Source organism: Chelmon rostratus, chromosome 6 (genome assembly GCF_017976325.1).
Source record: "Chelmon rostratus isolate fCheRos1 chromosome 6, fCheRos1.pri, whole genome shotgun sequence".
NCBI classification, from domain to species: Eukaryota; Metazoa; Chordata; class Actinopteri; order Chaetodontiformes; family Chaetodontidae; genus Chelmon; species Chelmon rostratus.
The window spans coordinates 27615841-27680644 of record NC_055663.1 but is presented as its reverse complement, the minus strand read 5'-3'; the positions used below and the strand labels follow the sequence as shown (position 1 = coordinate 27680644).

General features: G+C 44.1%; 2 protein-coding genes across 3 annotated transcripts; both read left to right on the top strand.

Annotated features, from left to right (window-relative positions):
* Positions 1 to 18920: 18920 nt before the first annotated feature.
* LOC121607389 (receptor-type tyrosine-protein phosphatase beta-like) lies at positions 18921 to 53545 on the top strand. 2 transcript variants are annotated; one of them, XM_041938138.1, is made up of 34 exons: positions 18921 to 19068; positions 21532 to 21933; positions 24146 to 25716; positions 28304 to 28577; positions 30314 to 30625; positions 31195 to 31458; positions 32812 to 33075; positions 33505 to 33780; positions 33985 to 34251; positions 35663 to 35929; positions 36684 to 36947; positions 37173 to 37436; positions 37563 to 37826; positions 38163 to 38426; positions 39550 to 39819; positions 41557 to 41820; positions 42397 to 42663; positions 42805 to 43089; positions 43336 to 43614; positions 43825 to 43974; positions 44863 to 45142; positions 45708 to 45820; positions 46090 to 46195; positions 46657 to 46734; positions 47215 to 47232; positions 47312 to 47393; positions 47891 to 47981; positions 48093 to 48169; positions 48843 to 48977; positions 49916 to 50038; positions 50595 to 50758; positions 50904 to 51039; positions 51424 to 51544; positions 51631 to 53545. In XM_041938138.1, exons 1-34 carry the CDS (start codon positions 19017 to 19019, stop codon positions 51651 to 51653), a joined length of 8067 nt encoding a protein of 2688 aa, XP_041794072.1. In that variant the 5' UTR covers positions 18921 to 19016; the 3' UTR covers positions 51654 to 53545. The 2 variants fall into 2 exon arrangements, with proteins under 2 accessions (XP_041794072.1, XP_041794073.1); XM_041938139.1 differs by lacking the exons at positions 18921 to 19068; positions 21532 to 21933; positions 24146 to 25716 and adding an exon at positions 26961 to 27314.
* Positions 53546 to 53708: 163 nt separating this feature from the next.
* Positions 53709 to 62891, top strand: LOC121607391 (fibroblast growth factor receptor substrate 2-like). Its single transcript, XM_041938140.1, has 7 exons — positions 53709 to 54086; positions 56596 to 56684; positions 56761 to 56852; positions 57542 to 57728; positions 60262 to 60396; positions 60986 to 61149; positions 61377 to 62891. Exons 3-7 carry the CDS (start codon positions 56787 to 56789, stop codon positions 62430 to 62432), a joined length of 1608 nt encoding a protein of 535 aa, XP_041794074.1. The 5' UTR covers positions 53709 to 54086; positions 56596 to 56684; positions 56761 to 56786; the 3' UTR covers positions 62433 to 62891.
* Positions 62892 to 64804: the final 1913 nt, after the last annotated feature.

Here is a 64804-nt window from a genome sequence, read left to right as displayed (position 1 = left end):
GTACAGTTTGTTTTGTAGTGACTCAGGTAGGGCTGGACTCTCTGGCCAGCCTCCATCATCATCAGGCCACGATTTCTGACATAATCCACCAAAGTGGCCCTAATGTCATCAGAAATACATCTTCGTTTATTGCCCGGTCACTTCTATGTCCTCCTCCTTCTCTTCCTCTCACTCTCATTGCCTCCATGTTTTCTCACAGTCAAGGTTCTGGTACATTTGTCTCAGCATTCATTTTCATTGTGTAAGCAATGAGCTCGAAGCAGTTGCAGCGATGTGCCCAACGTGCTCTGCATCTTTTTGCCCTGGATTTCGCCTGCCAGGCTACAGTCTCCCCAACCTTTTTAATAAATAAAACAGTAAAAGTAACAGTATAGAGCCTGACCGGAATGCCTGCAGACAGTACTCAGGACTGAAAGTACTCAGTACTCAGTCTCCTCCACAAAAATATCTAGGGTTAATATTCAGTTAGTACATTAGAATCAAACATTAGTCAGAAAACAAGTAAAAATCCAAAGACCACATTATTTATGTAGCCATATTACATCAGGTATTAATAATGTTTTCCATTTGGTTACTGCATTAACAATACAGATGTTTAAGAAGCATTTGTAATGTTTTATAGTTATAAAAACCCTAAAAAACATTATATTAAAACCACCAACAAAAAATCAGAGTTTTTCTTAATATTTTTTTCCTTTCTGTCCTTTTAGAGTTTAGTCAGTTTAAATTAAAGCTTCCAAAGTTTCCAAATTACCAGATAGGATTTGGAAAAATTCATAAAGTTCATTATTGAGTATTTATAAACTTTACATGATCAAGATAATTTCACAGTAAAAATCTCAGATATATTTAACGTTCGGCTTCGATGTAATGATTTAGATTTGGAGTCATTTTCACGTCTATAAACTCTGTCTCTTGCTCTCGTGTGTTCGGCTGCACGTGCTTAAAATTCAATATGGAACTTTTGATAACGAACTCAAATTAAGATTTAAAGGAAGGATTTTTATAGTGACCTCAGAGTCTTTGATGAAATGAAACGGCTGCTGTGCGTCGCTGTCTTTAGCTCTCATGTCTGCCGAGAAACAAAGAGACCACAGGCGGATCTATCTCCTGCAGCTCTACGTAGTAATAGACCAATCGAGATAAATGCCAGCCGGATGCATTTATGCTGTAAAGACGCCACAATGAACCTACTCACTGTACACAGACTCCACCTTCCAGACTGATAACAAACAGCTGACGCTTTACACCACCTTATCTGTTCCGCATCTTTTCTGTTCGTAACGGCTGGACGAAGCGTTCAGACCCCGTAGGAGTAGAAATACTGTGATATAAACTACTTGATTACAATCGAAACCCCTGTATTAAATTGAAACTTGAAGTATTAAAGGTAAAAGTACTCATAACTCAGTAAACTAGCCCTTGTGACTGCAACTCTATTACTCTCTATTACATTATTGACTGATTCTTACTGATGCATCAGTGTGTAAGCAGCACTTTACTGCTGTACCTGGTGAAGGTGAAGCTAATTCACATACTGTTAACCTGTAACAGTGCTTCATGTTTTACCATCCTGTGCTCTGAATGTAAACAGTAACTGCAGCTGCTGCAGATTTATTGAGTATAAAGCAACAGAAAAGTACTCAAGCAAAGTACAAGTACCTGAAAATTGTACTTGTAAGTGCAGCGTTTGTTACATTATACTGCTCATGTGCGGAGCCAAACACAGGTGATGATTTTGTTTGGAATTGTTTACTTTAATTAACATTAATAATGAGTAAATGTGTGATAAATATGTGCATGTGTGTCTGAAAACGTTCTCACAGTGTTGGTATTTCTCTCTGGAACCTGTTTCTTGTTCTGTCTTTGTGTTTTACTCTCATTCTCCTTGTTGTTTGTCTCTTTCAGCCTCTTGATCCAGTGATTTAGCCTCTGCGTCTCTAAGTTTCCACCGTTCATCATGTGATAAAAGTCAAAGAGCTGCGAACTGAAGTGATTGACAGGACTCGCACACAGTCAGACAGTCGCAGCGTTCTGTGTGTGCGTCTCCTCTGCAGGAACGTCTGTGGGATGTTCTGCAGAGACAAACATGCATCACAGTTCGCCAGCTCAGATGCAGAAGAGAGAGCGGTGACGGTGCTGAGTTACAGTCAGGCTAACTGTGAGCTGTGACCACACACCGCGAGCCTGTTTGATCTGCTCTGGTGGCTCAATAAAAGGACAAAACCCAGAGAATTTCCTGCTTCAGAGGCTGCACCTGCTGCATGACTGCGGACCGACGGCTCTCACATCTTCTATCAAATACTTTAAACCTGAAATCCTGGTTAGATTTTCATGTTGATCTGAATCAGAGGTTAAATTATATTATCATTCATTCTTAAACTAACAAAGACAAAATCCTAAATCCTCACAGTATTTTGTCAGTTTAAGGTTAAAACTCATGTGATTGGAAAGATGTTCAGTGATGTTTGAGCTCAAGAGTTTGTAGTTTCAGATTGTGTATTTTGCATGATGATGTGTTACATGATCATTTTATTTTAGTATTTTGTCAGTTTGACTTAAAGCTTGTTTCCAAAATCCTAAATGAGTAAATTCACAAAAAGTTTAACAGCCTGCTTTTACTATGACAAGAGCAAATAATTCAGTACTTAAATCTAACCCCTTGCCGCCTGATTTTATTTAAAATTATATTAAAAAATTAATTCTTTGTGTTTTTGCATTCAAATTGATCGTAAATTTAGAGGAGTTTGATAATTTTTCTGTAGCACATACAATAGATATAAATTTAGGTAGGTTCACCAACTAGAATAGGATTCAAACAAACAGTAAAAGTCCACTTTTTTCAATGCTTAAATGCAGTAAAAACATCTTTTCAGTGTATTCAAAATTCATTTATTTCATTAAAACAGCCACAAAATTGGCTCACAACCATGACATTGTAACAACAATTAGAACAGGGGTTCTTTCACTTTGACCGGTCCGACGAGGAACCAGTGCTTGCAAAAGGTTCCTAGGTGTGTGTTGAATATGCACAAACCGGCATCAGAGGAATGCAGCGCGATTCGGCTTCAATGTGGATTAAAACGGTTTGATTCAAGTTTGTGACAATCGGCGTTAAGGTGTTGAAATAAAAAGAAAGTCTGTCTTAACAAAAAAGAGCCTTTTTTTCTGAACAATTTTATCAGTCATTTAATAGTAATAATACTAATAACAATAATAATTATTATAATAGATGGTATATAGCCATTCATTAGTGTAGTTCAGCAACCTGTGCGCCTGTTTTTGTTGCTGTATATGTTTGGTATCATACTGAGTGTATTTAAGGTGGACTTACAGAGTCTCCAGGTTGTGCAGTCCATCAAAACTCCTCTGGCCCAAACTGTGGATGTGGTTGTCATGGAGATATCTTCCCAAAAGCAAAGAGAAAAAAAGAAATGTGATGCGAAACAGAGTAACTGGCTGCAGACCTCATCTGTCACTGAGTTCAGATGATCTGAGGTCATTGGTCATGTTAGCCAATGACCTGTGGCTCAGGAGGTGGAGCTAATCAATGAGTGTGAGTGTGTGTGTGTGTGTGTGTGTGTGTGTGTGTGTGTGTGTGTGAACAGGTGAACTTGCTTTGAGTGTTCAGTGCTATTTTAACACAGACCATTTTGACACTTTGTGTCCCAGAGATCACCTGTCCACCAGACCTGGTGAGCAGCACTGAGTCCCAGTAATCAGTTCTCAGCGCTCTCCTCTTTGTCCAGTGTTAGCATCGTAGTCCTTCCTTTAGTGTTTAGTGTTCTCACTAATTTATTTTCTACATCTAGAATTCATTCAGTCCATTTTAGTCAAAGGTGTAGGTTTAGGTATAATTTTAGTTGAACCAACAGATGTCGGTTGAGGTCGAGGGTCGAGGGTGAGAATGCAGTTTGGGTGCTTGACTGCTTCCTTGAGGGTAGCGGGCCTTCATTGTCATGGTTACAAAAATGGTGGTCATGGTGGTTGATTGGTGGTAGGAAACAGGAAGTAAACAGGAAGTCACCTGACTTCCTCCTTTAATACCAGCAGACAAGAGACACAATTAACTCAGCCACCAGAGGGCGCTGTCTCCCATCCTTCCTTTCTACATTCTTCCTGGGGGGACAGACTCAGTCCTCTTTGGTACTAACCCCCCCCCACCCCCACAACCCCCCCCCCCCCCTTGCCCACCGCCCTAACCAGTGAGAGCCACTCAAACAATGCTAATCATAGGCATTTAGTGACTTAGCTTACTAGCATCCTGTTAGCATGATTAAACACAGGCAGTAATTTGTTATAAAGTTGTTTGTTATTGTATCAGAGCCTGGAGTTACTCACAGCACCACCAGCTGGTGGAGGGAGGTGAACGCTCGGTCGGGGATGAAGCTGATGTTGTTCAGGGACAGAGTCAAAGCCTGTAGCTCCATCAGGTGACTCAGAGCGAGAACAGGAACCTCCGTCAGGACGTTGTCGTCCAGCCACAGGTGACGCAGAGACGTCAGGCCTTTAAAGGAGGAGGCCGGCAGGTGGGAAATGAAGTTCGCATCCAGACGTCTGGAAGGGGAAAGAGAAGAGGAGCTCTGTGGGGGGGTTCGCCACAACAGACAGGAAATAAAACACAAGCAGAATAACTGACATAATAACAACAACAATGAATGTGACTTCAATCAGTGCCGGGAGAAAAAGTCCCTCCCTTCCTAACGGAAGAGTCTCTGTCATCAGAGATCAAACCTGCAGACAGAAAGCAGGGCGACAGAGACCTTTCATTCAACCACCAAGAGTCAGACATCAGGTCTGACCTCAGGCAAGACTCTGCTGGTTCAGGACTACAGGTAATCTGGTCTATACAGGCAGGACTCAGTGGTCAAGTACATATACAATATATTTCCATTTTCTGCTACTCAGATTTAGCTGATTTGCAGATTCAGATTAATGCTACAAAATATAAACAATAAATCATTATTATACATTATTACAGATGTTTTTGGTCCTCAAGTAGAAATTCATTAAAAGTCATTAAAGCGAACAGCTGCAGCATGAAAGTGGTGAACACGTGAATGCATCAATAATTAAAATACCGTCATATGTTCTGCAGTACTTCTGGTACTTTAAGTGTATGTGTATGCTCATACTCGTGTACTTTTACTGAAGTAACATTTTGAATGCTGGACTTTGACTTTTCCTCCACAGTCGAGACCTTCAACATCTTAGAAATCACTTCTTAACAAAATCATGACAAATCATTTTATTAATGTCCCGTTTATTCCTCCAGATCCACTGTTTCGTCTTTTGTCTTTTGTCTGTTTATTTTTCTGTTTTTATCTGATTTAGTTGTATTTTTTTAAATATATAATTATAGTTGTGAATTACGTTCATTTAGTTTTTCCATGTAAAACTATTTATGAGACCGAATGTGTTATTATTATATCATTATTAATCTTCTCCTTCAGTCTTAAGTCGATTTGTTTATTTTCTAGAACTGAAGGGAAACAAAGGCAGAAACAAATCAGATACACCAAACCCAAACCAGGTGGAGGTCTGGATAGAGGAGGCTTACAGTCCTGCAGACCAGAATCCAGATCTCCCTGAAGACCAGACCCAGCCGGCTGTCCTTTCTGAAATGAATCTTTAATGTGCTGATTGTTTGCTGTGAAGCACGTTTTGAATGATTTGTGTTGATGATTATTGTTATTATTCGTATTACTCAGTTAAAAATGAATCAGTTTGAGGTTCGGATCACGTCACACTGAGCTCGCTCGATGTCTTGTCCTGACGCTGGAGGAGTCGACCTGACGTGACGGAGTACCTGGTGGTGTTTGTGTGGTGTGTTGTTGTTCAGAGCGTCACACACAACGAACAGCTGCGTGAGTGTTTGCCTCCGTCAGGGAGGTCCTCACATTCTTTGGCCGCATGGTAGTAATTTATGGTGTTGACAGGCGCTGTGGGGACGCAACCACAAACAGGCAGCGCGCATGTGGTCGATGCCCACCGCCCACCTCCACCCTGCGCCCTCCACCCTCCTGCTGCTGTGAAGTGTGAAGCAGAGATTGGCACTTGTGAACAACAGAGAGGTGATAAGTGTCGGTTAAAGTCAGAGACTCTGAGGTCGTCTCAGGTCGACGTGTTCACAGGATCATGGGTCTGTTTCACAGTCAGCAGCTTCAGGGACAGACGGACACGTCCTCCGACGCCACAGTTCACTTTGTCGACCTGCGTCTCTGTCCTGCAGTCAGTTTGTGATGGACGGTCAAGGTTTAGTTCGTCTTCTTCAGTCAAATCATCCTGTTCAAGTTCCTGTCGGGTTAGAGACTGAGGAGCAGAGCCAGGACCTGAAGGGGGCGTCTCCGTCCCCCTTCATGCTGTCTTAGTGGGCAGATCCACATACATGTATGCATGTCTGTCCTCTGTGGACAACACTCACATGTTCAGGTCCACAACATGCTGGACACAAAGAGATGTGTGTTCAGTGTGTGTGTTCAGTGTGTGTTCAGTGTGTGTGTTCAGTGTGTGTGTTCAGTGTGTGTGTGTGTGTGTGTGTTCAGTGTGTGTGTTCAGTGTGTGTGTGTGTGTGTGTTCAGTGTGTGTGTTCAGTGTGTGTTCAGTGTGTGTGTTCAGTGTGTGTTCAGTGTGTGTGTTCAGTGTGTGTTCAGTGTGTGTGTTCAGTGTGTGTGGTTAACACTCTTGTTGTGAAGTTTTAAAAAATCTCCTCAGAGCTGGAAAAAGAACAAGTCCTCAAACATGAGAGACTCACAGAGATCGCAGGTTCCTCAGGTTCTGGAAAGCCTCAGAAGGAACCGACTTCAGGTGGTTGTTCTGCAGAGTTCTGTGTGACGGAACCAGAGGAGAGAAATCTGATCAGTAAACAGGTCGTTAGTGAGAAACACAAAGAGCGATTATACACTTTTACTTTAAAGTAAAAAGATTTCATTATGTTTTGATCTAATAATCTCTGCTGTACGAGGCTCGAAGAGAAAAATAGATTTGAAATAGAAATCCCAACATATGAAGGAAGAAGAAGAAACATACAACAGCTCCAGACTGACGAGTCCTGAGAAAACATCTCTGGAGATCCGAGTCAGACTGTTTCCTGCCAGCCGGCTGCAGGACGACACACAGGAAACACAGTGGATACAGATACTCACACACACACACACACTGAACACACACACACACATAATCACACACAAACACACGTAATCACACACACACACTGAACACACACACATATACACACACACACACACACTCAAACACACACACACACAGACACACACACACACTCACACACTCACTCACTCACTCACTCACACACACTGAACACACACACACTCACACATACACACACACACCCACACACACACTGAACACACACACACACACACACACACACTCAAACACACACACACTCCATCACACAGACACACACACACTCTATCACTGACACACACACACTCACACACTCACTCATACACACACACTCACACACACACACACACACACACACACTAAACACACTACAGAGTAACTGCAGAGTTGAATAATTCATTAATCACACAGAGCTGATACATCAATGGAATAACTGCAAAATAAATCCAATAATAAATTAAATAATAGCACAATGTAATGGCTAATGGCCTGAAATGCAGAGTCGCCTACAATTCAACATATATAAAAAGGCAAAATATTTTTGTGCACATGCTGAGCAGCGATTCTATAAAGCAATTATCAAAAAAACAAAACAAAGCAAATCAAAACCAAAAATAGAATAATTGAAAGAATATCTATAAATCCTGTTTGTCTTCAGCTGGCAGCGGTAACACACCACATTTGGCGACAATCCACCAATAAAATACCAAAGCAGACAATGAGTAGCTAGTCTAGCTAGCTTCAACATGCTAGCTATCAGCCATCCACAAGCTGACCCAGTGGGCGGCTAGCCTCAGCATGCTAGGTCGAATGAATAGTCGGTTATTCATTTCCCGCCGCCGGCCTGTCAGTCACAAGCGCCGGCTTGTCATTGGCCAGCTCGGTAGCTAGCTTCAGCACGGACTTCTCAGTGCCCCTGTCTACCATTCACAGCTGTGTACGTGTTGTCCAATCATCTTGCTGCAGGTGAACTGAACTGTGGCGAGTTGACTGACTGCATTCACACATACAGATACTCAGTATTAAGTATTCTGTGGCCTCTCATGAACCTGTAGCTCTGTGTGTGTGTGTGTGTGTGTGTGTGTGTGTGTGTGTTAAACATGAGTCTGATGTGTCCAGTCTAGTAATGATTTTTGATCTTGCCATTCATTTCTATTGAGATATTTCTGTAAGAAAAATGAATTAAACATGAGACCAAGAATTAAGCTGATGGAATCTGACTCTTTCACCATGAGTCCCAGCCTGCTGCAGCTGAAATGTGAACAGTCCCTGAGTAGACACTGAACCAAAACCAGAACCGGAACCAGGAGAGGACAGGACAGAGGTGTGAACCAGCAAAGAGGAGGTTAACTCACAGCTCGCGGAGGCGGTTCAGGCTGCCGAAGCCGTGGGCAGAAAGCTCCGACAGCTCGTTCATGCTCACATCTCTGAAACAAACAAAGACACAATGTTAATAAGACGTAGCTCAAACACATCTGTCCAGCTGTTCATCCGTCCAGCTGTTCATCTGTCCAGCTGTTCATCTGTCCAGCTGTTCATGGTTTCATCTGTCCAGCTGTTCATCTGTCCAGCTGCTCATTGGTTCATCTGTCCAGCTGTTCATCTGTCCAGCTGTTTATAGTTTCATCTGTCCAGCTGCTCATCTGTCCAGCTGTTCATCTGTCCAGCTGTTCATCCGTCCAGCTGTTCATGGTTTCATCTGTCCAGCTGCTCATCTGTCCAGCTGTTCATGGTTTCATCTGTCCAGCTGTTCATCGGTTCATCTGTCCAGCTGTTCATGGTTTCATCTGTCCAGCTGTTCATGGTTTCATCTGTCCAGCTGTTCATCTGTCCAGCTGTTCATCTGTCCAGCTGTTCATGGTTTCATCTGTCCAGCTGCTCATCTGTCCAGCTGTTCATGGTTTCATCTGTCCAGCTGTTCATCGGTTCATCTGTCCAGCTGTTCATGGTTTCATCTGTCCAGCTGTTCATCTGTCCAGCTGCTCATAGGTTCATCTGTCCAGCTGTTCATCTGTCCAGCTGCTCATCTGTCCAGCTGCTCATCGGTTCATCTGTCCAGCTGTTCATTTGTCCAGCTGTTCATCTGTCCAGCTGCTCATCTGTCCAGCTGCTCATCTGTCCAGCTGTTTATCTGTCCAGCTGTTCATGGTTTCATCTGTCCAGCTGTTCATCTGTCCAGCTGCTCATAGGTTCATCTGTCCAGCTGTTCATCTGTCCAGCTGCTGTGTTCACCTCATCACACATTGTTTTCCAGGACCCACCATGAGGTCCCAGTTACAGCCCAGAGAGACGAAGGTTTTGACTGAGATGGTTTGAATGAAGCGACAGAAATGTGTGTTTCTCACTGAAGAGATCAGAAACACACACAACATGAAACAGGATGAAAAAAGCTGGAGAAGACGAGTTAAAGTCGCTGCACGATGAAACTTTTAATAAACTCAGTTCAAACATGAACTCACTGGAACAAGCTGTTGTCATGGAGTTTACATTTATTGGCCTTCTCTAAAGAAAGAATAGAATATTTTCAATATGAGACATTTATTTGCGTGACTAACAGCCTGATGACTTTGTAATAATTATTAAAAAAAACTCCCTTTGCTGATTGGTCAGAATGTCAGTTTTTAGGGTTTTTTATGAGTTATTTCCATTTATCTCTATCTTTACTGAAATATATTTACTGTTACTTTAACTCAAAAAGCTGAAGTTTCAACTGTAACGTATTTACTGCACCACGTTCAGAAGGATTCACATCAACTGAATGTTTTTTATTTTACTGTGACATGAAAATCAAATCAAAGAAAGAGTTTAATGTGAGTAAATTACCTAACAATAAAATACAATCGAACAGTAACCCAAAATCAAAATTAATATAGTTTAATTAAATAGAAATTCAGGCAAATAACAGTCAGATAGCAAATAACACAAACAGCTGTATGTATGTAAATTACTATTCTTCTTCCTCTTCTTCTTTTTATTATTATTATTGATATATACTGTTATTATACTAAGAGCACAATATTTATTTCTAAATTTTTTTTTTTTTTGGTTTGTCTATTTTTGTAAATTAAATTTAAAATGTTTTTTGGCACAAACATAATCACACACAGTAAAGCTGAAGCTCGTATGAATACTGACGTTAGTTTACACAGAATGTTGAGAAGTAAAAATAAAAAGGAAAAAGGGTAAAAACATTAGCATGTAATGTTTAATCATTCAGAAAAATATTTTAAAACCAAACTGAGAGCAAACTGGTTATAAAACCAGAACGAAACATAATTAATCAATGGAATTTATGATGATAACGTTTTTTAAATAACATTAAACATTTGGGACTTTATTTAACACTAAAACATAAAGAGTTGAATTTTCAGCATCTTCTGACACAAAGACAAAAAGATTAAAGAGAGAAATCAGATCCAAAAGAAAGAAGAACCGGATCAGAACTGTGTGAAACCTCCAGCTCATTCAATTCATCATGACGGAGAAAAGACAAGTAAAGAAAGAGCAAACAAACGAAAAGGCAAAAATCAATAAATATATAATAAATCAAAAGCTAAATCTGCGTCTTTTCAGGTGAAGAAGCGACATTTGGCAGCTGCAGAAATTCTTCTGTTTTCGTCTGGCCTTTGTTTTCATTCAGAGCACCAACCACACATTTTAATTATTTTACTATTAGATAATTTTTTTAGTTAGTTTTAAATTTGTTCTTAATACAAATTCAGTATTATGGCCATATTTTGTGTATTTTAGAAGGAAATTCCTTCAATTGAAGAGAGTTTAAGACTGAAATTAGCCTCTCGTCTCATGAGCCTTTTCAGATTTTAGATATCTAAACACATTCTTCATATTTCCTCTTTTATTTTCAGACTTTTCACCAATAAGCTTCACTAACAGCTCGTTATTTCTCTGATCAGAAACAGCTGAACATGTTCGTCTTCACTGTGCTTTGTTTTCCATCCAGCTGCTGCTTTCAGCTCACGTTACTGGTTTCCAGTCCTCACGTTTATTTTCAGGACTTTTATCCAACCTCACTTCACTGTTCATCACTGCAGATTCATTAAATATACGTTGCACAGATTCACAAATACGACATCCTCGTTTTAACTTCACTTCAGCTTTTTAATTATTTAGCTTTTATGATGTTCACTTTTCTGATTTATCTCTTTCCTTATGTCTTCTTTTGAGATTCATCTTTATATCTATCTGTCCAGGTGTGTCACATTGTCACTGTCAATAAAGTTTTGTTTAAATTCTAATAACTGTAAATGAAGTTTTGTTCTAATTCTAATAACTGTAAATAAAGTTTTGTTCTAATTCTAATAACTGTAAATAAAGTTTTGTTCTAATTCTAATAAGCGCCTGTTTGAACTGCAATTGAGCAGAAAAACAGTTTTGAATTTTTATCTTTAATCCAAACTTGATTCAGAGTGTTTTGAATCTTCTCGTCTGTCAGTGACTTTCCAACAACAGAATCCTAAAATCCACAGAGATTCAACTAAAACCTGCTTTTTATCTTTTTCTCTCCAAAAAGCTAAAATTATGTATTTTGTAACTTAAGAAAATGTTCAAAAATATCTTAATGAATGTCCACAAATAAAGCATCTGATTAAAAACAAGACCAGGATCAGAGGAAACAAGTCTGGACTCTACTATTTAATGTCTGACCTCATCAGCTTCATTGATTTTTGTAAATATCTGCTTATTCTGAATCTGATGCAGCAGCACGTTTCAAACAAGTTGTGACAGGAGCAACTAAAGACTGGGAAAGATGTGGAACATAACATCCAAAAACACCTGTTTGGATCATTCCACAGGTAAACAGGTTGATTGGTGACAGGTGATAGTGTCATGATTGAAAGGCTCAGTGGTTCACAGCGAGGATGGAGCGAGGTTCAACACTTTGTGAACACGTGACAGGATAAAGAGATTATTACCTGGACTCAGGAACACTTCAGGAAACTGCTGTCAGGAATCCCAGTTTGTTTGGAAATGACTGATTCTGGTTTTACTGGTTTTACTGGAGTCCAGACTGTTCAGAATCAGGGATCCTGCTGGATCACGTCCTCATTTGCTCTTTATTGTGTATTTGAATGATTGTGATCGAGTCCATTAGAGTTCAACTTGATTCCTTCAGTCAGTCACTGCTCAAACGTCCTTCAGACTGAGTATAAATATGATTCATGTTTGGTTTATTCATTCTTCGTCTGCTCTGATGAAGATGATGCTTCTCCAGAAAAAAAACGACACAATGAATCTGATTAAAGGAATCGAGTTGGCCGTCGTACTTTCAGGAAAATGTGATATTTCCAAAGACGGAGCTCTGCTTCAGTCAACTGATGAAGAAAACTTCCACCTCCACCAAAGACCTGACGTAAAAGTTTTAGTAAAAAAACCTTCCTTTCACTTCCCCGGCTTGTTTATATGCTGACATATTTCCCTTCTTACATGCTGCTGAATATGTCTTCTATAGAAACAGATTTTGTACATTTCCACACATTTGCAGATGTCATTTAAATTTAGTGAATATAATTGAACTTTATTGTCCCTTTGGTGAATTTGGAAGTAAAACATAAACTATCAGCTTCTTCTTCTCCTGAAACAAACAGCACTAACAGGCTCTTTCTGCACTATAACCCATTAACACATCACATTTACATTAAAGTCTCATTAAAGCGAGTGAGAGCAGTAACGGGTCATCGCTGCTGCTTCAGTTTGTACTCACAGGGCGGAGGTGAAGCTGCTCAGGTTGGAGGGAACTGATCTCAGACCGACGTCCACACAGTCGACTTGCCGCAGCATCCCGACACCTTCACACCTGCACACAGCTGGACAGCGGCTGCTCGCTCCACCTCCGTCAGCTACCTCCAGCCAGGTGAGAAAAAAGACCAGAAGGGGCTTCATACCTGCAGAGGAACCGAGCAGCACAGCAGCAGCTTCCTGAGTGAAGCAGCTGCAGACAGATGGTCAGGGTGGAGGTGGAGGTGGAGGAAGCTTCAGGCTCTGCTGCTGATGTGCTGCCCTCTGCTGGTGTGTGATTGTACTGCAGATCTCCAGCAGAGACAGACGGTGCTTTAAACCATCACTGCTCTTTATTAGAACCTGGAATCTGCTCGTATCATTCTATCTGATCAAGCTGTTAAACTGTTTATATGTTAAACATTGTGCTCACCATGTTTATTCATTCATTTGACTGTACATCTTATGTGGGTTGTTTGGCCCTAAGCTCCGTCTAAAGGCTGCTGCAAGGCCTTCTATAGTAGTCTGGTGATTACAATTACATAAATTAAATCAAATTAAATTGAATTATTGTTACAAGACATGGTATAATATGATACAATATGATGTGTTACATTACAATGTTACATTATAGTAACATACAGCTACAACAGTAATTCAGAGTTGATTAGCTCAGTTCAGCCTGCAGGAGTTTCTGGCTGCTGTAACGTGTTTTACTGCCACTGAGGAAATAAATTCAGAGAGCGAAAATTATGTCTTCACTACAGAAACAAAGTGGATCATTTAGATAAACTGATGTCACAGAGGATAACGAGCTCAGAAAGACTGAAACACACAAACCGTCAGAGAAAATCACTGAAAGTGTTTCAACAGTCTGACCCGAGAGAGAATCTGTGAGGGGAAAACTGCACCGACGTGAATTCATGAAAACATTTCACATTTATCATCAGGGCCCTCTGAACGGAAACATTAACCAAACAGAAATAAACCAAAAGCTGTAGTGTGCGCACACACACACACACACACACACACACACACACACACACACACACACACAAACACACACACACACACACACACACACACACACACACACACACACAGAGAGTCATAAAGCTCTTCCTCCTCATCTTTCAGGTGGAGTTTCTGTTCAGGAAACCTCACCTTCCTCTGCAATTATACACGTCCTCAGCCAATCAGTGAGCAGGACCTTGAACACACACCCAGACCCTGACCTCTGACCTCTGTGAGGAAAGATGGATGTTCTGAACTGTCTTTATGTGGAGGTGGGGAACAAAGCAAACAGGCCAACTTCTGGGTTTATCTCCTGTTTTGTTCAATGAGTTTAAATGAGACTCAGACACCACAAACAGTAAAACTGACCTCAGATTATAGATAAAAGCATGAACAGCTGTTTGTAGATCAGCTCTTGATGATCTGGAGATTAAGTGTAGAAATGAACCTAAGATGAAAGAAACATGACTGAACACTTTTGACTTGATCATCACATAGAGCTTAACATCAAATATTACCCCTAGATTCCTATTGGCCTGCGTTGTATTACATGAGAGATCACCACGATTAGCACCAAAGGAACTGGTGGAATTTTGGGAACCGAACAGAATTACTTCATATTCATCATTGTTAAATTTAAGGACATTTTGGGACTCGATAACAGAGAAGTAGGATGTGAGATTAGCTAGGCTGCTATGATCTGTTTTAATGGCATATATAACTGAGTGTCATCTGTACAAAAATGGTAAAAACACATCAAGATTTTGAATAAACTGGCCAAGAGGTAGCATCTATGAAAACAGAAGGGGGCCAAGAAGTGAGCCTTGAGGGATACCACCATTCATCTGAGCTGTCGAGGAAGAAGAGTGACTGAAACACTCTGTTGGAGAGGTTTGTGGGAAATAAAGTCAGAGCCAAGCCTGATGTAAGAGGTGATCTACTGTGTCATAGACAGCATTTAAACCTGAAAAACTGGAGTGAGCAGTGGCCAGGTCATCAGTAACCTTAACAAGTGCTGTGTCAGTACTGTGAAACTCTAAAACCAGACCGGAAACTGTTAAAAACACTGCTGTTATTAATGAAATATGTCAGCTGGGTTGAAATGACATTCTCCAGAACCTCTGATAGTGAAGATAGTTTGGAGATCTGTATTTACTTGAAGACAGGGGGTCCAGGTGATGGTCTTTTAGCAGTGGGTGAACGATGGCATGACTGAAACTGTGCCGGGGTCAGAGCTGTTAAAGATCTGTGGAGTAACAGGGCGAACAGTGGGGATGATACCTGAGATACAGGAAGGTGAGTTCATATGAGAGACTGTCCTCTAACACTGAGGCTGTGATGGTTGGAGGGACTGTAATCTGGGACCTGAGATCCTCCACCTTCTCTACAATATGGTGTTTTAAAGGGTCAGTTCACCCAAATACTAAAACAACACATTTCCTCACTTGTACCGCGTCTCTTTGTATTTCTTCAGACTGATGCAGATTTGCGGTTCATGAGCTGCTTCAGCACATCTCATCCGTCGTCGTCTCTCCTGAACGAGTGTCGCAGCTCGTGTGGAAAACCGCAGATCTCGCAGGTTTTCTTCTTCTTTAGTAGAACCCACAGTTTGTTCACACCTCAAAGGGACCATGAAGCTGACAAACCGCCGGCTGATGTGCTCTGTGTATTTATGGTCCCTTCAGAATTAATAACCTCTGCAGGCTGCACCTTTAAATAAGGCTGTTGTTTCAAAGTAAAGTTACACAAGAGCGCCGTCAATGATGAGGATGTCGAGGAGGAAGGGGCTGTGCTGGTCTGCTCCAGATCAGCTCAGACTGACCCCCGCCCTTCTGACTCTGTCTGCAGTTTGTGGTCCCGTGGGACGTCATTCAGCTCAAGTACAGCAGGGAGACACGTAGCAGAACCGGTTTATTAAACTCATATTCAGGATGGTTAAGAGGCGAAGGACCACCAGCCACTCCGAGAAGACGAGACGCTGCCTGAGGAAGAGCTGCCGGCTTTGGTGAGAACTTCATAGTTATAGACCTGAAGAGTCATCTTCACTTGAATTTAGTGATTTGTTCACAGCACCATCAACACGTTACCAGTGAAAACGAGGAAGAAGAGCTCGCCTATTTGGGTGTATTTTACAGCAGAGTCTGGACAGCAGCACCAGCAGAACAGCCGGCTTTTAATCTGAAAGTTCAAGTTGAAGTTCCTGTTGAGGAAAAATATCGACATGACCTCTGACCTCTCATCAGAAACAAGAGTCCACCAGAAAAACAGACAAAGACAGACAGAGAGACGGACAGACAGACAGACAGACAGACAGACAGAGAGACAGACAGAGAGACAGACAGACAGAGGGACAGACAGACAGACAGAAAGACAGAGAGACAGAGACACAGATAGAGAGAAAGACAGACAGAGGGACTGACAGAGAGACAGACAGAGAGACGGACAGACAGACAGACAGAGGGACAGACAGACAGACAGAAAGACAGACAGTCAGACAGACAGAGACACAGAGAGACAAACGGGGCAGAGACACAGACAGACAAACAGACAAACAGACAGAGAGACAGAGAGATGGACATACAGACAAAGAGATGGACAGAGAGACAGACAGACAGACAGACAGACAGAGAGACCGACAGACAGACAGACAGACAGAGGGACAGACCGACAGAGGGACAGACCGACAGATATTTATTTTGTTGGAATCAAACTGTTTTAAAGGTGCATTCAGTGGCAGTAAATAGAGCAGAGTTGTGTTTTATTTTGAAAGATTTTATTAGACTTAAATCTTCCTCAGTGTGATTACTTTGAGGCTTGTTTCTGTCTGTCGGCCATCAGCTGGTGATGAAGTTAACAGATCCTGGTACATTAAACCACATCTCACCATAGATGAAATAAACTAGTGTATTAATTAGTCATCAGGCGGCATCACGGCTACAGCAACACTAATTAATACACTGACTGAACTCGTCTGCTTTAGAGAAACTGGAGACAAATCAAATGAATTCACAGCGTCTGGAACTGAGAGCTGAGTGAAGGTCGGTCCTGTCGTGTGTTGGTTCTGTGTGAAGGCTGCAGTCAGGATGTAGAGGGTGGAGGAGATGTTCCGCCCTCCTCTTCCTCCTCTTCCTCCTGACCAGGACAGGATGTCAGTGGAGGCGGTGGAAGCGGGGGGTTGATTTAACACCCTGTCCCATGAATAGAGCGTTACTGCTGAAGATAAGAGCAGGAAGAAGGAGAGGGAGTGAATTTGAAGAGCGCAGAGTTAACAAACAACACGCCAGCAGAAGCTTCATCACAGGCAGCAAACAGCAGCTCATCAGACGCTGCGACAGAGAACAGTTTCAAGAGAGAATCCATCTTTGTCATTCCTGATGAACAGTTTCTCCCTGAAGCCTGCAGCTTTCAACCTGCAGCTTTCAACCTGCAGCTTTCAACCTGCAGCGTTCAGTCAGTCTGTGGCGTTCGGTCTGTGGTGCTCGGTCTGCGGCGTTCAGTCTGTGGCGTTCAGTCTGCAGCGTTCAGTCAGTCTGCAGCGTTCAGCCTGCAGCGTTCAGTCTGCCTGCGGCGTTCAGCCTGCAGCTTTTAGGCTGCAGCGTTAAAACCGAACATTCAGTTTAATCCAACATTTTGCTGCGAGTCTCTCGAGAGAGAGAGTCATGAATATCAGAAAAATCATTTGTTTCTGTAGACGATGAATGTTCAGTCAATTACTGGAGCTGATAAAGTCGGCTCAGGGTGGTGCCAGAGAGTCACCAACAGAGAAAGTGAGTGAAGCTCCATCTCAGCACAAAGTTTCACACTCTTCAAATTCACTCGTTTAAGTTCACAACAGTTGACATTTACATGGAAACACAGCAAAAATAGACTTTGTCCTTTCAACTGATGTTCAAAGTTGTGCCATGAAAGAGTGACGGAGGGTTATTTATCTGAATGAACACGAGAAGCAGCAGCAGAGCGACGGTCAGAGGTCTGTCAGGGCGTCAGTGGAGGGCCGCGGGTGGAGGTCCTGACATGAGGATACACGACTGACGGTAAATATGTATCTGTCAGTATTCAACAGACCATAAACTGTGTTTCACTGCTGTTTCTGAACTTGTAGCTGCAGCCACGTTTCAGTTTTTCAGACTTGATAAAATATCTGCACAGTAACTGTGAGACTGATCAGAAACTCTGATTTTATACTGACACGTATCTACAAACCTGTCAGAGTCTCATGAGAGAAGAAGATACAACCTGTTTTCAGCTCGTGTATTCTTCAGATAACTCACAGGGTTCTCTAATTAATTAACATGGTTTATTTACCTGTAGAAACACAGTTTAGCTGAAAGCTTCAAAATTACCAAATCTGGAGATACGTGGTTTCCACTGGTCCGTTCGTGGACTGAACTTCCAATATCAAACAGTACAGAGTTTGACAGAATGGAATGAATTCATCCTGATTTAATTCATTTTCACATGAAAATAAAAAAGTGAAAAAGAAACGTGTGAGTGCAGTTCAAACAAAAGAAACGTGTTCACGTTACACTGATAAACTGTTTCACTTTCACACTTTTCTTCCAGAAACTTTCTTTCTTTCTCTAACGAATCTGTCGTTGTGAAAACATTGATAATAAAAGGAGAGCGAGCAGGTGGTCAGCCATGTTTTTACTCACTGCTGAGTTCCTGCATGTAAATCGCTTCTTTACACGTCATTATTTTGTGGTTTTGTGTCAAACAAACAGGTGAATAAACTGATGTTGAACAGTTTTTATATCTCATATGAAATTTGAAACTCAATTAAAACAACATGAGATCTTTGTCTTCGTCTCTCATTGTATTATTATTCATATTATTAAAGTTGTGATCGTCTCCACATGGAGTATCAGACTGTTCACACCTCCTGCTCCTGCTGGATGCTTCCTTCTTCAGGTTTATTAGAACAACCGAACATGTGGGATGTACTCTGGTATTTCCGACAGACGAGGACTCCTTCGTTCTGAAACCTCCACAACAATTGAATAGAAGGAAACGCTGCTCGCTGACTTTTTTCCTCCCCACAAAGACTCACTTCCCTTCAGCTCCTCCATTCTGCTCATCTGAAGCTGGAGGACGTACGAAAACTGCAGCCGAGCAGCATGGACGCCCTGATTCTGCTTTTCTTTATACCCGCGAGCTTCAGCTGTGTGTGTAAGTACTGCCATCAGACTCCATTCATGCTGGTCAGAGACTCCAACATATCCTGAACAAACTACAAAACTTATTTCAAAACGTTTTTTCATTCAAGTTCTGTCAAATAATCTGTCATACGATTTAGATGTCAGCATAAAGGAAATGTGAAGAGGTGCAGGAAACAGGAGTTAAACACATTTATGTTTAAATGTCCTGCATTCAAAAGCTTACTTGAAAAATGTCAAAGAGTTGGTGTATCAGTAAACTGTTCCTGTCAGTGTTTCTCATCATCTCTGATGTTTGTGGATTAATATTCCTGCTGCATTAATGCTGCATTTTACTGCTGTAGATGTTTCAGGTTGAGCTCATTTGAACTACTTTATATACTGTTGGCTGGTTTAATCTACAGCGATGCATCATATTCTATAAGATCATCATGTGTTTGTAGCCTCGCTGTCCTGTGAGAACCTCGTATCTCAGAAAAACAGCCTGTTTTCAGCTTTGTGACAATGCATTTTCAGCTCATCCAAGAGGCTTTTTAAACAGTTTATTTAGCTGAAGAAGGACGAGAATTTTCTCAAGACATGAAAACTTCATCCTTCAGTTTATCACGAACACAACAGCAACACATCTGGAGATACGAGCTTTTCTGTACAAGCAGGCAAAACTGTAATCTGAATAGTAACTGGTGACTAAAGCTGTCAGACAAATGTAGTGGAGTAAAAGTACAATATTTGCCTCAGAGGTGTAGTGGAGTAGAAGTTTGTATTAGAGTACAGTACTTGAGTAAATGTAGTTACATTCCACCGCTGTACTCACGCACATACTAAGTAAGAACAAAGTTTCACAACTTCTGAGCCGTGAAAAGAAATCAAACTACATTTGACACCTGCGACTTCCTTCTCAGGCCAAATCTGGTTTGTTAAAAATAAGACAAATATATTCAGATTTTTATTTAATTATCACTTCTTTAAAAACCTTTTCATTCCCCAAAGTCATTTTTAGTAAATACATGATTAAAAGAAATGATGAATCATTTCAGTTCAGTGTGAAGTGCTCTGCATGTATTTAACAGATACTCAGTACAGTTTTAAACACAAAGTTCTCCAACCTGCAGCCTAATGTACAAAGTAAAGCACATGTAAATCAAATGTACATCAGAAGAGGAGGAAGAAAAGGGAGAGGAGGAAGAGGAAAGAGACAAGCTTAGAGACAATAAAAACAAAGATGGAGGAATAAAATCAACAAGACAAGAATAAACAGAAGATAAAAATCTAAAAAGGGATGCATAGAAAATAAGATTTGAAGCATAAAACACGTGAAAAATCTTCATCTGCTGATGAAATGACTGTGAGGTAGAGGAGTAAGTGTCCTCAGCTGTGCAGCAGCTGTGGAGTTAAAGTGTGAAACAGCGACAGACTGAAGGCGACGCGTCGCTGACACGATGATCGTCAGGTTCGTTGTTGGTCACGTCGCAGGATGAAACCTGCTGCAGCTCCTTCAGAACGAGACGACGTGCTGCTGTCTGTGATCAGATACAGAAACATGTTCGTCAAACACACACTCGTTCTAGCGGGTTCTCCCTGTGACCTCAGAGTCGTCAAACATCCTCACAGCGATTCTCCTGAACCGAGAATCTTCTGTTCGAGGGGATTGGGTACGAAACTGTGGAAGACGTGTGATGTGTTTATCTTCAAACTTTATAACACATCTTCACACACAGTGAGGACTCGTCCTCATCACTCTGTTAGAGATCTGCTGATGTCCAGCGTGAATAAATGGAGCGATGACCGTGTGGACAGCTGACAGATAAAACTGTGAACTTGTCCTTTAGGAACAGTTCAACCACGTTGAAAGTGAAACCACACAATGAATGAACCTCTGACATGCTGGTGAAGAAGGAATACACCAACCCACGGCTCATACTGGTCAGAAACCTTTATTTAGTTTATATCTGCCTGATATGAGCTCATGTGATAAGTCTCATCACATGAAGACTGACGTGTTGGTCTGTGGATTATTTCACTCAGTAATAAAACAAAGGGACGAACTCTGTAGGACACTGTGAGACAATCTGACTCACATATCGTCTCTTTATCGTCATGTCAGAAACCTACTGAAGACACCTGGATGGTTTTTTCTAACTTGAAGGAGAAATAAAACTCTGTTAACACGCGTTCCCTCTGAGGCTTCTGAGCACCACAACACAATGAGCTGAACTCGTCCAGTTTGTGCTCCTCAGAGCACTAAACCTTTAAAGAAAATCCACACTGTGTCATGAATTTCCCCTCTGAGGTTTAATATCTCATCTCATCTCATCTCATCTTGTCTTATCTCACCTGATCTGATCTCACATCATTTTGTCTCATCTCATCTTGTCTGATGTTATCTGATATCATCTCATTTCATCTCACCTGGAGTTGGACAGGCAGTAGAACTGACCCTCTGTGACACCTTTGTGCTGAACTCGTGTCTCCTCAGCCGGTTTCCTCGTCATGTTGACCCCGAAGAGGTTGTGTCTGGTAACCCAAGGTCAGGTCGTCGTCCTGGGACGCTGTGATGTCACTAACCCCGCCCAGCAGTGGGAGTGGCTGGGCGGAGGCAGGTTGGCCCACGCTCAGTCCTCCAGGTGTCTCTGGGCGGATCCCAGCCCCCACCTGCCGCTCCACACCCGCCTCGCCAAAATCAGCGCTTGCAGCAGAGCGCCGTCGTGGAGCTGCGACAATGCAAAGGGAGCGTTTGGATTGGCTGAGACACGCATGTACCTGAAGAAACTGGGATCACGGGTGGTAATTGGAGGAATCACGCAGACCTCAGAGTGGAGGAAGTATGATGTGGACTCAGGAGGACATCAGCTGATGACGTCATTATGTCCTGAAACAGGTGAGAGGAAGCGGGATGATTGGTGGTTCCTGGAGTTGATTCTTTAGATTCTGAGCTCCTCTGCAGCAGCTAGAAACAGAAACTGTCCTGATTTTAACAAAGTGAAGTACAGAAAAATAACTGCTGTCTAAAAACATAAAACACAAATACTGAAAACCAACGATATGAGATCAGTTAACAAAAGCCAGAGTCCTTATGTGAACATATGACGTGAGACACATGACAAACTGCTGAGTTCCTGGATTTTTAGTGCTTTGTGTTGTTAGGACTGTCAGAACATGAAGGTTCTAGTTTTCTTCGGTTCTCTCTCGTTTACATCTGAATAGATACATTATGATGTCACAGATATACAAATTATATATATTATATAAATTAATTATATAACTTTTTGAGCAGGCTTTAGCTATTTAGCTTATTTCCACTGAAAGCAGTGCAACTATGCTAATGATATTCCCATCAGCCTCAGCTGTAATTAGCAACTGTTAGCATGCTAACACGCTAACCCCTAAATTCCACCGGGTGTGTAGCATCCGCTGAGATCAAGCCAGGCAGGAAGTCAGACACAGCAACAGTGTAGAGAATCCGGTACATTTTCAAAATAAAACATCCTGTGCAGACTCCTGATCATACAACAACAATAAACACAATTTACTCACCCATGGCAGAAGCACAAATATCAAGGAAAAATGTCCAAATCAGCTAAATCTGAGCAAGTCGACAAAATCAGGCAGAGAGGACGGAACAAAAATGCATATTTATTCTGTTGTTTAGCAGCAGAACAAATTCTGTTGCTGAACATTTTTGTGAAACTCGGAGCTTTCAAAGTTGGGTGGGAAAAGTATATATGAGGTATGGATAAATTAAGCTACAATAAAGAGTTAACAAACACTGATGAACCAGACCTTGAAACTTGCTGATGATGACGATGGAGTTGGACTTTTTATTGCAAACAAAAGTAATATGACTCTTCCAGCTTAGAGTTTCATCCATCAGGACTCCAAGGAGTAATTGGGTTATTTCCAATGGAGTTTTATTGTAGACATACCTGCTACATATGAGCCTCTCGCAACAGGAAGTGTGTTAATGAGAAGTGGTGTACATAAGTGACAGCACAGCCAGAGACAGAGGATGACTCTCCTGATACTGACTTCCCTCACATTGTTGCTGGTGTCTGTTAGTTCACTCAGTCAGGCAGGAAAAACGTCAGCAGTGTTCTTCCTGTCAGAGTCTCAGCCAACATCTCAGAGAAATCCCTCCTGTTTCTGCATGACGCTCAGCACCGAGCTCAGCTGATGTCCGCACGTTCGAAACGTGGAAACTGGTGACACATTGGACCAAACAACTCATCTTTTAAAACCTAAATGACTCAATTTGGTGAAAAGCAAAATCTGGCTAACATGCTCACAATGACAATGCTAACATGAGACCAAGACACACAGTGCAACCAGACTGAGAGTCTGCAGCCATGTTAGCAGCTCTGTGAGGATGTGCTGAGACACAGTGGTATGTAGCATGCTAGCATGCTCACAATGACAATGCTTGATTACTAATGTTTAATAGCTTTAATGTTTACCGTGTTCACCATCTTAGTTTAGCTGGTTAGCATTCTAACATTAGCTAATTCTCTGTAAACACAAGGTACAGGTGAGGCTGATGGGAAAGCCATTAGTTCTGCAGATAAATGGACATAAACCAAAGTGATGGACACATTAACATGTTGACCTGAGGATGGTGCTTGATGAAAAGTCAGAGGATCAATAAAGTATTTACATTTCAACCCGATGTGGACATGCCTGAACTACATTTAATCACAATCATCCAATAGAAAAAACACAGAAAATCCAGTAACTATGTCATCTAGACCATAAATACCATCTGTGAATGAGATGCGGTGTACCCTGAGACGTGTCCTAAAACTGGCCTTGATATAAATACAGCCAATAAGGTGACAAGTGGATGTTGTTGTTAATACTGTTCAGTATGAGGTACTTCTTCTTTCATAATAACTTCGGTTCTATGAAGAGGTGGCTGTCAGATGCTATATCTAGACGTTGTGTTCTACCTTGAAAACCTTATGAAAACCTCTGAAACAACGCCCTGGACAAGCTAAAACTGGTGTTTAGTTGCTCTTTAAATATTTTTGTATACCTTCTGTATGTTTTTAATTTTTCCACTATCATGTCACCACAGTACTTGTCCCCTTATTTTTCAGACACAACTCCTCTCTCCACCTTCTCTTATTCATCCACACATAAACCCCTGGGACTCTCCAGCACCGTCTACACCATCAGAAGTCCTGCCATGACTGTCACTGATGAACAGTTATCAAATACAGTAAACACCCAACGAACCACCAGACAGATCACCACCTCAGAGGTCCACAGTTCAATAACTAATGGAACTTCAGCGTACGTGAACGACATCACCAAACCTCGAACCAGGAGGTCAGTACCAACACATGTCGATCCTGATGTTTCAACATCAGTCGCAGAGCTGTCAGCTTTAAATGGCAGCCATATTATCTCCTCGAGTCCAGCTGTGTTCACGACTGACCGATTCACAGATGTTTCTGAGAGTTCATCAGCTAGAAATTTCCCTCAGCTCAGGACTGAAGCCAAGACAACAACAGAACAACAAGACATTTCCACCGCGTCATCCTTCTTGATTGGAAATGAACCCGAGTTGACTGAAACTGCAGCTGTGACTCTGGTTTCCTCCACAGTTTCCTCAGAGCCGAACAAGAGCGACACAACAGATCCTTCAGTCACCTCTGAGGTCACCTCTGAACTTACCTCTGAGGTCACATCTGAGGGCACCTCTGAACTTACCTCTGAGGTCACATCTGAGGTCACCTCTGAACTTACCTCTGAGGTCACATCTGAACTTACCTCTGAGGTCACATCTGAACTTACCTCTGAGGTCACATCTGAGGTCACATCTGAACTTACCTCTGAGGTCACCTCTGATGGTTTATCTGTTGTTTCTGATACAGAATCAAACCTACATACAACTTATACAACACATTCAACTACTAACAAGACAATAACACACAATGAGACCTACCTTTCACCTACATCCACCACAACTACTCCTGCTATGACTGCTCATGTACCTTCAACAGCAGGTATGTCCACATCAATTCTGGAGACAGATCGACCATCAATCCATCAAGTTTCTACGAATTCCCAAACTTCACCCACAGTTACCTCATCACTGCTGACGGTCTCTACAGTTCATCCAAAACTATCAGCCAGCACCATGATGGAAGGTGCTCCGCAGACGTCTCCAAAAGACGGGGTGATGCCCACAGGAGGGATCACCACCTCAACTCCAACAGTCCCACCCACAAGTCCTACACCTACAATCACACCCAAACCCAGGACCACCCCTGTAACCACACACAAACCCACGACCATTCCTGTAGCCACACCCAAACCCATGACCACTCCTGCAGCCACACCCACATCCATGGTCACTCCTGTAGCCACACCCAAAGCCATGACCACTCCTGCAGCCACACCCACATCCATGGCCACTCCTGTAGCCACACCCAAACCCATGACCACCCCTGTAACCACACCCAAACCCACGACCACTCCTATAACCACACCCAAACCAACTACAACACCTACAACCACAGAAACTGTAACCACCACAGTCATCTTAACCACCACCACTCCAATCACCACCACAACACCTGAAGCTACAACCAGAACAACCACAGCTCCTCCCTCGACAGCTCCATTAAAAACCACAACTGCAGAATTAACCACCACTACACCTGTGAGTACTCCTGTTGCTTTACGTTTGCATCTCTGTTTGCTGCTGTTCTTTCATTACTTAATGTTTAATCTTATTGGAACGCAGACACCATAAATACCTGCAGAGTGAATGACATTGCCATGAACCTCAGCTGGACTTTGTATTTACTGATGAATAGTGCTAGCATGCTAACATGCTAAGCTAAGATGGTGAACATCATACCTGCTAAACATCAGCATGCTAGCATTGCTAATGCTAATGTTAGCATTTAGCTCAAGTACCACTGTGTCTTAGTACAGCCTCACAGGGCTGCTAGCATGTCTGCAGACTCTCAGTCTGGTTTCATCGTGTGTCTTGATGATGGATTTGGAGTTTAGTTGTTTCATTAAGGCTTGAAGAGAAGTTTGTTTTGGGGTATGTTTGCTTGATTGACAGGCCAGCCTCTGCTCAGCCGTGGTGGTTCTAAACTCTGTCCAGTCTTCATGCTGACAGATTTCATGGCTTCGGCAAATAATTAAACTAGTAGTGAGAAGTGACCAGGAAGTAAGCTAGAAAGCATCTGTTCAGAAATGTCTGGGTGACACTGGAGGTGCTGCACAAGGCTGGCCAAGCGGTTCAGTCACATACGTACAGAGAAAGAAGAAGTGTTTCTGCGTTTAACAGCAGTGGAGCTGCTGTCGCTGCTGAACTGTACAGGTGTATATATAGCATCAAATCACAGCAGAAGTTGTCTCAGGACACTTCCCACAGCGAGCGCTTACAGGTTGATGGTTTACATGAAGAAATCATTGAAGTGAGTTGTTGAAGGCCTATGGGAGAAAAGCAGTCTAAATTTATGTCAGGTCTAACAACTGCCTGGACTGGTGAGGAGGAGGGGAGGTGGAGACCAGGTCACCAAAAGCAGCTTTTTTGCTTTGTCAGTGTCCATGAGCAAGGAACTGAACCTTCGCCTGTTCAGCAGGAGCATCAGGATGAATTCTGAAGGTGTTCTCCTCTGATGGGTCTCTGTCTTCATCGTCATTCTGTACACATTCTATTATTAGAGCCTGTTTCTGGCCTTGGGTCTGAGGCCGCTTCCTGGTTGGATAACTCTTATTCAAGCGTAACAATAGTTGGTTCTGCTCTGACTGATGGAGCTCAGTTTGATGCTGAAGGTCGTCAGAGAAAGTCCGAGGCGGGCAGGAAGGAAACCAGGGTGGGGTGTCGGTCTGCAGAGAGTCTGTCTGCCTCTGCGCACAGTGCGCACAAAGGTTGGAGATGGATGGATGTTTCTGTCCGCACTGTTTGAGAAATGTGAGTGAGAGGAAGCCTCAGACCTGCGGGAGCTGATGGAAGACACCAGGCAGCTCCTCTTCTTCCTCATCTTCATTTTGAGGATGAAGATGAAGGTGTAGATGTGGCTGGAGTCTGGGCTGGAACGCGGCGGGGACTGTTGCGCGTGTTCCGTGTGGATAACTGGACACATTGTTCTAACTTCACGTCGTCGGCATGTCAGCTCACCTGGGAATGAACCTCGTTTCTTTGTTGCTCATCGAGCGGACGGATTTAAATGAGAGGCCGCGATGTTCAGATGCGCCACGACATGTCTGATACTCGGTTTATTTTGGAGCGTGAACGAGGTGAGCGAGCGGATCTGTGTGTGCAAACCTAAAAAGAAAATAAAGACATGATACCTGTAAAGTGCGGAGGTGAACGTGCTCTCCATGTTTCCAGTAGATCGTGTTCACTCGCGCTTCTGCCTCCTCGAACAGCAGGGATCAGACCCGGTGGCTTGTTAGCGGAGAGACACTCAGATCTCAGAGTTTTGACATGTACACAGACCGTGACAGGCTTGTGTACATTTGATCATGTGATCCATATTTAGATCGAAAATAGAAGGCTGTGATTCTTACTTGGTTCTTCTACCTGCAGCCACCAGCTGCAGAAACGTGCGTAGCATCGCAATCTCCAGGGTTTTTTTATGCGTAATTTTACGCACAGCGCACAGAGTGGAACCCGTCATTAATGATCAGATCTGTGCTGCTGCAGGAGATGAGATTCAAGTTACCAAAGTCAACAGAGCAGCCGACCTCTTACTTTGAGCAAATCTCCAAACTCTCATGGAGCCACAGTTTGTCATAGCAGAGTTATTATCAATTATCACTTATTATGATTTTCAATTAACTAACTAAAGATTAAATGAACAGAAAAAAAGGAACCAGGATTCGAGTTGTAGCTCTCGTTGTTTTCTTCATCTCCTCACTGGCAGCTCAGTCTCTTGCCCAGCACATTTGTTATGTGGTGTATTAACATTTGATATTTCAATATCTGCAGTATATATAATCACCACAGGCTGTTTCTTCCTCCCACAGAAGAACAATTTTCTCTTTACAAACATTACTGTCTGTTTTGAAGGGTTAGAAAAGATGAGATGACCTCACATGATGTGAGCGATCAATAGTTGTTGAAAGTCTCTCTTGTTTTATTATTTCTATCACTGTATTTCATTAAGTTACCTGTCGGTCTGTCATCTGAGGGCAAGGCCTGCCCACCAGCCTTGCCCTAACATGACCTGACAGCACCACCAGCTCTTGCTGCTCACCTGGCGTGATGTCACTTCCTGTTTCAGGTCCAGTCCCCCGAGGCTTCTCGCTGCTCCGCAAACTTCACAGAAATCAGCTCCAGCTCAGATTCTGTTGTCGTGAAGTTCACCACCGCCGGCCTCTCCTGTAACTTCACCCTGCTTACTGACTCCCGGCCTGAGTCCACTGACTGTGGCCTGTATGGGGAGTCCAGGAGCACCTTCATCTGTCGCGTCCTGGGTCTGGAACCCGGGACTTTCCACCATTTAACTGTGATTTCCAGGAAGGATGGAGAGAGGAGCAATGCGTCAGCGCTCACAGGTGAGAACCAGAGTTCATCTGCTTGGATCAGTGTCTCTGTCGTAGTTCTTACATTGAGTTTCTCCTCTTTAACCGCTCAGAAGGTTACAGCTTCAGCTGCAAGATTACAACAATAGTTTATTTCTAAGATCAGATGAGACTTTGTTGGTCTCAAGAGGGGAAATTCAGGAGAGAAATAATAACACGCACCTGCAGCAACAGTCAAGCTGAATCTGTTCAGAGCTGAAAGACACAAACAAACAAAAATTTTTGAAACTTTCGTCCTCATTAAACATGAGCAAAGCTCAAGTGTTTTAAGTCCACCATCGTTCACTCGGGTTGACCTGCAGGCAGTCTTCTTCTTCTCTGTCTTTGTTGGTGTCACTGCCACCTGTTGGTCTGTGAACTGATGGGAAATAATTCCTAGTTCAGCTCCAGAGAGGTCAGAAAGTCTTGAATCTAGACTCTGGAACAATCAGAATATACTGAAGCACCAGACAAAAGTGCTTCAACATGGATCCTACAGGAACCTGAACCGTGTGAAACAAGACGCCACAATAACGAGGATATGAAACATGTTGGAGCTGAGCCGCCTGAGAGCATCGAACATTCTTTTAGACATCAGAAATATGATAAAAACGGACTTTTAATGTGGGGCTTTAGAGGCCCTCCTCATGCTGGGCTCTGAACTGTTCCACTGTTCCCGTCACTGCTGCGTGAGGATTGATGCAGTGAGAGAGGATACAGCCAAACCTCCTGTCCAGGCACCTACACAGAGCCAAGGCCGCAGTCTGGTCAGAGCGTCCTGATCCGAAACCATCACTGAGCTCTCTAACAATGCTCTTCATCCCATCTCAAGTGTTTGTTTCCAGAACAGCCCCACCCCCACCCCCCACGAGCCACTTCCCTCCTCACATTGTTTGTGCAGCAGCGGATGCAGCAGGCCTGTTTTTCTAGGACACAAAGATTAGAGAGTAACATTTCACTTTGTTTCTTCCCTGGAGAGCTGAAGATCATCTGAAGGCTAATGCTGAAGCATCACTGAAGCACAGCTACTGTACGCTGCTGAATCTCTGCAGCTTCCTGTGGGGGTTTATCACGGTGCAGGTGTGACGGTACACCTGTGGTCCCCACAGGTCTTCAGGCTGCTCAGTCGGTGGTTTATCAGGACGGTTACAGTCAGGCCTTTCGTCCTCGGGGTGTCACTGAGCTGCCAACAGGAAGCCGTGAAGTCTCCTCGGGGAGGAAACCATTATTAAGACCGGCCAGAGTTCAGCACGGACTTTACTCTTCGCGTTGGGGGTCGTTCTCTCCATCCTGCACCACCTACTCGTGTTTCCTGTTCGGGCTCGCAGCGACTCCATGAACACGTTTTGTTCTTTAAGCAGCTGAAACAATCTTATCAACCTCCTCCATCTCTACACACACACACGCACAGGCACATACACCACACACAACACACACACGCACACACACACATACATACATACACACATACACACGGGCACACAGTCACACGCACACACCGACTACACACTACTCACACACACATACCACACACACACATTACACACACAGACACACACACAGTACACACACACACACAGACACATTTCAGTACTACTATTCTGAGGATTTGTACTCATGGTACTCATCGTACTGTAAGTTTAAACAGGTCAATACTTCACGTCAGAAGAAACATCTTTATATTGTCAGACAGATCTGAACTCTGACCCCCCTCTCCTCTCCTGTCTCAGACCCGGTCGGTCCGGCCCTTCTGGAAGTAAAGCTGGACCAGGTTCAGGCTCAGTATAGAAGCCAGTCTGTGGTCCAGAACGGGTCTTCAGGTCTGCGGGTGTCCTGGTCTCGTTCTGCTGGTCACGTGGACTGGTATGATCTGACTCTGGAGGACACCAGCTCCGGATCCACCCGCAGTACCAGAATCATGGGCTCTGCGGCCCCCCAGTCTGGTTTCAGCTCCCTGGTCCCCGGTACTCTGTACAACGTCAGTGTGGTGGCGATGGCCGGGAACAAGAGCGCTCCACCTGTGCACACCTCAGCAGCAACAGGTGAGACACAACAACACCTGCACATCCACCTCCGTCTGTGGAGCTCTGAAATCCAGACTTCAGCTGGCCAGAAACACTGTGACGTGTCTTACAAGCTCCTCCCACACCTGAACCCTCAGGTGAGTTAGAAAGTCAAACACACATGAGTCTCAGGAAGGAGTCATCGTCCAACTTTTCCCTGGAGGAGCATCTCATGACCTGTTATTGTATGTAACCATGGCAATCCTGTGTGTCTGTATGGACACAGGAGGTAGAAATACACACTCAGAATGCGACATAACACGACAACATGCCGTTCAGCTTTCAGTCCAGGAGTCTGTCCAGCAGGTGACATAATGTTTATCACCTGTAAGGACAGGTGATCTAACAACATGGACACACCTGCAGTGACACACCTGCAGTGACACACCTGCAGGAGAGCAGCTCCTGTGCATTAAAAACAGCATGTTGTTGTGCATTACGTGTCCTTTAAAGTTTCCTATTCTTAGACTCAGAACTCCTCTTCATCACGAGCGAGTCAGAAACTTTCATGACTCAACATTGACTGAATGCTTGTGTCCCTCGTCCAGCGCCGTCGTCTGTCCGCGGCCTCCAGGTGGCGTCCTCGTCCTCAGACAGCCTCAGTGTTTCCTGGCGGGCCGGTCCGGGCAGAGCCGAGCGGTTCAGGGTTCTGCTGACAGATCAGGACGGGGTTCCGCTGAAGAACGTCACTCTACAAAACACCGTCACCTCCGCTCGGCTGGACGGCCTGCAGCCCGGGACCCTGTACACCATCACCGTGGTAACAGAGGCTGTCGGCCTACGGAGCTCCGCCTCCAAACAGGCTGTCACAGGTAGATATTATGGGAAGCTTTTAAAGAGCTCTTTTAGCTGCTTGTTTTGGTTTTGCTGTCTGTCCGCTGCACACAAACAGCAGACAGACGCAGCGAGAGGAGCTCTCACCTGGCGAACGTGACAAACTCAGGTGTTCACGTGAACTGACATCACTTCCTGCTGTCCCTCAAACACTGATGGATGAAAAAATATTTCAGTTTAACATGTTTCTCAAGTTGTTTCCTCCAAAGATGGAAACCAGAGGTGACAAGCATGTTCACACACATTCAGCTAATGTGTGAACACTACATACATATAGTACTTATACACTGGTATTAAAATACACAGCCGTCACCACGACAACAGGCTGTAACAATACATTAAAAAATACATCTACTGATATGCTGAGGCAGCTCACAGGACATTATTCACCTTTTTTTAGAAGAGACTCTGATCGTTTGTCAGCAGTCGAGTCCCTTTGCAGCTTTTTGTTTTACTTTCCAGCTGCGTCACTCTGCTGTTGTTTCCAGGATATTTTAAGCTTTTCTCCACCCTTCCTCTGACTGCAGCTGGTCATCTGAATCGTCCTCCACCCAAAAACTCGCTCACTTTAATACATCTGTTCATACCTGAGTCCGACGGGCCTAATTTCTTTATGTCTGAAATCCAACCACATCTACGGCCTGTGACGGCCTCCTCACCTTAAATCCTGCCTCTGTATCTCTGTACCAGCCGTCCAAACCTGCCACAATTTCCCCCATCATCCCCTGCGTGTTGCGCCATCAGCCATACTTTAGATCTGATCCAGGTCATCCCACATCAACTTTGTCCGCTGCTGTTTTTAAGTGATTCAATTAAATTAACATGTCTTTTGCCAAAAAGGCAAGACGGCGACTGAGCTTATTGCCGTATTTTATCTTGCTGGTTAGAAGCTGATTCAGTGCATTCAGATCTTGTATCTACTCATTTCTTTCAAACATATTTCCATAAAGGCACTCGCTCAATTTTAACTCTAATCATGAGACGTGAGACGAGATAAACAGATTATGAGACCAAGCCTCCTGCATAGGAACAAGACCCTCAGACTGAAAGAGATGCAAAATGACAAAAAAAAAACAAAACATGGTGGCCTCATCATTTGTGGTCGTTTTCATTCTCTTTGCGGTGCTTTTGGATTGCGGACCCCCTGGCCCCTCATTGCCCCTGATCCAGACCCAGCAGGCGTGAGTGAGATGGTTTCAGATAAAGTCAACTTTCCTGAGTTGGAGATCAGTTTACAATGAAAAGTAAAACCCTTGTTTTATTGTTCAACATGTGCAGGGAAGTTCTGGGTGTCTATAATCTGTACCGTCCTCTGTGACCCCCCCCCTCAGTCCCAGCAGCAGTGTCAGATCTGAGGCTGGACAACAACGGCAGCTCAGACAGTCTGCAGGCCTCCTGGGTGTCACCTGAGGGGGGTGTGGACATCTACCTGGTGACCCTGTCGGCTCTGGGATCGACCCCCCAGGAGCGCCGCCTGCCTCCCAACATCACCAAAGTGGTCTTTGAGGGTCTGACCCCCGGTCGCAGCTACCAGCTGTGTGTCAGGACCACCGCTGGAGGACAGAGCTCAGAGTCCAGGACCAGCGGGAGGACAGGTGCATGTTCAGGAGACGTCCAGATGTTTCAGTCTGCTTCATGTTCCTCATGTTCAGGGCTGAAACTCACCTGTTGTAGAAAATATCTGATTCTTTGACTGAAAAGTCAAAGTTTAAATAAGCCTAAAACATAAAAACTCAACTAAGACACCCAAAGTGCATTTCACTAACGAACAGCCAATCACAGAGCTTCACACGTAATAAAACAGTCAGCAGTTTAAATCATTTCACTTTCAGATTCTGGATCAGTTCAAAATGGATTCAGGGACTGATTTGTTCAGAGTGTTTGTCTTAATAAATTACAGTCAGAAACGAGCAAAATTCAAAAACTACCTGATCAAAGTAAACCAGACTACAAATCTTTCAGTACCTGGCAGTATTCAGCTCTGTACTCTGGACTTATCTCAGTCTTGTCTTATGCTGTTTCAGTCCCTGAGCGAGTGTCGGCTCTCTTCATGACGCCTCTACTTGACGGCAGGACGCTGAGGGTCAGCTGGTCGCCCCCCAGAGGTCACTGGGAGAACTACAGCATCCTGCTGAGGAACGGCTCGGTGGTCCTGGCGAACCACACCGTCAGTAAACCGAGCAGACAGCACACGTTCTCCGTCCTCAGCCTGGGTCTGGTGCCGGGACGACTCTACACGGCAGAGGTCACGGTTCACAGTGGCATTCTGGGTAACACGGCGCGCTGCTACGGACGACTGGGTCAGTTTGTCATTTAACTCAGTGACAAAGAAAAATGAAGTTCAGTGTCATTTAGTCACAGAAAGAGTTCACTCTGAGTGTCACTCACTTGGTGCTTCAGAGAGTAAAATATTAAACACAAATTATTATTAACTGAAATTAAGAAAACAAGACAGGAGATATTTTTTTAGGAATAACAGTATTTGCCTCCTTCGCTCCCTCCAGCCCCCCGTCCCGTGCAGCAGCTGGTCGTCCGTCACGCTGATGAAACCACTCTGAGCGTCCTGTGGAATCGACCGGTCGGCGAGTGGGACGGCTTCACTGTGGTCCTCAGGCCGGCGGACCCCGCCACCGCCGTAGCCCAGAGGATCCTCTCCTGGGAGGCCAGAGAGTGCACCTTCAACATCCTCACCCCAGGACGCCTGTACACTGTCACTGTGACGACCAACAGCGGCAACCTGACCAGCTCGGCCTCTGTGACCGCACAGACCAGTGCGTCTGATTTATTTACCCTGTCACTGTTTGTTCTTTTAAAGATGGGAGAAGTTTAGCGCATTATATGTCAACAACAACATGATCTGTTCCTCTAGAACCCAAACATGTCACCAAACTGCAGACTCCCAACCAGTGAGCAGGAGGTTCCTCTGCAGAGAAAAGCAGAAGGAACCACTCTAAAAACTAAATGAATGTGAAAAAATCCTCATATTCAGTAGAGATGGGATTTACGGCTCTTTGAGGGGAGCTGGATCTTGGTGAGCCGTTCCTTTCAAAGAGCCGTTCAAAAAACTGGCTCATTTGGCTCATTTTTATATTTATTATGTTTTATCTTGGAAATAACCACTGGCAGGAATGAATTTAGATATCCCACCAATATGAGTTTTAATTAGTCTGAAATATTGATTATAACGTTATTTGACATGTGTGGATTAGTCTGATCTGGATTAATTGTAAATATTCCACAGGGTGGCGCCACATCACTCTGCTTTGACAGTGCTTTGCTTTTTTTTGTTACTGGCGCACTCACGTGAAGGCAGCGTGCACAAGGTGGCGTGATGCTATTTGCATATCTAATAAGCAGCGCACAGCTGGGCAGCGCTCCTCCCCATGTAACTCAGAAAAAGAAAAAGAACGGTTCCCAGCTGTGACTCGGTTCCCATCGTTCATGTTAACGAGCCGTTCAAAAGAACCAGTTCGTTCGTGAACGTCACAACACTAATGTTCAGTCAGCTGGAACATATGCATGTAACTACTAGTTAGCTTGAAGTAATGGATAAACACATAAAATAGCTTAAAGTGATTAGTAAACAATTAAAATACTTAGCTTAAAGTAGAGAACAGTATAGAAAGTTACCTTAAAGTAATTGATAAACAGTTAAAATAGTCAAAGCAGTGCACAGTCAGAGTAGTTAGCGCAGAGCCTTTGCAGGATGCATTAGAGTTTTTTCACAGCAGACATTTTGACCTTTGAAGCACAGGCGTCATTTATAACATTATTAATTGCTGCATAGCATTAATTGCTGGAAATGAGGATCATTAACGTTAATGTTCCACCTGAGTTTCCTGCTGCTGATTCAGTTCAGATGTCTGCTGTGAAGGAGGTCCATGACTCTTGATTCATTTGGGAAAGATAAAGAAACCAACGTGCTCTCATGCTACAATCCTAAGGTTAGTTTAAAATGAAGAGACATGTTCATGGTGAAGTTATTGAAATTAAATTCAAATTGGCTCCTTTTATGACCATTTTATTAGAACCAGTTAGAATAAAATCTGCTTCTGTCAGAGGACGTTTGTTGGAGTCACAGGATGTTTTTCAGATGATTTCTCCTGCAGAAGATGCTCACACTGTCAGAGCAGAAACACCACAAACAAAGATGGAGTCAGTTTCTAACGTGGTTCCTCTCAGGTCCAGCTCAGGTCACCAGGCTGCAGGTCTCCAGCGGCGGCAGCACCGACAGCCTGCAGGCGCAGTGGGAACGAGCCTCCGGAGACCTGGACTCTTACCGCGTCCTGCTGGTCCACGACAGCAGCGTCATCAAGAACGAGAGCGTGGAGGCCGACGCCACCAGCATCAGCTTCCACGCTCTGAGACCCGGAGCTCTCTACAGGGTGGTGTTAACCACCGTCAGAGCCGGACAGACCTCCAGACAGACTGTCGAAGAGGGGCGCACCGGTAAGACTGATGGGACCTCATCTGAATGTGTAGACATACTGTGTGTGTGTGTGTGTGTGTATTATAATAAAGTATTCTCTCAGGGGACTGAAAAATGGTTTGGATTAAAGGTTTTTATGGGTTTTTCTCTGTGATAAATAGTGATTATTTTCATTATAGATCCATTCAGGGATTTTTGTCTTAAAAAACAGATCCAGTGCACTGCAAGAAACGGATGCTGCAGTTTGCAGGTCTGGTGCTCATTTTGGCTGGAAAGTGTATTCAAACCTACTTTATGCTGATCTGAGACGAATAGGTGAGGTGAGATACGTGTGTGTGTGCGTGTGTGTGTGTGTGTGTTTGTGTGTGCAGGATGTTACTGAAAAGCAGGAATCTGTCAGGAATTTTCAGGAAGTGTCGACAACAACAACGACCTATCAAGGTCTGTCTGTCAGAGACTTCCTGTCAGGAGGAGGAAGCGGCCGAGCTTCATTGTTGAATTACAACACGAACACTTTACTGCTGCTGGGAAATATTTTCATAGTCACAGGAGACTTTTTAAAGATGAAAGAAACCGAAGGAATGAAATGTGTATGTGAATAAACACATTTTTAGGTTCAGTGTGACCTCTGGAGCATGAAGATGAGAAAAAGTAAACTCACTTTTTCTAAAGATGAAAAGATGATGATGCTCTCTGTTTAGAGCAACATCAGGTGGACAGTGTCCAGGTGTCCAGGTGCACACGTCTCTAACCTCCCCCTCCTCTCCCCCTCAGTCCCGGCTGCAGTGGGTGAGGTAACTGTCAGTAACAACGGTCGGATGGACTTCCTCAGCGTGTCGTGGCGTCCGGCTGCAGGCGAGGTGGACAGCTACCTGGTGACCCTGAGCGACCGCGACAAGACGCTGCACACCGTGTCCGTCTCTAAATCCAGTCCAGAGTGTGTCTTTAACTCGCTGGTGTCAGGACGTCTCTACAACATCTCCATCACCTCCCGCAGCGGCATCCACCAGAACCACATCTTCGTCCAGGAGAGAACACGTACGTACCTGGCTGACTGACAGCAGGTCTGCCATCGAGGGTCAAATTGACCCATGACTCATGTCCTGACCCCTGAAATATTCTGCTGCATGAATTGTGTTTTAGTGCCTTTTTTGATTGTTTTCTGAAGATTTGATCGTGAAGACGTGGATGTTAGTTCTCGTGGTGAAGGTAAACTCTTCATTCAGCAGCTGAAGGTGTAAACTGAGCTCTTTTCTCTCGCAGAGCCGTCGAAGGTGCAGAACCCGACAGCGACTCACGCTGCTCGTGACGACTACCTGAAGGTGTACTGGCGCCACGCGGCCGGAGACTTCGATTTTTACCAGGTGTTCATCAAACACAACAACATGTTCCTGCAGAACAAGACGGTTCTGAAGACGCAGAACGAGTGTGTGTTTAGCGGCCTGGTGCCCGGCAGACTCTACACGGTACTGGTCAGCACCTGGAGCGGGAAATACGAAACCAGCGCCTCCACCCACGGCAGGACCTGTGAGTGACCTCTGACACTGATACAGAGACTCTTTAACTACCACTAGGGGGCAGAGCTGGTAAACTTGGCCACAGTTTGACACCAGATTAGAACTAACTTCAGTTCCTTTCCTGTCGGTCCTGCAGTCCCAGCAGCAGTCCGGTCCCTGGCCCTGGCTGGCCGGGGAACTGAGGACCTGCGGGTGACGTGGTCGGCCGCTCCCGGTGACGTGGATCACTACGAGGTGCAGCTGCTGTTCAACGACATGAAGGTGTTTCCTCCGATCACTCTGGGCAGCGGCGTGGAGGAGTGTGTCCTGTCGTCGCTCACACCTGGACGGCTCTATAAGATCCTGGTCTCTACCTTCAGTGGCCCCAACCAGAGGGCCCAGTTCATAGAGGGCCGGACAGGTTAGACCCTGTGAGGAGGGGGAGGTATTACTGGTGTTTCCTGAAGTGAAACGTCTGCTCTTAACGTTACACTTCAGAGCAAAGCTGTTGGTTCACATGGTTCTTGCATCTATTCAGATTTATTCTTGTACGTAAGAACGTACAAGTGTTTTAAGTGTTTACTAGCTTCTTCTTCTCTGCCTTTGATGGCACACTGCAGCATATGTTGGTGTGTTACTGCCACCTGCAGGTCAGTGGGACAGTGTGACACCACTGACAGGACTGTGTGTCCTCTGTTATAACACCTGACAGGTGTAGCATCACCTGCTGTACTCTGTTCTGTTCTTCCCTCCCCAGTTCCCAGCAAAGTGAAGAACATCCACGTCAGTAACAGCGGCGACAGCAGCAGTCTGAAGGTGAGCTGGACCCCCGGCCAGGGCGACGTGGACGGATACTCTGTGTTTCTGTACAGACAGAGCAGACAGCTGGACGTCCGGCCCGTCCTCAAACACCACAACGAGGTGACGTTCGGCTCCCTGCAGCCCGGACAGATGTACAGCGTGACGGTTCAGTCGGTCAGCGGCGAGCTGCTGAACAACAACACGGCCACTGGACGCACAGGTCAGGACCACTAACTCACAGCTTTTACTGCAGTTAAAGTAGTAACATCACGATGCTGAAAAAATCCTGCAAAAGAAAAAACTGACAAAAGTGTTTAAAGGTCCAGTGTGGATGATTGAGGGGGGTTTACTGGCAGAAATGGAATCTAATATTAATAAGTGTGTTTTCATTAGTGTAGAATCACCTGAAAATAAGAATCGTTGTTCCCTTAAATGAGCTCTTCATATCTACAGAGGGAGCAGGTCTAGTCCGCCATGTTGCACCGCCATGTTTCTACAGTGGTCCAGAACAGACAAACCAAACACTGACTCCAGAGAGACACTTTCACATTTTTATGTTACCTGCAGGCCACCGTAGGGGAGGGTGAGGCCGGGGGTGTTCAGCTGGTAGCAATCTGCAGTCTCACCACTGGATGGCACTAAATCCTACACACTGGACCAAAAGCATCAACAGAAAAAGAACCTGTGCGGCAGCAGAATGTCACTGTGATGCTGCTGTATCATGAACTATACTGTCTGATTGTTATTTCTGTCCCTATAACATCGGTTATACGTTGGTGTGGTTGCTGGAGTTCATTTTAACAATATTAATAATACAATTTGGTACTTTAACACTTAACAATATCTCATTTTTAAAACTGAAATATAAATTGTATGAAAAGCACAAAATAGCTTAAAAAGGAAATACTCAAGTAAAGTACAAGTGCATGAAAAATGTGCTGTACAGTATTTGAGTACTTTCCACCACTGGTCAGGAAATACTGTGGTTATATGTACATATACGATATTATATTTATAAAGAAAATACAACTCACGCTAAGAGAGGAGACAATATTTAAGACATAATTATACAGGACCTGATTTTCAGTGTGTATAAATCAATAAATAATATAATAATAATAATAAAACTCTCACTGGTTCTTCCAGTTATTTAAACGCAGGCACAGAGGAGGAAAACATGGGAGCAATAAGTGGGCATTTTAAATGAAAGAGAAAGTACTGTATTGTATTGTATGTAAGTTTTGTGTAAATATTGAGTACATGCAGATACAAACCTGTGAATATCCTTGTGTACTTTTCCTGCTGACACATATCTTTATATTAACTTGTTTACCTGTGTTCAGTGCCCTCAGCAGTGACGGGTCTCCAGGTGGAGGACCTCCACTCCACCTGCAGCCTGCAGGTGAGCTGGCAGGATGCTCTGGGTGTGTCTGACGGATACGTCCTGCAGCTTCTGGACGACAGAGGCGGCCTGGTGACAAACTCCTCTCAGCCCTCTGGACACACGAGGCACAGGTTCGACGGACTCACCCCGGGAAAGAAGTACCGAGTCCTGGTCCAGACCACCAGCGGGGGAGTCCACAGCCTGGGGGTCAGCGCCGAGGCTCGGACACGTAAGATTTCCTGTTTATGACTCATTGTTAGCAAAGAGAAAATTAATGTTTGGAAAAAAAAGCAAAGAAGTTGCAAAGTAGCAAAAAAATGTAATGATTTAAGAAGGTATGTTGAGAAAGATCCTTGAACCTGATTGTTAACAGTGTGAAGCTTCACTGTTTCACTGAGTAAATGAAGAACAAAGTGACGTTTAAAGAAGCATCTCTGAGTTCAAACAGGCCGAAGCACCACGACGAGTCACTTCTCACACAAACAGAAGCCTCATCGTTCACACATTTCACTTATTCTGCTTTCCAATCACACAAAGAGCTGATCCCTGTCATCATCAGCATCATCATCATCATCATCATCATCATAATCATCATCATCACCATCACTGTCATCATCATCATCGTCATCATCATCATCACCATCACTGTCATCCTCATCATCAGCAGCAGCATCATCATCAGCATCATCATCATCATCATCATCATCATCATTACCATCTCCATCACCATCATTGTCATCATCACTGTCATCATCATCATCAGCATCATCATCATCATCATCATCATCACTGTCATCATCATCATCGTCATCATCATCATCACCATCACTGTCATCATCATCATCCGCAGCAGCATCATCATCAGCATCAGCATCATCATCATCATCATCATCATCATTACCATCTCCATCACCATCACTGTCATCATCACTGTCATCATCGCATCATCATCATCATCACCATCTCCATCACCATCACTGTCGTCATCACTGTCATCATCATCATCAGCACATCATCAACACCATCATCATCGCATCATCATCATCATCACCATCTCCATCACCATCACTGTCATCATCACTGTCATCATCACTGTCATCATCATCTGCATCATAATCATCATCATCACCATCACTGTCATCATCATCAGCGGCAGCAGCATCATCATCAGCATCATCATCATCATCATCATCATCATCATCACTGTCATCATCAGCAGCAGCATCAGCATCATCATCATCACCATCACAGTCATCAACATCATCATCATCATCACAATCACTGTCATCATCATCATCATCATCATCATCACCGTCATCATCACCATCAACATCACTGTCATCAGCATCATTATCATCATCAGCAGCAGCATCATCATCATCATCATCATGATCAGCATCAGCATAATCATCATCATCATCATCACTGTCATCATCATCATCATCAGCAGCAGCAGCAGCATCAACATCATCATCATCACAATTAATGTCATCATCATCATCAGCAGCAGCAGCATCATCATCATCATCATCACTGTCATCATCATCATCATCAGCAGCAGCAGCAGCATCAACATCATCATCATCACAATTAATGTCATCATCATCATCAGCAGCAGCAGCATCAGCATCATCATCATCACCATCAATGTCATCATCATCTTTAGCAGCAGCAGCATCATCATCATCATCATCATCATCACCATCATCATCATCATCATTGTCATCGTCATCACCATCATCATCTTCGCTGTCATCATCATCATCACCATTACATCTCTTCCATCATCATCATTATCATCGCCAGCACATTTTATCATAATGAGATATTTTAGATTATATATATATATATATATTATAATATTATAAAATAATTTAGATTGTTTCTAGTAGATTATAGCTGTTAATGTTGCCCAGCTGGTTAGAAGTTTATCTGACGTTTATCTGGACCCCCCTCTTCCTCTCAGGTCCTGCAGCCGTCACTGATCTGTCCATTCAAGCCAACGGCACCAGCAGTCTGTCCTTCCGCTGGTCTCCACCAGAGGGAGAGTTTGACGTTTACGAGATCTTCTTGTATAAAAGTGACGACTCGCTGCAGGAGAGACGACGAGGCCAGTCCAGCAGTCAGCAGTGTTCCTTCCAGGGTCTCAGACCCGGAGCTGCATATAGGATGGTGGTAGCGACCCACAGTGGGGACCAGAGCAACCAATCGTCTATCTGGGCCAGGACAGGTGAGGGGGCGGGGGTTCCATGTCCTTGAAAAGTCTGGAAAGTCTTGAGATTTTAAAGAGAAACTGATTAACTCAACTAATTATCAAGATGATCGTCTTGTGTTTCTCTGGAAGAACTTTGTCAAGGCTCAGAAATATATATAATAATATATAAACAAATAGTAACCCTCATGATGTCATAGTGATGTCATCAGGGTTTTCTCAACTTGGGATTGGAGACTAAAATGTATAAACAAATTTAGGTTGAAGGCAGAAGTAAACAAGTCTCCACTTAAGTGCTGTGAGTCCAGCTTTGACCAGGAAATACATCAATCTTCAGATTATGTCCTTTTGTCTACATGGTTCTGATCAGTTTGTGTTTTAAAGCACTTATTATTATTATTATTATTATTATTATTATAGCAAATACAAACAGAATGAACTGATGAAATCATTGTGTTACTATTAAAATGTCACTTTCACACTAGTGCACTAGTTGATAGTTGTGTCGCAGTATTTCCACAGTTTGGACTCACAGTTTGTATCAGTTAGTAAAGAAGCTCTGATTAAAGCCTCAGTCCTGCGTCTCGTCTTCAGTCCCAGCAGCTGTGGCGTCTCTGAAGGCTCACAGTGGAAACCAGTCTGATGCTCTGTGGGTGAACTGGGATCGGGGTGGTGGTGATCTGAGCGGGTTCCTGCTGACTCTCTACAACCCCGACGGCTCTCAGCGGGCTGAGCAGCAGCTGGGGTCGGAGGTCACCGAGTTCGTCTTCTCGGGCCTGGTTCCGGGTCGACTGTACCGAGCTGAGGTGCTGAGTCTGAGTGGAGAGCTGAGCAACAGAGCCAGCACAGTGGGCAGGACAGGTGAGACACACCTCTACATCTTTTATTATTATTATTATAGGTAGTAATTAATTATTAATATTGAAACTCTGTGGTCACATGGTGTCTGTGCAGAGAACATGAAAGAAGCATCAACAACACTCTCCATCTTGTCCTCCTCAGCTCCCAGACCTGCGACCTCCTTCCTGTTCGGGGGAGTCACCAACACCTCCCTGGAGATCACCTGGAGCGGCCCCGTCGACTCCGACTACGACGACTTCGACCTGCAGTGGACTCCTCGAGACCGGCTGTCCGTCATCAACCCGTACCACAGCCGCACCTCCGGCAGCCGCATCCTGAGGGGGATGTTCCCCGGGCGACTCTACACCTTCAGCCTCCGCACCGTCAGCGGAGCCACGGGGCCCGGGGCCACCTTCAGCACCCCCATCCACAACAGCATCCGAACCAGTAGGTGGCAGCACTTCAGTTCAATTTCAAATATAAAATCAAAAATATAAAATGCGTGTCTGAAGGCAAGGAGGGCTGCAAACATTAAAACACAAAAACAACCTGAAAAATAAGCATGATGGAAAACAGAGACAAATATGTGTATTATAGAGACGGCTGGGATAGGCTCCGGCCCCCCCGTGACCCTGCAAAGGATTCAGCGGTGTATAGATAATGGATGGATTGTGTTCTTGTGTCTCGCTGTAGAGCCGGAGCCAGTCCACAGCCTCCACTGTCGCCCCCAGAGCTCCACCTCCATCTCCTGCTCCTGGGGCCCCCCGGAGGCCGACTATGACTCCTACACGATCGAGTGTCTCCACCAGGACTCCCGGATCCTGGTCTACTCCAGACGCACCGGCCGAGACTCCACCGTCTACCTCATCACCCAGCTGGAGCCCCACAAACGCTACACCGTCTCCGTGAAGGTCATCTCGGACCGGATGACCAGCGAGGAGGCTCAGGACAGCGTGATCACCATGATCGACCGTAAGGGTCACATGTTCTGACACTGATTCGGGGTCACTCAGGGGGTTCAGGATTGTGTTCGATCAGATTAACTAACACAAAGTATAATTCATTCATTATTGGCACTGACGTCTGGAGTCTACCCTCACCTATGTCTCATCTGTCCTCATCTGAAGCTGAACAAACCAATCAGGACCGTTAAATATAAACATCCTGACGTGATTCCTCCAGGTCCTCCAGTGCCCCCCCTCACTACCCGGGTTAGTGACAGGTCCGCTGTGGTCACCAAGTCCTCCATCTTCTTCAAGTTTAACTGCAGCTGGTTCAGTGACGTCAATGGAGCCATCCGGTTCTTCACTGTGGTGGTGACGGAGTCTGAAGGTAATGACGCAACAAACAAACCTCACATCCTCGTATAAGTACTCGTATTTATACTCACACACTACCTCTTACTCATATATGGACTCATACATGTTCACGTATATCGAACCACCCTCAGCTTGTCTTCAAAAACTAATGTTTGTACAGTCGTGTGTGCGCTGCATGCATGTGTTCACACCTCCTCTGCAGAGTGTGAGTGTACCCTGACTCTAGCCCAGTGCATGCTGGGATAGGCTCCAACCCTGTGGAGTTGAATGAGTGAGTTGATGGTGCCCCACAGGGCAAAGAGGAGAAGCTGAATGGGACTGAAAGTTTCTTCATCCTGGAAAAACCTCTGGAGGATGAAAGGTTTTTTTTGTTGTTGACGGCTGCCTCCACAGAGTCATCATCACAGTCCCGTAACGAAGTCAACGAAGTCGTGATGGACAGTTTTTGTTTTTAAAGGATCGAAATCGAATCTGAGATCATCTTTTCTATTCTACACATTCTTGTTAAGATGTGGCTCCTACATTACCCACTATGCACCGCTTCCTCAGACAGTCGGGCGTGTCATGCTGCAGCAGAGACGAGCAGCAGCTGCAGACGCCTGAGCGGGTTTTCAGCCGACAGCGACTCAGTGACATCACTTCTACTTTAAAACGTGCAGTAGAACTCACCAACAGCTGGAAACACGCACTGATGTCAACTTTATGAATGACCCGCGAAATCACCATCATCACCATCATCATCATCATCATCATCATCATCACCGGGACACAGATGTTAACACTGCTGATGATAAATGAGCTGAAACAGCAGTGAAAGGACTTCAGTCCATCAGAGCGAGCCTCTCTTTCATCTCGACACTCACGCCTCTGACTTTCCTCTCCTTGTTGTTCACGTTTGAAGGTTCTGACGACGTTCAGCCGGAGCAGCGGGACCCTCTGCCCTCCTACGCGGACTACAAATCCAACAGCTCCATTAAGTCCTACCAGACCAGCTACTTCCCCAGCCACTGCACCGAGGGTCCCGACAGCAGCTCCCACAGCTTTGAGATGAGCGTGGGGACGGGGATGGACTCGCTGGGAGGCTCCTGTGACCGCAGAGACTCAGACCTGGATCCAGAGACCAGCGGCAGAGACCTGAACCTATTCTGTGACGGACCACTGAAACCTAAAACTGCCTACAGGTGCTGCACTCTCTCTGAAGGGTTTTCATCGTTTGATCTGCAGTAAATTAAAGAGACTTTCTGGTTTTCTCCTCCTCACTTGTCTTAGAGAGAAAACAAACACGTCTTTGATGTACCTTTGTGTTCGGAATATGACTCAGAAATCCTTCTGAAATTCATCAGTGAATATTTACAATTTACAGATTCAAGCCTCAGATTTTCTGCAGTTGAATTAAAGGTCTTTAAAGGTGTTTTGAAGGAGATTGCTGTGCATAAAATGCACTGAATACAAAAGTCTAAAATCACTTCATGTGAATTTGCACTCTGTCAAACATACGTCTGTCCTGAGAGCCTCGACTCAGGTAAAGAAAAACCCAGTAGCAGTAGTGACAATAGAACAGTGCTGAGTAAATAAAGAGCATTGTGTTATATTATATGAATATTCTATGAATATTATTTAAAGGGCAGAAAGAGGACCAGAATATCTTTAACGAGACGCGTTGATGCTTGACTGAAATCTGAATCATGTCAGATATATATTCAGTGACAGAGCAAAGCTTTGTGTGCCCTGTGTTTCTGTCTGCAGGCTCAGTGTCCGAGCTTTCACTCAGCTGTTTGATGAAGAGAAAAACGACTTGACCGTCAGCTCGCCTCTGTTCAGCGACACGTATCTGTCGCTGCCTGTGGTCACCGAGGCTGGTGAGCAGAAATATCATGTACAGTCACTGCGCCTCACAGATCTTTTTATTCAATTCGTTGTATAATGTTTAATCTTCTAGGGCCGTTATGTAACATGACTCAATGACACATAGCACAGAATTTATTAGTAAGTAGCTGCCTGATGATTAAAATACACAAAACTCTACAATAAAAAAAACAACAGCACAAACAATGAGGATTCACGTTTGAGGAGAAGTTAAAGCCCTCAGATGACTGAAAGTGTGTGACGCTGGTTTTTCCTCCTGCAGAGCCTCTGAGCGGCGTCATCGAAGGCATCAGCGCCGGCATGTTCCTCATCGTCGTGATGGTGGGAGTGACCGCTCTGCTCGTCTGCAGACAAAAGGCTCGCAAAGTGTGAGTATCTGCATCCTGGAGCCTGAGCCTGAAGCCTGGATCTGGTCCGTCCAGAGCTCCAGAGCTCTCAGCAGGTGTCTGTGGGCTCCTCAGCTCCACCTGCTCCACCCCAGTCAACACGATGCCCCACGATGATCGTGATGGTTCCCCTAATAAGATTTGTGTTGACTTGTAACTGACTCCATGTGTGAACATGTCAGACTGTCTGTGCTGCTGGACTCTGACACCTAACACACCTCCTCGCTCTGAGATTTGGTCTCATGGAACATGATTCACTGGTTATTCAACACATAAAGACCAAACACGCTCTTGTAGGCTGGGCTTTTCTTTCTCTCTTCTGAAGCGATCTGATTGGACGGCAGCGCAGGTGTGTTCCTCCTGTGTGGAGGTGCAGCAGTGTGGGGCAGCAGCTCCACCTTCCTCCTCACCTGCATTAACAACAGGTGATGACTGTGTTTCAGTGTTGAAGAGAGAGCCACAGTCAGGATGAGTGTGAGGAGAGAGAGGCCGACATCAGGACTTCACCTGGGAGGCAGAGGGTAAGGAAATACTGCTACTGCTATTAGCACTACTGCTGCTACTGCTACTGCTACTACTAAATATGAATACTATAAACGCTACCAATATGAATACCAATACTAATACTTATACTGTTACTGACACTGCTATTGATACTAATACTGGTAATAACTGTAATAATTTAACAAGATATATCCATTTATTAAGTAACTCTCGTACTATTACTAATGTAGACTTGTGAACACACAGCGCTGCTAACACTAGCATTCTTTACTTCTGAGCTACACTAATACTGATATTGAAGTACTTTTACTGTAACTGCTGGTAACAAGATATTATGTAACAAGTGAAACTCAGAGTCATTATTGACATTGATGACATTAGTGTCATCAGAGGAACGCCCCTGTGAAACAGCTGCTGTGTGACTGTGAATAATTCCATCTGATCCTGAGGTGTGTTTGTTTCTCTCATTCATCGTGTCTCCTCCTTCCGTTTCTCAGCAACCGTCGGATCTCAAGGTGAGAAACGTCTCCTCTGTTGCTCTGTCCGTTTCCAGCTCTTCGTTTTTGACTGAAACATTTGGTTTGTGCCTTTCAGTCCCATCAAGATCCTGAACTTTGAATGTCACTACAACCAACTGCAGGCTGACTCCAACTACCTGCTGTCAGAGGAGTACGAGGTCAGTTCAAGAAAAGACTCACGGCATAGAGCACGTACAGTAACACAGAGTCATTCCTCCTCTCCACACTGGCTGCAAGAACATCCTCTGATAACACAATAGCACAACAGTGTCTCTCAGGCTGCAGACGGTGCAGTCTGCTCCACCTTCAGGGTGGGTGTTGCTGGAGGTGTATGAAGCTTGTGAGTATTTATCAAAACGTATCGTGTCTCTGTTAAGGAGCTGATTTGTGTTAGTGGGTTAGTTTTTGGTAGGCTAACATTATTATGGTAAATCTAATAACCAATTTAATCCCAATTTGCTATGATTGGGTAATATCCTTTTATATAAATGAAGAAAATAACATTATTTGTATGTACGTTTCTTTGGTTGAAGAACCTCTGGCTTAATTGTTTCTGAAACCAAACATCCAACGTCCTCAGCGTGTGTGAGGTTTGATTTGAACTCCTGCTGCTAACGAGAACAGATGTTTAACGCCGCTGTTCTCTTCCCGTCAGGACCTGAAGGACGTCGGTCGTAATCAGCCTCTGGACTCGGCTCTGCTGCCAGAGAACCGCGGCAAGAACCGATACAACAACATCCTGCCCTGTGAGTGAGACACATGCAGAGAAGAAGAACACATGAACGTGAACATGGACTCACCCGTTCTTATCACCCACGTGTGAAATACATGTGTGTGAATCTGGTTTCTGTGTTCAGACGACTCGACGAGGGTGAAGCTGTCCTACGTGGACGATGATCCGTGCTCCGACTACATCAACGCCAGCTACATCCCCGTAAGGCACCGTCACACACTGTGTCCTGCCTGAACACGTGATGAAGGTTCATGTTATCATGAATTGAACCACACGACGTAAAGAAGGAGAGCTCCAGAAATCATTCAGTCATTTGATATTTTTCTACTCCACTTTTTAATTAACCTACTGATCGTTTCAGTTCCTGTATCTACTTATTGCATCATGTACTTTTGTGTTGTTGCAGTCAAGCTCTGTGGATTTCATAACATTTCAGCATGATGAAGATTAATCTACAGACCTAATCCTGTGACATTTGTGTCACTGGGATCAAATCAGTTTTTATTTCCATCACAGCACAACGACAGTCGATCATAAAGTAGGTCGAGCTGAAGGAGACGGGAAGACACGAAAATAACGTGAGAGATATAAATAGAAAAAAGTAGTTAAAGTAAAGAATAAAGTGTTATAAAAGACATTATAAAAACCTTACAAAGTACACATTTAACGAACCTCTACACTCAGTTCCTGCTGCGTGTTCCTCGTCTGATATGTTTCACGGAGAAACCGACAAAGCTGCTGTCATGCTCCTTTATTTAGACACTTTTCTCTGAACACATCACGACTTCAGGTTTCTGTCTACTGAAAACTGATGTGGGTCTTTAGCTTGTCCTGCTCTTTGTACGCTGAAAACACTTTGAATGTGTTTTTTCAGGGGAATAACTTCCGCCGGGAGTACATCGCCACGCAGGGTCCACTGCCGGGAACTAAAGATGACTTCTGGAAGATGGTTTGGGAGCAGAACGTCCACAACATCGTGATGGTCACTCAGTGTGTGGAGAAAGGCAGAGTGAGTATGAGATTCGTCATCTGTCGTCCGTGCAACACCATCACATCCACACAATAAATCCTGTAATTAATTTCTATCATCAGTAAAGTCAACAATAAAGACACACATAAAGCTTCTGCCCGAGTCAGTGGAGCCTCTGACAAACACTGACAAAGAACGTGAGGTGGTTAGACAAGACGATACTAGAACACACTAGGGCTGGAGCATGACTAAAGACAAACACACACTAACATGGACAATGGCATGGCATGAAGTACATGAACTGTGGCAAGAACTCTAACATGGGCTGAGGTATGACAGAGACAAAGACATAACTTGACAACATATACTTGGACCAGACAATACCAGGATAAAGACTCACAGGGTAAGAAAGGTAACACAGACAACACTAAGGACGGTGGAACACTACATAAAACAAGCAAACTTACTAGAACTGTGGCAACACTCACTTACTAGGACTAGGGCTATGACTGTGGCAAGGTAACATGGGACAAGGAATCACAGACAAAAAGGTAGCGCAGACAACGACCCGACAAAGACTGGGGGGAAGATACGGACTTAAATACACAAGGCAGGAACACGAATGACACACAGGTGAAACACATCAGACAATCACACTGGAGGGAAAACACAGGAAGTAAAGCAACACAAAGACACATAACATGAACCTTCAAAATAAAACAGGATGTAACAAAAACCAGGCAAAGACAACACACATTGGGAAACTTAACAAAAAACCGACGTGCATGGCACGGGTCATGACATGTTCTTAAGGTTAATGTGGAAAAATCATCTCTTCATTTAGTTTTTCAGAGCAGCAGCTTGTGTCAGTGAGCGTTTGTGATTTGACTTTAAAAAGGACCATCACAGCAGTGGTTCTACCTTTAAACACACAGCCAGATAGATGTTCCTGTTCTCCTCTTCCTCCCTGTGTCCAGGTGAAGTGTGACCACTACTGGCCCTTCGATCAGGATCCTCTGTACTACGGAGACCTGATCGTCCAGATGTTGTCGGAGTCAGTTCTGCCTGAGTGGACCATACGAGAGTTCAACATCTGCAGCGTACGTCACCTACTCACCTTTCACTCATTATTATATTAATACATTTATCATTAGACTTATTAATGGATCTACTTTAACTTCCTGTTATGTGTTGGCTTTTGGTGTTTTAGTCATTTCACTTATTCATTTATGATTAAGATCTTATTGAAGCAGAACAAACAGACATCTTTTACACACAGTAATGGTTTCACAAAAATAATGTCATGGAAAACGGAATATATGTGTTTAACAAATATACACATAGAAATATTTACCAGCAAAATACAAGAAAACTTTCTATTAGTTTAATCTTGTATGATGTTTAATCTAAAAAATATGATATAAATGAATCAGCTTTCTGCTATTTGTCCTCCGTCTGATACATGAAGCAGCTTCACGTCTCTGACGCGTGCTCTGAAAATGAATCTCATGCTTCCTTAGAATAAGTGATCTGTCTCACCAGAGTCTTCTTCAGTCACATCATCACGTGTCCTTTGGTTTGGACCTCTGTGTGAAAATGTCCCTCCATCACTCACGCTTCTCATGTTTCATATTGATTCATACGTTTGTGCGTCAGGAGGAGCAGCTGAGCTTCACTCGACTGGTTCGTCAGTTTCACTACACGGTGTGGCCGGATCACGGAGTCCCGGAGACCACTCAGTCCCTCATCCAGTTTGTCCGGACCGTCCGGGACTACGTCAACAGGAGTCCTGGATCTGGACCCACCGTGGTCCACTGCAGGTACATAACACAGAGTGAGCGTCTACATGTACGGCCACTTTATTATGGTATTTAGTGGTCTTGGTCTCTCGTGAGACAACCCTTTTCATTATTAGTATTCAGTTAAATTCAGTTTTTTTTAACTGGAGTTTGGTGTGTGTGTCAGTGCTGGAGTGGGCCGTACAGGGACCTTCATTGTTCTGGATCGAGTGCTGCAGCAGCTGGACACCAAGGACACGCTGGATATCTATGGCTCCGTCTTTGACCTGCGACTCCACCGATCACACATGGTGCAGACTGAGGTAGCCTCAGTGACGTAGTTTCTCTCCTCAGAGTCAAAGTGACTTAGTTTTTCTCCTCGGTGTCAATGTGACGTAGTTTCTCTCCTCAGTGTCAAAGTCACGTAGTTTTTCTCCTCAGCAATGATGTGACGTAGTTTCTCTCCTCAGTGTCAAAGTGACATAGTTTTTCTCCTCAGTGTCAAAGTCATGTAGTTTTTCTCCTCAGCAATGATGTGACGTAGTTTCTCTCCTCAATGTCAAAGTGACATAGTTTTTCTCCTCAGCAATGATGTGACGTAGTTTCTCTCCTGAGTGATAATGTGACGTAGCTTCTCTCCTGAGTGATGATGTGACGTAGCTTCTCTCCTGAGTGATGATGTGACGTAGCTTCTCCTCCCTCCACAGTGTCAGTATGCGTACCTCCATCAGTGTGTTCGGGATGTTTTGAGAGCCAGGAAGCTCCGCAGTGAACAGGAGTACCTCCTCTGTCCCGTCTACGAAAATGTGAACTACACCTGCCAAAGACGTGAGTGATCGTCAAACTACACCTGCAGCTGACGTAGAGACAGTAGAAATCACTGATAATCAAATGTATTGATCCTTCCTCCACAGAGACGCTGTGCACCAGACGATAAAGATTGTATTGACCACTGAGCCATATGTTGAGCACTACAGGGAAACAGGGCAATTATATTTCTATACTAATGTTTATGTTTTAAACATCAGCTGTTTCCAAACAAAGAAAACTTTATGATTATTTATGTAAGATACTGGATTAATGTACATATACTTCATTCTATGTGTTTATATTTAATATTTCTAACAGCTGCTTTTTAAATTATGTCTTTGTGTTTTATAGTATATGCAAAGTCTATCACATGCTTCTCTAAACACTGTATGATGATGAGGATGATGATGATGATGATGACATGTTGTCAACACACAGCTGAGTAGCAGCTTCATCAGCAGTGATTCGTTATGAATGGATGGATTACTGAGTCAGGGGCCCCAGAGCCAGACGCTTGTTATGAAGGGACACTTATTGGCCGTTTGCTTAATAATCAGTATACAAACATTTAATAAATTAGAACATTTACAGTGTATGCAGCTATCAGAACACTTTCAAATGTTTATTAATGTACCGTAAAATTGACTAATACTGTATGATAATATAGCTAGTGATACTATAGTACAGCTAGTATGGTGTCTGCAGGTTTCTACCAAGGCGATGCCCTGAGTAGTGTCTTCAGGCTTTGTCTCAGGAGTGTTCCTGAGTAGTGTTTTCAGGCTTCCAACCAAGGCCACCCTGCTTCGAGGTTTACTCATTATGATGCCCTGAGTATCAGAAATAACCCCTGAGTAGTGTCTGCAGGCTTTATCTCAGACCGAAGCCCTGGGCCATGTGGCAGGCTTATTTTGAGGCTGCATACAGCAACAACAACCATCCAGCAATAAGACAAGGTGGAATTTACTTAGTGTAAGCTGAAAGCAAAAAGAAGGACAAGAAGTCCTCCAAACCCTCTCTGCTGCCCATTAAGCTTACTGTTGTGAGCACACTGTCACAACTGAAGGAGACTGATGAGCTCATCAGCATTTTATCAAGGCTTCTGTTCTCATATGTAGATGTTAGCAGCTGGACAGTCAGAAGACTCTGTTTAAAGAGGTTTTAATGAGTAAACGAGCCTGAAACTAGGTGAGTGGGGCAAAAAATGTGAGTTTGAAAATTGAGTTCCATGTAGAAATTACACATTACAGTGTGGTCAACCTGCAAATTGTTACTGCAAAGTGAAGCAAACAGATCCAGAGTAAAGTAGTATCTGTTATTTATGTGCATGTTCTCTCACAACACAGTCAGATCCTAATGTTTCACAACAGATAAAAGGGATAAAGCCCCTGAAAACGTAGTTTCAAATCTTGAATATTTGTCCAAAACAGTAAATATTCATGATGATATACAATGAGCAAGAATCGCAGCTCAAGTTTGGATCATCTGTAGGTTTTATTTATTCAGAGTTCAACACTTCAACACTGTGTTTTGATCAGGTTTGACTGACAAAACAAGGTCAAACAGGACAAACTAAAAATGTTCATGTAGAACTCTGTCACTCGTAATAAGAATATGTTTTCGTTAACGGTCATGAAGGTGCATTCATGTTGTAGTGCTGTGCAGCCATGGCAGGTTCTTGTATCAGTGAAATCATAAATGTATGACAGATATCATGTTAAATGCGTGCTCTGTATTTTTTTACCACAACATTAACTGTACTTTATTTTGTAAGAACATAGTGTATGTGAGAGCAGTTAATTAAACACCAGAGAAGATGTAGAAATGTGTGATTATTCATCCATTATCGATGCTTACCTGCTCCAACACGACTGTAAACTCACAGTGAAGGAATGTTTCATTACAAACAGACTCACGTCGCTGTGTAGCAGTTTATTCTCTGGTTTGATATAAATTACACTGTGTATGGGACATGCGATGACGCATATTTGTGGGTGTTTGAATAAAACAAGTAATTATGTATTTTCAGATGACTTTCTGTTAGTCATTCATTATGTCTCTGCTGGGAGAGGCCCCGGCTATCCCAAACCACACGACCCGCGCATGCGCACTGCTGCGGGGCTTCACCACATTGGAGACTGCTGATGCCTGGAACTCTCGGAAGTTTAGCCAAGTTGCAGTGATTTAGCCCAACAGGCTAGCAGCAGAAAGACGGTCCGACCACAGCAAACTTGGTCTTCGGCGAAAAAAAAGTGCGTTCGGACGGACCCTCGTATCCCACAGTGAACCACGAAGGACTATCGATGGATTTAAACCGTTTTTCATTTTTTCATGAGCGCAAACACGAGCGATAGACACATTTGAAAGAAGTTGTGATTGTTTTTTTGGCGCTCTAGCAGCGCAGAGGAAAGATGGAGGATCTGCTGGTGTAGCAGCGAGCTAACGCTAGCTGGCTTGTTGGTTTACTGGCCAGCGTCGTTTCGGGACAAATACGAGCTGCTTCACCACTGAGTGAATGTCCGGAAAGTTTGGACGCTGTAATTCAACACACTATCTGTGCCTCGTAAGTATGGCTTCTTGAAATGACTGGTGTATTCACATTTAGAGAATGGCTAGCGAGCGGAATGCGTTGGTGTGTTCTCGGAACGCTAACTGTAGCCTGGGAGCTAATTAGGTAGCTGAAATCTGTGTTAGCTTATTCAACCAGCAGATAGGTCAGCTTAGCTTTGTGCTAACTAGCTGCCATTACACTATCATCATACCATAGTTAGAGAATGAAGCTCGCTCCGGCTAATTAGTAACTTATTCTGCTGCTTTAGCTGCGGCTAAAGCGAAGTTGTACAAACTTGTAGAACTTGACTAAGTTAGTTAGCGTTAGTCCAGCAGCTGCTCGTTGTGTCTGATGTGTTTGTTTGAGTCAGGGCTGCTCTGCTGTAAACACCCAAACACGGTTAACAGAGAGCTCTCAGCACGCACAGTCTGTGTGGAGCTTTAATAGAAAGTGAAAATTAATTTGACTGGATTTAAAACACTGTCCCATTGTGTGCTTCTCACACTTAATTAAACTTGATGTTGCGGAATTCACAAGGTATTTTCAGCAGGCCTGTAACTAATGATTATTGTCATTATCGAGTGTAACTTTCTAAGTTATTTTGTCTAGTGTACATGAACAATAATGACACATGTGCCAAGTTACCAGAGCTCAAAGTAATGAGCTCTCATGGTAACTCATTTAGTCCGAAGTCCCCACAGAAATTAGGTTGGTAACTAACAACTAGAGTAACTAACTTTTTTTTTTCATTGAGAACTTAAATTGTTATTGATTGAAAAGGAAATTCATGAACTTAAGAACCAACACAAACACTAACTGGTGTCAGTCTCTGCGATGTCCTGTTCTTCTCTGTTTTCTCTCAGTAAAATTAGCCTTTTTGGGGTTTTGGACTGACGAGACATTTGAAGATGTCAGTTTAGACTTTAGACTGAATAGTTAATTGAAAAAATAATTACCTCTGTGATTAACAATTATTTTAATGATTGAATAATTTGATGATTATTTTGCCTATCAGTTGTTTTTTTTTTTTCTTATCTATTGGACATCCGGAAAGTGATAAATGTCCATCAGTCCCTCAGAGTTCAGGGTGATGTCTTCAAATGTCCAAAACCCAAAGAGATTCAGTTTACTGTGATTTAAAACTGAGGAGAAACAGTTGATGTGTTGTTTTCGCTCATTCATTCTGTTTTGATCACCTAATTGATTGATTGTATCAAATCTATAAGCAACAGGTTAATTGATTTAAAAAAAGTTGCAGCCCTGCAGTCAGCTCATCAGTTAAAATGAAATGTATCTTGCCTGTGGCTGTAATTAATATTTGTCTGTCATTTGTGACAAGGAAATGGCAAATTCTCACATTTGAGGAGTTGACTATAGTGGATATTTGGCATTTTTACTTAAGTAATGACATAAACCATTAATTTATGATTAACATTTTTGATAAATAATTTTTCTGTTGATTAGCTAATTGTTCAGCAGTTCTTGTCTGCTCTGTGCAGTTTACTCAGAATCCAAAACAATTAGTCAATGAATCAGACAGTTGGTCGACCAAAAATGAATCGTTAAGTACGTCGATAATTGATTAATCATGTCGGTAGTGTTTCAGGCAACAAATGCAAAACATTTGATTGTTCAAAATTTTCTAACATGAGATTTATCCAGTAGGTAATTAAATGTTTTTGGGTTTTGGAAGTAACGATAAAGAAATAATCATGTACGTGTTTGAACAGACAGACGATGAATAGATGTAACGAGATAATGGAAAAGAAAAATCTGCATATTCGTAAATTATTTGTTAGTTTCAGAGCTGTTCATAACCGTATTAGCACATGGGCAGAAATACAGGAGCGTTTCAGGCTGAGAAGTTGTTTTAAATCATTAAAGGTTCATATCGGCTCAAGTCTGTTTTTAAACAACGCTCGTTTGGTCACTGGAATTGTTCCTTCTGTCCGTACTGACCACCAAGAAATCCTTTACAAATGCAATTCCAACATCAACCTGCAATGATAATCAAGTAGTAGTCAGGTAATGTATGGGAAATTAATCAATAACTATTTTGATAATTGTTTAATCTTTTCTTTTTATCTTAATCATTTTTTTCCTCTTTTATTATTATAAACTAAGTACCTTTTTTGTTTTGGACTGTTAGTTGAGTTGGATTAGACATCTGAAAACTTTAACTTTATTTCCATCACAGCCAACATGAGGAAGTTAGCTTCCTGAGGACTGACGGGACAACATGCGCTAATTATTTTAAAACCATTCAGTTCAACTCAGTTTTATTTATATGTGGAGCAGGTCAGATCCAACAATTACAATATACTTACACAAAGTACCATTAATAAGAAACATCAGCCAAAAACAATACCTTACAGTGTGAGAGGTTTGGAACTCAAGGGAAATTTACGTATCAGAAATACCACAAATAATTACAAAAACAACCATGAAGTTTCTGAGTGCTATTTGAAGACTTGACACATCATCGCCATGTTACCACTGCTGTCATGTTGTGTGTCTGCAGAGCTGCTGTTCATGTTTACACACCAGTTAAAGCATGAGAGTCTGTCAGGCTCTGAGGATGGAACCAGGGCTACTGGAGGCAGGATCTAGGTGAGGACACCTTCACTCTGAACTTTAACCTTGTTCCTGCTGCTCTCAGTCAACATACGTGTTTCTTGTTTTCCAGACATCAGATGGTGCTCTGAAGAAGCCATGGGTAGCTGTTTAAGCTGTCCAGAGAAAGAGTCAATTCCAGATAATCATCAAAGCAAATTCAAGGTGAGTTCCTGCCTCGGCCTGCCTCGACAGCGCCCTCGCAGTCTGTCGGCCCACACCCTGGATTATTCACTGATGACGGTTGGGAGCTTTCACAAACTCTGCTCGTTTCTCACTTTCCGAAAGTGTTCGCCTTCCTCTCGAAGAAATTCGCCCCGACGTTCTGTCTTTGGTTTGGTCGATGCTCGTGTCTGCGAGCAGAGAGTCGTTCAGGAATCACACGTGACCCCGACGCCTCCGTCCCGACTTTAATCACTGACTGGGCTGCATTTTATTTTAGGGTGGAGCTGTTTGTACTCAGCTGTAAAAGAACAACTCTGACTAATTAACAAGAAAGAGCAATCAGTGAAGTAGAGCTGCAGCAACAATTACTTTCATTATAACTAATCTGCTGCTCACTCTGTTGATTAATCGAATAATGATTTAGTCACAACAGAACACACAACAGAACACACACACATCAGAACACACACAGAGACAGAACAGAACACACAGATGCAAAGTAAAACAGACACAACTGAATAAACGGGCATGCACGGTTTCCTTCATACACAGAAATAAATATGATCTAAAAAATACAAATATAACTGTCAATCTGTTGTACATCGCATCCAGAGCTGAAGATGTAGGTGTGTGTGTGTGTGTGTGTGTGTGTCTCCCTCTGACTGTGTGTGTTGTGTCTACCTGTCCAGGTGATCAACGTGGACGACGATGGGAACGAGTTGGGCTCAGGTGTGATGGAGCTGACCGATGCCGAGCTTGTCCTCCACACCCATCGGCGTGACGATGTCAGGTGGCCTTACCTGTGCCTGCGGCGCTATGGTTACGACTCCAACCTGTTCTCGTTTGAGAGCGGCCGGCGCTGCCAGACGGGACAAGGTAATCTCCAGAACACCTGAACAACACGGTTAAAATGTTTCATCATGACCGTATTTGAATGTGCGTTGAATTAATGAGCGAACGTAAAAATAGTTTTTGTGTTCGTTTGAGGTGGATTTTGAAAAAGAGTTAATGTGGTCTGTGGGAGATGGAAACTCCTTTCTGAATCAGTTCTGAACTAGCCAACATTTAAGTGACAATGACAGATGAGCTGTTTGCACTCGAGGAGGAAGAGGAGACGTCTTCTCTCTGTGTTTCTCTCGTTGATGGTCAAGGTGACTGGTTTTGTGTTTTCTTCTTCTTTGAGGTTTACTGGCAGTTGGCAAACAACTGGTTTTGTTTCCAGTTTGCGACCTTTACTTCCTCTATTGTTTATTACACGCGTTACATAGTTTCGACCGCCAACTTCTGATGAAACTACGCTTCATGAAGTCTAGTTTATTTTACCAAACCAGTTGATGGAAACGCGGTCAATTGACTTTTTTCTGTTTCAAATGTTCGCTTCAACTTCACTTGATAAATAGATGGAAACGCGGCCGGTGACTCATGCTCCGCTGCGTGGCTCGGTCAGAGTACTTCACTTTCCAGTAGCAGCCTCTGGTTTCATGTGCACATTGTTTAAAAACAGAAGATGCTGAGAGATAACGTAAGGTCTTCATCTAAACACGCGTTGGTCTTCTTCGTGTGTTTGTTTGGCGGTAAACAGCAGAGTCACATCACCAGAAGAACAGAACAAAAATTAAAAACAGGCTGTAAAGATGCACAGAAACTTTTGTTTCAGTAACGTTGTTAATTTATGTCTGTTTTTAGTGATAAACACTTAATTTTTATGCCTTTTTAGGTTAAAGGTCGGCTTCACTGTGACATCATCATGGTCTTCAGAAACACTTTTCTGGCCGTTATTCAACACATAACTGGGGAACACATTTTCAGCTTGATGTAAAAGCATGAGTCCGTTTTTCAGCATCTGTTTGACTTCTGAATAGTCGTTTTTTAGCTGTGTTCCCAGTTCAGATGTCGAGGAAGATGAAGATACGTGTTTTGATGGTAGTCTGAAGTTAAACTGGTCGCCTGTTTGGTTCTGTTGTTAAAGGTCTCGTTGGCCTCGTTGAAAAACTGCACTCAGTGGGGCTAATTTATGTTGTGATGAACTGATAAGAGTTAGTGGCTGTTAATAATACATTACATTCATTTAGATATCAGTCTTGATTTATCAATTGGCAAAGCTGTAGGTTACTGTGCTATTGGTGTTCAGACAGCTGCGGTTCATATCATTCATAAGAAAGAAGGGATTCAGGTTATAAATTATTATTAATAACTTATTTGCTGTTATTATTCATTCATTTTATTTACGTAGCCCTTCAAGCATAGAACACAAAGGGTTAATACAATGATGGGGCACTGTAACAATGACAGCATTAAAACAAGGCAGGAAATAACAAAAACAACACTAAGAGGAGATGATAGTAAATGTTGTTAAAGCATGTGAGAGCTATAGGCTGAGATCTCTGTCTGCCATACCAGCGCGATCATCATTAAGAAGTCCTGGAACATGATCGTTTTCATTAGTGCGACAGTGTCCACACACAGGAAATCAGTACGGTCTTATCCACCGTGGTGCCGCAACACGCAGACACAAAGAAAGTCATAATAGGTTTGCCAAATTTACAACCAAACACACATTATAAAAAATTTGTTGTATGCAGCATTTCAAAAAGTTAGTAAAGTTGCCCGTCATCTCACAAAAATGCATCATTTTTAAGGCGGTCTGAGGATTTTTTCCCTGTCGACAAAGGCTGCTGTTCAAATGGTGCAATCAGTTTAAACAACAGTCGTGTTCACAAACATCACCGGCTTATCTTGGCAGGTAAGAGAGCTCAAATACATCATCGGCAATACGGCGGACCTTTTTGTTTGCACTTAACGGACCACCGGTCGAGGTGTCATCCAACAGGTTCACAGACCCCACGAGTCCCAGCCAAAACACATACAACCACGACCCGCTGCAGAGAACCTGTGTTTGTGAAGGGATCATCCAAAACCATTTCACCGTCCCTCTTCATACATGAGAAATATATATGAAAAAACACATTGTGATCCTCACTCAGTAAATAACAACCGGCAGTTGAAAATCTATTAAATTATTAAATAATATTGCTGAATTTTAGGGAGGCGTGTCTAAAGTGATGCAGCCAGAGAGCCTCCAGCCTGGGGGGGGGGGGGGCACCAGAGAGCCTCCAGCCGGCTGGCTCTTCTAATTTATACAAATACATGAAGATCCAGTAACACCAGAAGAACTCAAAAATCTTAGTTTTTAATGAATGAGACAGTTGAAATGATCGTCTGCTCACTATGGATCAGGACGAGGAGCAGCACCGACCACCTCTGATAACCAGCGTCCTGTCACGTAGTTTGATACTGATACCTGAAGGACTGTTCAGACACCGTTCAGTGGTTCTCAGGCAGGAGGTTTCAGCCGTTTTGACAGATTTTGAGTTTCTGGCTCTTGAAAGTTATTTCTTTGTGTTTTCAGGTATTTTTGCCTTCAAATGTTCTCGAGCTGAAGAGATCTTCAACATGCTGCAGGAGGTGATGCACAGCCACAGCATCAGTGTGGTGGAGGAGGCGGTGCTGGAGCCAAACCACCAGGCAGCACACACTCCTGCAGGTAAACACAGAGCTCACATGCACACACACACATAAAAACACACACACACACACACTGGTAGTTTTATCTTTGTGAGGACCCTCATTAAACCTAAACCTAAACCTTAAAACCAAGCCTGCACCTCACCCTCACTGTTAAAAACTAACATGCCTTACATTGACTTACATAGAGCCCAACACTTAACCATCTGAGTACTCTCCACCTCTATCTCCACCCAGCCCTCCACCTGCAGCTTCGACCCATCAAACACAGGAATCTGTGTTTGTGAGACCGTCATTGGTCGACTGCTGTCCATGGTGGAAATGCTCAGACGTGGTGTTGACGGCTGATACCTCTCATCAAACATCTTGTAGCAAATAAAATGGACATATTAACAAGGGGGAAGCACATGATGTTCATTGGAGGGAGTTAATGATACAACACGATGTTTTATTTGTCTCTGTATTAACCGAGAAGGTGTTTAGTCAAATAAACACAAAGAAACATCCAAAGACTCGTGTAGAAAGATAAAACAGAAAGATAAAACAGATTAAACCGGAGAATAGAGGATGAATGAATCTTCTTTGAACTTCTTATCTGTGTGTTCTAGCTCTGGGTTACTCGGTGCCCACGGTTCCTAACGGTGTGACCAGGATCCCGTCTGTGGGTGAGGCTCCATCTCACCCCTCCACCCGTCACCCGTCTGTGGCCAGCACCCGCCTGCCCTCTGTGGGAGAAGAGTCCACACATCCTCTGCTGGTGGCTGATGAGGCGGTAAGAGACTCACTTCCTGTTCCTGATGTTAACACTGATCGTTTTCGATGTTTCACACAGAAAATATTTGGTCGGAACTGACGGGAAGTAAATATTTCAAGTTGACTTCAGTCCCTCCTCCGTCAATAACAGATCAAAATGCAGATTTTCAGATCAAATTACAAACTTCCTGTACTGTCTGATGTCAGAGTGATGTAATAACACCTGCTGTGGTTTCCTCTGTGCAGGTTCACACCTACGTGAACACCACAGGGCTCTTGGAGGACCAGCCCAGTCCACTGACTGTCACCACCCCTCTGGAGAGTCCCACCTCTCCCCAGTCTCAGTGTCCTCCGACCCCCCCACCTCCTCCGAGGGTCCGCGCCGAGCCGCTGGCCCCGCCTGCCCAGCCAGAGCCCCAGGTGCTGCTGGAGCCTCAAGGGGTTCGCTTCGTGCTGGGCCCCACCCCCGTTCAGAGGCAGCTGATGGAGAAGGAGAAGAAGCAGCAGGAGGCAAAGGAGGCCGAGGAGCCCCGAGAGACTAACGGCCACACAGAGGCCCCCGCCGAGGCTGAGCCGGCCCCTTTACTCTCCAACGGCTCCTCCTCTTCCTCCTCTAATCCCTCCACAGCTCCTCGCCGCCACCGCCCACCCCCCCTCACGCCCGACCTGCAGAATGTCAACAACTCGGCCCAGCGGCGCACCGCCCTGCTGGACTACGAGAACCTGCCGGCGCTGCCGCCAGTGTGGGAGGCGAGGAAGCCGAGCTCAGAAGAGGAGGAGAACGGCTGCGGTGGCCTGAAGACGCCATCGCTCAATGGCTACAACCACCAGCCCCACCACGGCTTGCTGCACCACTCGTACTCCCACCCTCTGTCCGCCGCCCTCGAGTCCTCACACAACTACGTCAACACGGAGAACGTGACGGCGCCGCTCAGCGCCCACCGGCCCGACACGGCTCGGCGCCGCACAGAGGGACCCACCATCTTCAACTTCGACTTCCGCCGGCCGCCACTGTCGGGCCACTCGGAGCCGCCCAAAACCCTCAACTACATCGAGGTGGAGATGGACAATAGCAGCGGCAACAAGGGCGCTTCAGACGGCAGCAACCCCCACACGCCCCGAACCCCCACCTCTCCGCTGCCCCCGACCACCCCCACCCGCCGCACCGAGCTGTACGCCCTCATCGACATCGAGCGCACCGCCGCCATGTCCAACCTGCAGAAGGCCCGGCCGCGAGACGACGGCACGTCACGCAAGACGCGACACAACAGCACGGAGCTGCCCACCAAAAGCACTGTGTGACACGCACCTTCTACTTCCTGTTAACCCTTCGTGCTGTTCGTTAACACGGCGCTCGGACGGAGCTTCTTTATATTCCCACACGGAGATGCAGCGACAGACTCCACCTGACCAAGTCTTACATGAGATAATGACTTCCTGTGTGGTCACCTGTTCAGGTAGACCATCACAAATGAACCTCGGTACTTGCCATATAGCAGTTTATTCCCATGGTGATGTAATACCTCTGATGATGACTCACTCTGCAGAGCGTCGGGTTGATGTTAATAAGACTGGGCCGCATTCCTCCTCCTTATATGGTACAAATCAGTATTACTGAACAAAGCATTCCATTTAGCCTTTTTTATATGATTCACTACATGCTGCTGTAATTCAGTATCTAAGGACGACATGGTACACTACATTATGTTTCTGAATATGTACAGTAGATTCTGGCACAATAAATGTCTGTTTTTATTTGTACTCGGTGGAGAAGAGGCTTCGTGTCCCGTCTCGTTATCTCAGCTGATGGTTGACTTCGTTGCTAGGGGAGACTTGATTTGTGGATTCAGGTCAAAGGTGATGGGACGCCACAGACAGGTACAGCTACAGAGTGTCCGTAGCAACAGGCAAAGCTGCCATCACGTTTGTTGTCCTGTTCACTGTCAGTTGTTGATTTTACGGAACAGTCCAACATTTAGTGAAATCACGAGGTGAGATTAAAGGTCGAGGTTAACGAGAAAAGACCTGATTCCCACCACATCTTGTCTGAAATCCAAAGTGTTTTGTATCTGAACGCCTACAGTGGAAAAGCTTTCATAGAAGCGACACCCGTCAGACGCTTAGCTTAGCTTAGCTTAGCTTAGCATAAAGACTTCAAACAGCAAAAGTGCTCACCTGTCGGCTGCCTGACCCCACAGCAAGAAGACTTCAGGAAGTTACAGCTCGGAGACGAACAGCCCAGGAAACCACCAGGTTTTGTTTCTCCCCATTCCAGTCTTAATGCTAAGCTATCGGTTTCCTGCCTTTAAGGTAAGATAGCTGTTTCCCGTTTCTAGTCTGTATGCTGAACAGATCCTCGTCCTCATCGCTTCTATCAAACTGAAACTGGTCGAGGGTCACATGACGCCTGCGTCCCTCCAGCTCTCATACGTGAGTTCATGTTGAACTCCACGTGAAGTTCATGTTCACGTGTCGCCGCCGTGACGTTCAGTGTGTTGGTGCTCCAGTCTGCTGTGGTGTAAAATGACCAATAAGATCCAAGTTATCCTGGATGCTAAAATGAACAAAAACATGAATATTGTGCAGCATTCAGTTTGACATTATGTAGACTGTCCACATGTCTGTCTGTCTGTCTCTGGATTCACTTCAGTTCAAAAGGGCTTTATTGAGAGGGGAAACATACGTTTACATCTGAGCAGGCAGAAAAAAAACTAACAAGTACATGAAGCAAAGTGTGAGCAGAGCTGTGGAACACTGCAATCAAATATCTAAATATAAAGATGAGTAAATAACCTAAAAATATATCAAACAATGTTCAACTACAGAAAAAAGAAAGAAAGGTGAAGGAAGTCTTTTTCTCTCATTGATGTTTAACATGTTGCTGCTTTTTGTTCCACTGTGAAAACGTTCTGGTTCTCTTCTGGTTGTTGTTTTAAAGGTTCCTTCAGGTTTTTACGCTCGTATTCGTCAGGTGAAATGTGTCATCGAGGCTTTCTGCTGTTGCGTTGAAAGGTTGTTTTTTTTCAGTGATTGGACTTGTTGCCTGGGACACGTGTGTGTGGTTGGGTTGGGTTGGGTTGTGTTGGGTTTTGTTGGCTTTGATGTTTCCTGATTGGGAGTTGATCGATTCAGGTGGACTGTGGAGTTGCTGTGGTCTGACAGGTGAGCCTGAAGGCTGACTGTGAACAATGCAGGACTTCAGGCTGAGGATTCTACTCTCCCTCGTCTCAGACGTCTGTCTCTCAGGTGGTGACCAGGTGATCTCAGGTGTATTGGAAGTGGGTTATCAATGGGATGTTTATTGATGGAGGAGCACTGTAGGGTATTCTGATGCTGTGACATTTCTTAACCTCTGGGGGTGTCAGTCAGTCAGTCAGTTATTGGGGGGGGGGTCTCTGTTCGTGGTGGTGAGAACTGGAGCAAACAGTGGAGGCTGAACACCTGCAGCCCGGGTTGATTGAGGTAAAATGGCTCAAGACAAAGATCCTGTTCAGTAGTTCAGATCGTTGCCACTGGATGTCATCAGTGACAGTGTGAATGATGACCGTGAGGGGGGTCAGAGTTAGTCGGCCTAAACCCTCGATACTTCAGTTGCCTTCGCTCCAGGAAGGCCGACTTCACCTCCCCGATGATGGACTCCTCTGTTCGGAGTTCCTGACCTTCTTGCCGTCTTG

Excerpts from the sequence above, each read along its gene's own strand:
- LOC121607389 (XM_041938138.1), top strand. The coding sequence starts at position 19,017 with ATGGACGCCCTGATTCTGCTTTTCTTTATACCCGCGAGCTTCAGCTGT. Across the intron at positions 25,717-28,303 it reads AATTAACCACCACTACACCT|GTCCAGTCCCCCGAGGCTTC; the intron begins GTGAGTACTCCT and ends TTCCTGTTTCAG. Across the intron at positions 42,664-42,804 it reads CAGCACAGTGGGCAGGACAG|CTCCCAGACCTGCGACCTCC; the intron begins GTGAGACACACC and ends TGTCCTCCTCAG.
- LOC121607391 (XM_041938140.1), top strand. The coding sequence starts at position 56,787 with ATGGGTAGCTGTTTAAGCTGTCCAGAGAAAGAGTCAATTCCAGATAAT. Across the intron at positions 56,853-57,541 it reads ATCATCAAAGCAAATTCAAG|GTGATCAACGTGGACGACGA; the intron begins GTGAGTTCCTGC and ends CTACCTGTCCAG. Across the intron at positions 57,729-60,261 it reads GCGCTGCCAGACGGGACAAG|GTATTTTTGCCTTCAAATGT; the intron begins GTAATCTCCAGA and ends TTGTGTTTTCAG.